At 43.1% G+C, this 72089-nt stretch overlaps 1 long non-coding RNA gene across 1 annotated transcript; it reads right to left on the reverse strand.

Annotated features, from left to right (window-relative positions):
* Nucleotides 1–7933: 7933 nt before the first annotated feature.
* On the reverse strand, nucleotides 7934–17646 carry LOC134761640 (uncharacterized). The gene is made up of 3 exons (XR_010140545.1): nucleotides 17435–17646; nucleotides 10677–10884; nucleotides 7934–10034 (listed from the first exon to the last, which is right to left on the reverse strand). It is a non-coding gene; the product is annotated as an uncharacterized LOC134761640 (long non-coding RNA).
* Between the last annotated feature and the right edge of the window lie 54443 nt (nucleotides 17647–72089).

Genomic DNA, 72089 nt, shown 5'->3' on the forward strand with positions numbered 1-72089 from the left:
TCTGTTAGTTATTCATTATTATTATTTTTTTTTTTTTTTTGAGACAGAGTCTCGCTCTGTCACCCAGGCTGGAGTCCAGTGGCTCTATCTTGGCTCACTGCAACACCGCCTCCCAGGTTCACGCCATTCTCCTGCCTCAGACTCCCGAGTAGCTGGGACTACAGGCGCCTGCCACCAGGCCCGGCTGATTTTTTTGTATTTTTAGTAGAGACGGGGTTTCACCATGTTAGCCAGGATGGTCTCGATCTCCTGACCTCATGATCCGCCCAGCTCGGCCTCCCAAAGTGCTGGGATTACAGGCGTGAGCCACCGCGCCCAGTCGGTTATTCATCATTATAATAGACAAAACATTTAGAGATGATAATGTAAAACTCTAAATAGCTAAGATTCAGACCCCAAGAATTTCACTAACGACAGGTCATTGATCTACTCTAAGAACCTTTCATCTGTACTCAACTGTTCAGTGACCTTTTCAATAATGAGAAAATAAAGAAAAATTAAGAGCCTTTTCTTCTGTCATATTTCCTGAAGTGTGTGCCAATTAGTTTTAATCTAGATCTCTCAAATACGATGTCATTTTTCTTTTTTAAAGCACTCACAGGACTCATTAACAATCAACAGATCATCTCCTTAGAAACATAGGCTCAGGAGTTGCCCATAGAAACCATCCTAACCCTTTAGAGTATTTATATCTGCAACACCCAGTTTTTAGGCAACTGGTTGTCTTGGACTGTAAGTGCTCAAATCTGTACAAAACATTTTTAATTTCCACTCCTTAGTGTATCTTTTTTTTTTTTTTTTTTTTTGGAGATGGAGTCTCGCTCTGTTGCCCAGGGTGGAGTGCAGTGGCATGGTTGTGGCTCACTGCAACCTCCGCCTCCCGGGTTCAACCAATTCTCCTGCCACAACCTCCAGAGTAGCTGAGATTACAGGAGCCTGCCATCACGCCCGGCTAATTTTTCTTATTTTTAGTAGAGATGGGGTTTCACCATGTTGGCCAGACTGGTCTCAAACTCCTGACCTTCTGATCCGCCCGCCTCGGCCTGCCAAAGTGCTGGGATTACAGGCATGAGCCACTGTGCCCGGCCAGGTATATCTTTACAATGTGTAAGTTTCTAACCTTTCCCCTTTTCCCTGGTCTGAGGAAAGGTAGAGGCTGGTTCCAGAGCTGATCCCAGGGCCTTTGTGAGCTCAGACATACAGTGATGGCATAGGACCATCTGCTAGGTCAAGGTGTTTGCTGCCTCTGTGGTTATTTGGTTATAAAGAGCCAGCAAAGCCAGGAGACCTCTCTGAAAAAGATACACATAGAGAGAGCCTAATATGTGAAGTTGCTTATATTTTGTATGAATAAACATAATACACATTTACATATACATACTAAATGCAGTATGAACCAAATGCTTACAGGAGACAAGGCATGTGTATGGGCATAAGACTTTGGAGAGAAACTCTGAAGCCCAGAGAACCCTCCCATGGGTCAAGATCAAATGCCTACAAGGTGCTCAGAGCCTCTGGTAAATCCAATCAGAGCTGGATTTGAGTAGAAGATTCCCTTTTATGCACAACTGCTGACATAAGTGGCATGACACTTCCTTATTTGTGTCTGGAGTTTACTGCCCTTTGAGTTTATTGCCTAATACGGCATGCCACAGAATTTTTTTTCAACACAAAGGCCTGTAATTGTATCACAAGCACACCTTGGAGATATTGTGGGTTCGGTTCTAGACCATCACAATAAAGCGAATATTGCAATAAAGCAAGTCACACAAATTTCGGAGTTTCCCAGTGCATGTAAGAGTTATGTTTATGCTATACTGTAGTCCTTTAAGTGTGTAATAGCATTATGTTTAAAAACACAATGGTGTGAAAAAAAACCCTGCAATATCTGCAAAGCACAATAAAGCAAACTGCAGTAAAATAAGGTATGCCCGTATATTTTTTAAATGCACTTGAGCCTTTCTAACCCCTTTGAGAATTAAGAAGCAGTTTGCACACGCTCTGCAATCCAAAATGGATGCCACATCTATGCACACACATGCAGGACTAGGTTCATGTATTGTATAACCCACACACTCAAGTCCTGCAAGATTCAATAAAAACCTGTAGTCAGGTTCATCCTATTTCAGATGCATAAATTGTTTGGAATGAATGAAAAACGAACACTATTAGCCATGTGCTTTTATAAATCACTAGATAACATATGAAAACAGTATTTCCTCTTTTTTTTTTTTTGAGACAGAGTCTTGCCACCAGGCTGGAGTGCAGTAGCACTATTTCGGCTCACTGCAACCTCCGCCTCCTGGGTTCAAGTGATTCTCCTGCCTCAGCCTCTGGAGTAGCTGGGATTACAGGCGCCCGCCACTACACCCAGTTAATTTTTTTGTACTTTTTGTAGAGATGGGGTTTCATCATGTTGGCCAGGCTGGTCTCGAACTCCTGATCTCGTGATACATCCGCCTCGGCCTCCCAAAGTGCTGGGATTACAGGCATGAGCCACCGCGCCCGGCGTATTTCCTCCTTTTTACATTGTACTTTTGTAGCTGATTCTTTCCTTTCAACCCAAAATGCAAACACAGGCTTTAAGAGATTTCATTTCATTTCATTTCAGAATGATTCCCACATCGAGCTGTGACCTGGAGGCCCAACCAAAGGCAGGCTTGTTGCCCAGTGCTATGGAGACAGTAGACTTGGGGATGTCCTTCCATACCATTTATCCTGATGGCCTGAAACAAAAGCACATCACCATGTCCTTTTGATCACAGCATAGATGGAATACAAAAGATGACCTCCAAGACTCCGCCTGACCTTGCTCTACCTACCTCCCCAGCCTCTCCCACCCAACTCTCCCCAACACCTCTGGGGTCCAGACACAAGAGCCTTCCTTCAGTTCTGCAAACACATCCCACTTCTCCCACTCACAGCCCCCTCAGCACCACCGCAGGATGTTGCTGAATTTACAATCGCCTCCTCCCTCTCTCTCCCCCCGACCACGAGCCTTTGCTTTGCCTGGCTAACATTCACAGGATTGCAGATGATGACTTGTCACTTTCTCCAAGAATCCTTCCTTGACCCCCAGATTTCTCCTCGTGGGACTTAATAACTTGGTGTCTGAATTCTCTGCTAGAATGCCAGCTCTATGAGGGCAGAGACAGAGTTTGTTTTATCCCTGCCACATCCCCGGCAGCTAGCACAGAGAAGGGAGCAAATGCCCGGTGAGAGAATTATGAGTGCGACCCTGACATGGACTGTGTCTTACTGTCTGTGCCATGCCGTCTGCCCAGTGTAAACGCTAAAGAAGTGTTTGCTGAGTGAATGAATGGATGAATCAATGAGTTGTTAAAAAAAAAAAAAACTGTTCACATCAACACAATTTAGCATTAAAATACTCACTATAAATCATAAATATTATTATTTTTATCATTTAAGTTCCATTCAAGTGTTTTTCCCCCACATAGTTTCTTAGAAATTTTATGGCCAAAAAAACAATTCTCGGGCTAGGCATGGTGGCTCACGGCTGTAATCCCAGCCCTTTGGGAGGCCAAGGCGGGAGGATCACCTGAGGTCAGGAGTTCGAGACCAGCCTGGCCAACATGGTGAAACCCCGTGTCTACTAAAAATACAAAAATTAGCCGGGTATGATGGCAGCCACCTGTAATCCCAGCTACTCAGGAGGCAGGAGAATCTCTTGAACCTGGGAGGCAGAGGTTGCAATGAGCTGAGATTGTACCACTGCACTCCAGCCTGGGTGAGAGAGCGAGACTCCATCCCCCAAAAAACAAAAAACAAAGAACAACAATTCTGGGATGCCTGAAAAATGCTCCAGCCCACAGAAAGTGAACTGGGAATCTTTTTAAGGGTAGGTATCATTTTTCCCAGGACTAGAGTCCTTTTAAGTGACTCATAGTTCCCAAGATCTGAGAGGCTTCTCATTTGGCCCTGTCTCATGACCCATTTCTGAACATCTGTGTTGATTTTTTTTCTTTCTTTTTTTAAATCTATTTGGCTCAGTGCTTAAGATAAATGAGAAGTTTCACATTCTATCCTAAAGGCTAATAGAATCTGGCTGTACTGGATTGCAATTCAAGAGTCCAGTGATGTGGCTTCTCCTAAGAAAATACCCTTTCTCCTTATTGCCCTAGAATCCCAGGGACCTATGAGCAAAACCTCCAGGGTTCAAAGTCTGAGTTTAAAGAGAGAAATTTTTCACACACACACACCAACCAAAACAATACTACACACACCCAACATGCACACAGCACCCAAAAGTAACCCCTCCACACACCCAACATGCACCCACACCGAATTCTCACAAACAACCCAACACACACATGCAACACCTACATATGCAACACACGTAGAACACACACTGCACCTGCAACCCCCACCCTCACATACACAACCCTCCACACCCCGGCACACACACCACACACACACCGGGGCCTGACACTCCTCAGTCCTGAGCCAAGGGTCTCCTGGAGGCCCAGCTTCTGTCTTCTTTCCCTACCCCATTCCATCATCTCATCCAGGCCCTATTGGAGGCAATTTGCCCTTATTCTAAAAGTCATTTTAGTTTTGATTAGGGAAGACTTGAACGTAATGTCAGTTCTTAGAAAAATTCTAATGAAAGACTGGGCAAGGTGTCTCACGCTGTAATCCCAGCACTTTGGGAGGCCAAGGCAGACAGATCACCTGGGGTCAGGAGTTTGAGACCAGCCTGGCCAGCCAACATGGTGAAACCCTGTCTCTACTACAAATACAAAAAATTAGCCAGGCGTGGTGGCACACACCTGTAATCCCAGCTACTTGGGAGGCTGAGGCGGGAGAATCACTTGAACTCGGGAGGCAGAGGTTGCAGTGAGCCAAGATCACACCACTGCACTCCAGCCTGGGCGACAGAGGGAGACTCTGTCTCAAAAAAAAAAAAAAGGAAAAAAAGAAAAAGAAAAGAAAAGAAAAAGAAAAAAGAAAAAATTCTAATGAAAGCAAATCAGGGGTTTGGCCTGGTGGCTTTTGGGTGCTTGTCTTGGAGATTGCAGTTGGATACCGCAGCAAATTGGCTGTGGATTATTTAGTAGCTCTGATTTTTCATACAACTGCCTCTGTTGCCCCCTTTCCTCAGTTTTTCTTACCAAATGGTAGAACTGCCCTTCTCACCTTCTACCGTTATGTCCTCCTATCAGGAAAGCAAACTAGTGCATTAAACCACCATGATCAACACCACAAACCTGTGAATAGAGGAAGGAACCCTTTTCTCCATGAGGACATGAAAGTGGAGGGAGGTTAGGGGGTGCACATTGCCCCAAATCTTCCAGTGAAGGAGGATCCCAAGACAATGGAAAGGTGGTCTCCTTTTTGGATACCCACACTCCTCTGTCCCCACATGGCCCACTGGGCTGTGCACGACTGCTGTGTCCAAAGCATTGTCGCCTGCAGAACGTGTGCCCCAGTCCTCCCTCCACCTCTTGCTGCACTCAGACAGACAGGAAGGCAGTGAAGCCAGACAGGAAGGCAGTGAAGCCAGCCGCGCCAGCCTCAGAGCAGGCACTTAGGGCACTGATGCTCGCCCTGGCCCTGCAGAATCTGTGGAGGAGAGGCTGTGAGTCCACCCTTGTCTTCTGCTTATCCCAGTTGTCCTACCTCATTTCTTCTTTTAATTTCTATTATGGAAAGTTCCTAACAGGAACAAAAGTACAGAGAATTATATAAAAAATTCCCACATGCCCATCGCCTACCTTCAACAATAAACACCTTGTAACTAAATTTATTATTTTTTATTCCTGAGCTCACTTACTTCCGTGAATGATTTTGAAGCACATTTGGAAAATCATGTTAATCTGTAATTTAAAAAATACATAACATCAAAAGGTATGGACAACTCCCTTTTAAAAATAACCACAATACCATCACACACACAGAAAATTAAGATTTCTTCAATGTCAACACCTATGCTATCTGTGATTGCCTTCCTCCAACAGTCTCATGAACATTTTAAGATTTGCTTGCCCAAACTGGGATCCCAATGAGGTCTACACTTTGCTCTGAATTCATGCACCCCTTAAGTTTCTCAGTCTACTGGTTTACTCTACATCTCTTCCAGACTCCCTGAATTTTCTTTTTCTTCTTGAAGAAAATGTGTTGCTTGTCTTGTCTGAATTTTGCTGATTGCATCTTTGTGTTCTTCTATCCCATTTATTTTCTGCAAATTGGTAGTTATATCTGGAGGGTTGCCTGAGTTCAGGTTCGGTGTCTTTGGTAAGAATCTTCGTAGGTGGTGTTGAATGTGGACTTTCATTGAGAGACACAGAATGTCTGGTTGTCTCCCTTTTGGGGTGATGGTTGCCTGGAGTAGGTTTACTCTTAACTCCTGTAATGTAAAGGGAGGGAGGAAGGAAGAAAGGAGGAAGGAAGGAAGGGAAGAAGGAAGAAGGAAGGAAGGAAAAAAGGAAGTAAGGAAGGAAGGAAGGAAAAAAAGGAAGGAAGGAAGGAAGGAAGGAAGGAAGGACCCATCAGCCTGCTGCTTGCCCGAATGTGACTGACCACAGCCCCAGGTGGTGGAGCTGCCACCTTCCTTGTCTGCTTGCCTCCGGGACCACCACTTTCACCGACCACACTCAGAATCAGCGAGCCCCTCCGTAGCGCCTGCCCCGTCTGGGCTGACCACCTTCACTGGCAGAGCTGAGCCAGAGACTTGGCCATTTTCGGGAGTGCCATAATGATTATTTTGACAGTTTTGTCCGGCATAATAGTTGCTTTTAGGGAAGATGATTTGTCAGCCTCCTCCTTCTGTCATGCTGGAAGTGACTAAGTATTTTTGTCAGCCTCTGAGTAAGAGTAAAACCCACTCTAGGGTAGCAAGGATGAGCAGAGCCAGATTCTGGGTTGGCAGGAAGGGTTTAAAGAGAGTGAGGCTGAGTGAGCTCCCCTGGCCCACAGAGCAGGGTTGACAAAGGAAGGAAAGGCCCTGTGGTGTGGCCCCAGTGAAGGGCACCAGCACCGCCTCTGGATCTCCGTGTCCTCACCTCTGGGGCAAGGGCATGCTTCCCTTTGGGGTGGATGTGGCTGACAGCAGATGCCCCGTCGTGGCTCTTGCCTCAGCTGTGCATGTCCCCATCTTTCCTGTCCTGAGGCCAGACTCATAGGTAAAACCGGGTCTCAGGCATCTCTCCAGGAGAGTGGATGGGACACCAACCACAAGCTCCTTGACCCCACCAGGGCTGTCCTCTCCCAGCTTTCAGTGGGTAGTGACGGCCCCGTGACCATCACTGCATCAGAGGGGGCTTGACCCTGCAGTGGCTTTAGGGCTCCCAGCTTAAACCCAGTCGAAAAACGGAAGGTCTCGTCACCAGAAGACAACATTTGACAGTAATAGAAATCACAACCAAACATTGTGCTGTTGTACAATTGTTGTCAATTATAAAATAATATTAAAAAATAACCCCAAAACATTGTACTAGCCATTAGAAAATCATTCCTGACATCCATTACCTACCAAAACAGAGTCATATCTGTCCTAAACATAGCATAACTTAGCTTTTATTTTTTTCTAAGGGAGAAAATAATAATGGGATTCTGCACAAAAAAAATGTTAAATACGGACTAGGAACTAACTCACCTTTTTAATCTCAATCTCCAAGGTCATCTAATTGTAAATAGAATTTTCTAAACTTTTGTAGAACACAGGACACATTGGTAATTTTCAATGTAATTAAAGTTTTCCTGATTTTTTTAAACTTAGAACTGTTTATTAATTTAAATGATCACTAATATTTTATTTAAAATATCTTTAAAATGAGTCAAGCGTTTTGCATTTTTCTCCAGCACAACTCTAGTTTATTTATTTGCCAATCCTTTTCTGTTTAAACCATTTGTAATTCTTTTTTGCTTAACTCATTCAACAGGCAGCATGAAGGATCACAAAACAAAAATTGTTCTAAATATTTATTTAAAATATCTTTTTCACTTACAAACAATGTCTGTGAAATTCTTAATTAATACAAACAAGAATCTAACTAATAATGATTCAAACTCTCACTATTACGCTAGGTGATTTTTTTTTTACTGTGTTAAAATTGCATTATATAATTTAAGTTGGACAACCAAGACATTTCATTTTCGATGTCGATTACAACTTTCAAAATTCGCAGTTTACTAACATTATTTATATTGACTTAATATAAGTAAATCAGTTGTGGCTTTTAAAATGCTACATTGCTCATAAATGAATACCAAGCTTATGCATAGCTATGTACAGGGAGGTGAAAAATATTTATCTTCTCTGATATTAACAGACAGTTAAATACAGTACTATCCTTCTCCTATATATCATCACTCAAATAGCTGTTTCCTATGGAGTCCTAGCCAAGTGAAGGAAAAAAGAAAAGATATTGACCTCTAAGATACATGTCAGTTGAATCAGAACTGTGTAGTAATAGAATGCTCGGCAAACACAATGATTTGTAGAATACATTGATACATATTGTGAAGTGGTTGAGAGACAGCCAGCGGTTGCCACAGCTGCCAAACTCCAGTAGAAGTCTGGCGTTGGTGCAGGGCAGAGCTTAGGGCGAAATGTGGTGGGCTGGGGACAATATGGAGGAGGGAGATTTTTCTATTCAGTGCCCAGTTTACTTCACCGCTGAGGGCCAGTATAGTGAAGTTAAAAACCAGTTTCACACACTGTGATGAAATTCTATAAACTCAGGATTATCCTGTCAAATCAAGATGACATGCGTCCCACTGTTTAAAAACATTCTAATGGATGCAACTTAGCAAATACTGCTAAGAACAGAACCAGCCGGGCTATGCTGCAGCGTCTCAGACATGTTTCCACTCGCTGCTGCGACGTGTTTGTCAAATAGTTTACTTAGAGAGCTGCGGAGCTATCAGAAAGGAGAAGAGAAGCACTTCGCCCTCACTTGAAGAATAGTAACTGCAGTCAAGTAGAAGACACTTCAAACAAACAGACAGACAGACAGACGGACAGATCTCCCCACTCATTCTACTGGTCTTGTGCTTACCTGTCATTTTTCTTGGCCTCTTGCTTCCCCTCTCTCTCTGATAGCATCTTAAAGGACTCGATGTTGAAATGGTAGCAGGCAGCAGCCCATCTCGAGGTAGCATTAGCATTTGAGAGGAAAGATCTTGAGGACCGAATGTGCTTAGCCATCTTACACATCGAACCTGTGTTGTTCCTCGGTTTTCCTATGGAGAAGGATCCCCCTGTGTGGGACTGGCATCCTCTGAGGACTGCAGGACTGTACCTGGGTGATGAGAAAGGAAGGCAAGGCCATAGCACTATGATTGCAGTGCTCTCCCTAAAAGTCCAGCCTCAAGCCCGAGGCTCAATTTTCCAGTAAGCTGAGAGCATGGAGAACACCAGAAAGCCTTTTCAGTTTCTGCTTATTTCTTCTCTACAGATTTTGAGGGTTGAAAAAGCACATTCCAGAAGAGGCAGTGGAAAATTCTAAAATAAAAGTGAGGCAGAATCAGAGTGAGGGGCATGTCGAGAATGCCCCTACCATCTTGAACAGAGCAAAAGATGGTTCATATGTTGACAGCTCCCAATCCCCCACTTCTGGAGCAGATTTTCCAGGGGGAAGAACATTACAGAGTCCGGATTCCTCTTCCATGATTCCAGCACCTCTAATGTCGTAGGGTCGTGTTATGAGCACCCTAAAGATGGCACTTCAGCACACGGTTCTCTAAATTCTGACTATTCTGTCTTCTTTTAAATCCCTCTGTTTTTCCAAATCCTAAAGCCCTGTGACACACCAGTGATGGAGCCAGCAGCCGGTAAGCGTCTCTCGAGAGAAGGAGCAGGCCAGCAGGGCCTCCACATCTTCTTTCCCCAGCTTCATCCCGGATGCCTGGTACTGTCTCAGGACTGCAAGCACTGAAACGTGAGCCAGGTGTCTCAGGCGGAAACAGCAAACTCCCAACCGAGTTTTTAAATTCTCAACAATTTGTGGAAATTATGAGATTTTTATGAGCATGTATTTTACAGGACTTCCTAGAATGCCTTTTTGAGAACTCTGGAAGGGGAGGAAGGAAATGTCACCCAAGGGGAAGTAGAATTAAATGTGTACTCTCTCCTGTCTCTCTTTTTCTCTCCTTCCTTCCAGCCCATTGAGAAATCTACAAGCCATCCATCGTCTGACCCCATAAATTTGTCTTTCTGAGATAATAAGATGACACAGCCTTTGCCAGGTCAGATGCTACTTTCATAAAACCTGCTGAGTTGGTGACCCAATGCCGTGAATAAGGATATAATCAAATTTCATATTTCTTCCTTAAGCTTCAGCAATGACACCCACTTTTCATGGACTGTTACTCAGGGAGGACGCATAAATGCCTCTCAGAATCGCCTAATTCAATCTTCATAACAGCAATCGAGGTGAGATTGCTTTGCCCCGTTACAGGCGAGTTCCAAGCACAGAGAACCCAATGGTTTCCACAGGCAACATGTGTAGAAGGGATGGTAACCCACAACTGTCTGAACCCAAGCGCTAAGCTTCAAACCCGCAACTGTCTGAACCCAAGCGCTAAGCTTCAAACCAGACTCTGTGCTGCTTCTGCTTTATATGCAGGCCCTGGCTGAAAACCTTGACTTTACCAGGCAAGCAAGGAGATGCTAAGTCCACTTTGGCTGGAGGCAAGAATTAAGTAGGACTAACCTGGGTGTTACTAATAAGGAGTTCAACTAGGGCCCAGCAATCAAGGAGGGCTTCGTGGAAGAGGTGGAACTTGGAGTGGCCTGGAAGAATCGCATAGAATCAGCAAAACTATGGAAGTGACAATGAGCAGGGAACACACGCAGGTCCCACTGTGACAGGATGCACATGGGTGATGAGCAGACATGTCCTCAGATGGGTAGGCAGGACCCTGGAAAACAGGAAATGGAGTCTGTGTTTGACAGCAGAAGCAATGGCAACCACTGTCATCTCATTCATTCATTTAATAATGGTTTATTGAGGGTATCCTGTCAGGTGCAGTTCTTAGTGGTAGTGACCTAGCAGTGAGTAAGCCAGGCTGAGTCCCTGCCCTCAAAAAACCTCAAGATCCAGTAGTGGGCCAGATGGACATTAACGATGTTTAATAGATCAAGTAGAGTTCCCCTTCGTTGATATTCTATTTCTAAAGATGTCTGTCTTCCCTTCTAATAGATCTCTAAATGACCATGGCCCGAAGTGTCCGTTTCAAATGCTTGTTTCAGCTCTGCCATCCCCACATCAAATCCCACCTCTCTCACACTAAAGCATCATAATATATTTGCGCTGAGAGTTGCCTTAGAAATCATTCAGTATTCAGTTCACGGGGGAAGAAACAGAAAGCCCCTAAAGGTGACCTCATTAGCCTACAGTTGCCCTGAGAACTGGCGACAGAAGCAGATTCCTGTCCAGTCTCCTGATGTGCTTCTCTACTTTTCTCTTCTGGAAGACTCACGACGAGAGAGCCAACTTCTCCAAACTGCACTCTTAGCTCCCTGGGACCCAGCAGGGACCGCTGCCTTCCAGCCAGCAGTTTGAAGAGGGACAGCTACCATCAAACACAAACTTACAGCCTCCCTGATGCCCTGGATGCCAGCAAATGTCTGGCCCAGTCAAGATAAGAGCAAGGCAGAGCCAAGAAGAAATGGGACAGGAGTTCCTCTTTAAATATGTAAAGAATCCTTTCCTAGGTGGAGAAAAGCCGTCCAGCAATGTGAATGATCACCTCTCCATTTATCTGTTTGATCAACTGGAATTTCTATACAGATGGTTTATACAAAGAAGCCACAAACAACCATTGTCACAATGACCTCTACACAATTCCTTGTGTAAATGCTCTGGAAATGCACCCGGAAGTCTGGAGAAGGTCCAGTCAAACTGGGTGGCAGGAAGAAGCAAGCTCTGGTCTCAGATCTTCAACAGAATCACCTGGACGCTGGGGTTGCCACCATGCTAAGCCGAGGAGGCCTCTGAACGCACAGGAGTGCAGGGTCTGAAGGGAGTTGTTAAAAGGTGGTTCTTGATCCAGGACCATGTAAAGACCCAAGAAAAATAGGTATGCCAAAGAGGACAGTGTATAAGATTCATAAACCAACGACAAACACGCTGGGCTCACTGCTGGTCTCCACAGCTGGTTGGTTCTGTATGGCTCAGCTGCCTCTTTCTCTCTACTTCTGGTTTCAGAAAATACAAGAGAGAGAAGCCGAGTGCTCATCGAGTTTCCTCAAAGACTCAGCAAAAACTAGGCTTTGTGTTCTGAGATCAGGAAATAATAGTGAGAGTCCAAAATTTTCTTCCCTGACAACATCTCCTACTCAAAGAGGGCCTGGAAGTCACCCCACTAGAATCAAAGCCTTGACATTTGCAGGCTCATAGTTTATTGCTTCTTCTCCCATCTGCCTGTTGACAGATAAATCCCAGAGGGAATAAAAACAACACATTGCCCTCAGCAGATTACTCTTCACTGAAGAATACCAGTCTTTTAACACTCCGCCACAGAAATAGCTTTCTGCCGGCTGATGGCTTGTTGCGCTGCACTAAGATAGCCCGCATACCTTGAAGCTTCATCAAGCAAAGCCTATGATTTCACAGACCCAGAAATGTTTGCTTTCTCTAAGCCAATAACATATGCTTGGGTTTATGCCAACTCTACCAGAGGCGCACAGATACAATGAGGCATGAAGTTCAGAATAATAGAAAGTAGAGAGTTGGAAAGCACAGGAGAACCCATTTAGACCAACTGTTTTGTTGACAAAGGAGCTCCCTGACCCAGAGAGGTTAAGGGTTTGCCGTGGGACGGTGCCCCTGGTTTAAGGCAAAGGCAGCATGAGATGCTGTCCTCTGATCCAGCTTCCTAGGGCTCTTGCCTCTAGGTCACACTGCCTTGAGGCCAGGAGCTGATATTGATTGAACAGATGTGAAAACAGAAGAAAAAAAAATTGTAGTGACTGCCCTCTGACAATTTTCCACTTTCTTTGGACCAATTTTCTTTGCCATTGTCTGGAAAAAAAAAAATGTCCAGAAGAGAGTTTTAAATTCAGGAAGTGGTTCTGGAACTAGAAGAAGACACACCTTGATGACAGTAATATAGTCTAAGTGAGAAGGAACAAGCTCTTGAATGTTTCTAGAAAACCCACATATGATAGGAGACCATAAAATTATACTTCGTCATATGGACTTCCAGTTTGAGAAAACTTAGTGGCTAAACAAAGGTGCCGCTTGAGAGATGCAGACAGAAATCAGCCTCCGCTTTAAGAACAGGTTGCTACGCTGGAGAATGAGAAGAGGAATGGGGTCCAGAGGCTGAAGGTCTGGACCAATCTCCTTTCCCAGATAAGCGCCTGGACCATGGTTCCTCAGAAGCCACGTGTAATTACCAGCTCTCTTTGGCTACAGAGCGCATGCCCAGGAGGCTTGGAGAAGCAGGAATTTAAAACATGCTCGTTTCAGAGCCAAGATTGGTGACAACACCATCAGTTACTGTTTGGGCTTCGGGAAGCCCTGGGCTGCAGCACTGGGTCTGGTGTCCTGGGCTGTGTGGGACCTCAGCAAGGTTGTTTCCTGAAATGAAAGCTCCTCTTCTGGAGGATGACACACCAGGACCACCTGCAGACGATGTTTATGAATCCCCCAGCAGGGGTGGATTGATCTTACAATGGGACTGTGTAATATAAACATTTCATTATTCTACAAAAGAATATGCACAATACCACCTAAGGTTCTCTAAGAATAGGGTTGGAGAGTGACAATGAGAAAGCGCCACTCAAAAAGAAATAGAGCCTCGTTCCTTTTATACAACGTTAATATTAACTTTACCTACAGGGGAAAAAAATGGCATTTTACCTTGAGAGTTATTTGTAAACTCTCTCCACACCATGAGATAAAATTAGTGCAGAGCTCAGAACTCTGAATTTCCTCATTTGGGAGCTAATAGACTTTAATGGGGGCTCTTCTTGGCATGCAAATGAACGTGTGTGTCTCTGAGTGCATGTGTCTGTGTGTGTACACAGGTCCCTTTGAAGTTTATTTACTTGGTAGCACTAATTGTAAAAGGGCACACCCAGGGGAATTTAATGAGGTGACATGCTAGAATATAGACAATAGAAAGGGAATTAATATTTTCCTCATAATAGCAAGTAGGTGAAGTCAAATATGAGGAAAGAAGGAAAGAAAAAGGAAGGCAGGGAAAGAGGGAAGGAGAGGAGAGGAACAGGTTTTGATGATCGTAGATAAGAACCAATAAACACTGTTGCTTCACATTCCTGAGCACAACTTGGCAGAATTTATTTATTGGGAATCAATTGCTTTTAACCTAATACAATCTATTCAGTGCCTATTAGACCTCAAAAAAAATCGTTTGCTAGAGATGTAATTTGAAAACAACACTGACTTCTAAACCAAATGGATGTTTTCTAAACCAAATGAGGTTTATGTTAATTGAGAGCTGAGTATATTCTAGAAACAGCAGGAAAGCAGACGACAAGCCCTTTGGTTTTGTCTGGACACCTTCTGGAGAGGTGCCTCTAGCAGGTGGGGGTGTGGATTCCAGTGAAGTGAGATTACGCTATATTTGGGTATAAACAAACTCCATGTGGCATTGGGACTTATGACCACTGAGACTGCCTGTGGGAACATGTACAAGCTCAGATACTACAAACTGTGTTCCTGTGGTAGCCATAACATAACTACTTTAGGTGATTACACATCTACAAATGAAAATAAACTGTGAACAAGGCCTCACTTCACACTGCATCAAAGGCTCCAGAACGTCCTTCAGAACAGAAACAGCAAGGTGAGAAAAGCCTCCAACATTGGGAAATCTCTCTACACAGACCTGTCCTTGCCTGCGTCTTCTGCCAATGACCTCACACCTAGATCACGATGGTCTTAGCCCTGGTCCATTAGCAGAAGGGAAGGATGGCTGGCAAAGAATGCTGCACAGAGAGGAGGTCCGTGTGAAATCATTGGCTCCAGGGGCTCAATCCCTGGTTGCCTGACCTTGAATTATTCTCTTAACCTCTCTGACCTTCCATATTTTCATCTCTTAATAGTAATAGTTGCCCAACCCATGCCAGCAAAGAAGGCATGAGGCAAACAAGGTAATTGTGTAGGCATGCTTTCTGAAATGCAAAATCCTGCAATACATTGTCATCGTAGTCTTTGGTTCTTTGAAGTCATCGTTATCCTTGGAAAAGGGAAAATTGAGACCTGTGGTTCATCAATCCAAATCTAGGGTTTAATGCACTCCTTGACATTCTGTTCCACTCAATGTGGAAGATGAATTCTCACTCTGATGAAGAACTAAGCCATGGGGTCTTTGCCTGCAGAGAGAAGCTACCAGTGCCACAGACACAGGCCTCCAGGGCGGCTCTCTCTGCAAAAGGCCACCGTTTGTGTCATCTTGATCATGGCCAGGGCAACATCTTCTTTGGCAAATAGTCTAGGAAGTGAGCCACAGGACTCATTCTGCATTCAAGTCACTGAAATTCCAGCTGAAATAAATGTTGTTTTGTGGAAGAAAACAGTATCCCTCGTTTTTTATGTATCTGTTTAGTAAGAGTTTAAATAGCTGCTGACTCACACCAATTAATCACACTTGAAAAAAAAACTAATCATTTTAACAAACAAAACTCAGACCTATATTTAATTGCCATAAAATGGAATGAAATTAAACCAGGTGGATTTAAACAAACGTATGCCTAGAGCACCTATAAGGGCCTGGACCCTCTGCTAAGTGGTTCAAAGAACACAGACGTGAAGAAGATACAGTCCCTAAAACACAATGCCAAAAATTTGGATTTGGATTAAAGCAACCAGGATAAGATTCAAACTCTTAGTTTGCCTAAAATCCTAAAGTCTTTGAGCCAACAGATATCCTGAGGTTCTTTTCTAAGTCATTTGTTGGCAGATCTCTTCTGTAGTAATCATACTTAGACCACCGTGCTTCCATGGGCCTCTGTGATCAGACTTAGGTAACCTTACGTTTCTTAGGAACCTGTTCACCTTTGAAATCACTTGAAACAGGAAATTCTCTGCTGTAGCTGCAACAGATGCCCAAGGTTCAGATTAAGCTAATTTCCCTTCTCGACCATAAGCGGATGTTTTAAAGCTCACCATTCATACCTTCGGAAGATGATTTTCCTAGTCTGTTTGGGCTGCTGTAACAATAGACTGTGTGGCTTATAAACAACAGAAATGTATTGTTCACTGTCTTGCAACTCTAGAGCCTGGGAAGTCCAAGATCAAGGTATCTGCAGATATGGTGTCTGGTGAGGTTCCCTGCTTCATAGATGGCAGCTTCTGGTGGCGTCCTTGTGTGGCAGGAGGGGCCAGGGGTCTCTCTAGGGCTCTTTTATGAGGGCACTAATCCCATCCATGAGGGCTCCACCCCTATGACCTCCTCACCTCCTGAAGGTCCCATCTCCTAATACCATCGCCCTGGAAGTGAGAATTTCAACTTACGAATTTTGAAGAGACACAAACATTCAGACAGTAGCAATGACTGAATAATTACCCACCACGTTTCCTCATTCATTCATTTATTCATCAAAATTGATCTCAGTGCTGCTTCTCTGCACCAGGGGCTGTAGCCCAGAGGCTCTGGGCACATGAGAGTAGGGGAAACCTGGTCCTCCCCATTCAGAAGTCAGTAATGATAGCAAAGGAAAGTAAACATGCAGATACCTGCAGAGGGGGCAGCATTGGAGAAGAGGGAGCCACCGCCCATCCCCAAGGCTGCTGGGGGATGGGGATGGATGACAAGGAAGGCTTCATTTTAGTGGAGCCCAGAAGAATAAGCATCCTGTGCTCGTTCCTGCATCCTTTCTGATTGGCCTGTTCTTCACCCCGAATCTCAATTTCCTCCTCCCATTCTCCAGGTGTGCTGTACCTTGCTGACTCTGCCACACTCGCCTGCTAACCATCCTGTAGACACCTGCATCCTCTGCCCCCAGTATGTCCCATGGGCCAGCACAGGCCCCATCTCATCTTCCTCAGCAGGATTTCCAGCCATGTTGCCAGTTATGGGAAACCCTAATGAATTGGGAGGTGGGTTGGAGGTCAGGGCTCCCTCCCTCTCATCTGGTGGCTGGATCAGGATAAAGGGCATTTACCGGAGCACGATGTTGGCAGTCCCTTGGTGTTTCCTTGTGGGGTGGCATCTCGTGCACAGCTTGCTCTCCTCCCCATTCCTCACATTGCTGTCCCCTGCTTGGATCCAGCAGGCTGCTTAGATGGGTCTTGGCAGCTCAGGGAGATATTTGCTCTGCTCCTCCTTTCCTTTGGGGTGGTTTTCTTCAACTCGCCTCTCCTGCTGAAGTTCTAGGGCCTGGGGCCTGAGACTCTTGTGGGGCCAAGGCAGTCCACAGCCTGTTTGTGTTCTCCACCTTCGAGCCTCCCTCTCTAGAGAAAGAGGCCAATGGCACTGTGTGGTCCAGTCTACCTACCTGGAGATGACTGTGTTCCATGTGTGAACTGACACGGCGCTTTGGTCTGCATCTTTGCCCTGGGAAACTGGGAGGATGCCACGTGGCTGGTGAACACTCTGGAGATCAGGCCTCTGGATCTGGCTGAGCATCACAGCTGTGGAACAGCAGAGCTGTCAGGGTTTCCGCCTCCTCTGCACCCAACACCTTCAACATCTATCCCCAAATCTCACTGTGCTCCTTCCTGCTTTGGGGTGTGATTTTGTTCCCTGATAGACTGTCAGCTCCCCGAGGACAGGAATCATGTCATCTAGAGATTTGTGACCTTCATCACACTCAGCTCAGCATAGAGCCTTGGGAGGTGCTGTGGGGAAGCGTTTGCTGGTGGGCTGGCCATCCTCACCAGCCTGGTGGGGGACCCGAAGGCCACACCTGACACCCACTGCTGTATGCTTCTGTGACACATGCCAATTTGTGCAATCTCATCTCGTGACCAAGCGCAGCTCAAATACATGCACCAAAGCAGGGACTTGCACACTTGTTTTACTATGATCCACGGTGAGAAATACGGTGACATGACCTCCATCACACACATACGTAACTGAAACAAGGGCATCGTAGATGAACCTTATGCTATGGGATGTGCATTTTCTGTTTTTTTGTTTTGTGTTCTAGTCTACTCTGATCTTTCTGTTCTAATCTGTCTAGTCTGTCTTTCCTATTTTATTTTTTAAATGCCAGCAGGGTATTTGCTAAATTGATGCCACAACCCACCAATGATTGCAAAACTTTGCTCTGCAAAGTTTCCTGACATCTTGGAGCTCTGTGGGGGAAATCCTGGGTTGCAAAAACAAATAAGGGTGCAGTCCTAGACCCCAGGAAGCTCACTTGGGAGTCAGGTGGGGGTGGGGAAGCAATCACATTAAAAATGATAACATATTTTCTCATTAGCATTTTCAAAATTAATACGCATTATGCAAGCGATGTGTCTTTTATTCCTAGAAAAGCTGTTACTAAATCAATGGTGTGTGTTACAATGAACAGTATCTCAGAAATGAGGACACACAGTGTGGTGCCATGCTCTAAGGATGGAAGTCTTCATCTAACTAGCTTGCCTAGGGCTCCCACTGTGAATGCCCCAGGTGGGCCACTCAGCTCATCTCAGGACAAGTCACCTGTGCCTCCCAGATGGCTAGAGGGTGACTCCCTCTACCAATCACCCATTTACAGGAATCTTCAAGGAGAACTTCAATTTGGACTCCTGCCAAGTGAGCACTACCAAAGACCTTGATGCCAATATTACTCCACCAGGCCAAGGTGAACAAACTTTTTCTGGAAAGGTCCACACAACAAATACTTAGACTCTGCAGGTCATATGGTCTCCATCACAAATGCTGAATTCTGTTCTTGGGGCACGAATACACAAAGAACGAGTGTGGCTGTGTTCCCATAAAACTTCATCTGTGGACATTGAAACTGGAATTTCATATCATTTTCACATGTCATAAAATATTTATTCTTCTTTTGATTTTCTTTTCAATATTTAAGAATGTAAAAACCATGCTTAGCTCACAGGCCATACAAAAACAGGCTGGAGCTGGATTTGGCTTCAGGAACCGTAGCCTACTGAGCTCTGTTCCAAGCCAATCGGACCTTTCAGGATGGAAAATATTTCATATCCACCAGGAGCGGAGATGTGCCACCTTCGGCCGCATTAGACTCTGAAACACAGACAAACAGAAGAAGCCATCCAGTAGTTTTCTCTTGATGTATATACCACAGAAAAGTCATGTGGTGAATACAAAGTGTTGATGAAGAGGTTTTCGCCTGGGGCAAAACCATCTTAAAACTACTACAGTTTTCTAAAAAAGAAGGAGAGGTTACAAATGGAAGGGCTGGCACTAGTCTTGTGGGCACAACTCCTTTCAGGATAAAAGAAATAAATCCACCTTCTAAAGCAATCAGGCAGGCTCACCCCATCATGTGGATTTTTAATATTGCGTGTTGTTCCAGGATAAACTGTCACCTTGTTTCACATTGTATTAATCCAGTCTTAGCTATGATGGAAAATGTTCATAAGCCAGGGGGCAGCAAGTGCAATGAAGGGTCCTGATTAACCTCCAATGTCCAATGAGCAGCTGCACAGACCAGTCTCATTACTGTGTGGCTGGTGTACCAAAGTGTGGCGCTGACCAGGCACGGTGGCTAACAGCTAAAATCCCAGCACTGTAGGAGGCCGAGGTGGGAGGATCACTTGAGGCCAGGAGTTCAAGACCAGCCTGGGCAACATAGTGAGATCTTGTCACTACAAAAAAATTTTTGTTTAAATTTAAACTTGGCTAGGCATGGTGGTGCATGCCTGTAATTCCAGCTACTTGGGAGGCTGAAGCGGGAGGGTCGTTTGAGCCCAGGAGTTTCAGGCTGTAGTGAGCCATGATCATGCCACTACACTCCAGCCTGGCTGACAAAGTGTCTAAAAAAATATGGTGCTAAGTACTTGGGCAGACCTTGGTGATGTTCTCCACCCTCGTACTGGGATGTACATCTGTACCATTTCTTAAGGCATTAAAGAGTGCAGGACACAACCAGACAACTTGGTCACCCCTCCATCACACCTGCTCTCTGTTCTTTTATTTACCACATTCATATATGCTCATTTTAAAAATTCAATCCAGAAATGTCCATGCTAAATAAACAAAAGACCCTGCCCTGCCCCTTCCTCAACCAATTTCATTCCCCTCCCTCACAAAACATTACTGTGGGCAGCTTGGCGTGCCCTGTGTAAACACACACCCACACGCACAGACACCATGTATGTGTTTGTGCCATTGTCATGTGTTTTGAGCTGTTTCCCAGCACTTTGTGTTGTGACCTAATGAGGCTCTCCATCCTTGTCGGTGCACGTGGAACCCCCTCATTCTCACTGAACAGCCTCAGGCTCCTTCACATGCTGCATCTTCTTTACAGCCTACCAGTTAAACCCAATGTTTTTACCTTGGAAAATGTCACGGGCTTTTCTCCAGAAGCAGCAGTGAGCTGGTTCACTGACGTTTAGTGACTTGTTCGGTTGTGCTCCTCGCATTCCATTACTGCCGCACCTACAGACACATTGGTGTTTCACAAAAAGGCAAATTCCAAAAGGCGACTGGGAGGGGCTTGCTAGCCGAGGTTCTTCTGCAGAGTGTTTTTTGGTCTTAGTGCTTCTGAAATGCATTTTAAAATAAGCCAAACTGGTCATGTGGCATCTGTGATATTATCCAGGAAAGTGTGACTTGAGGGAATTCCTCCAGAATCAAAGATGTCTGAACGTGTCTGCATGAACAGAACCCAGGATGCTCCTTACTAAGCAGGCTGTACAGAACAAATGCAGGCCAGGAGGAAAAGAGGAACAGGTAGGTTGGTGACATGGTTTGGAATGGGGAAGTTCGTGTGTGTGTGTGTGTGTATATATATAAAACTTCATTGAGGTATAATTCATATACCACAGAATTTCCTTTTAAATATACAATTGGCTCATTTGCAGTATGTTTTTAGAGTTGTACGCCACCATCACAAGCTCATTTTAAAACATTTCCATCACCCCAGAAGAAGCCTCGTGCCATGAGCAGCCACTGCCCACTCCCACTCCGAGCACAACCACCACCACCTGTCTACTTTCCCCTCTACATATTTGCCTTTTCTGGAAATTACATAACATGGAATCATTCAATATGTGGTATTTTGAAGCTGGCTTCTTTCACTCAGCATCATATATGTTAACTATTTTTTTTTGAGACAGAATCTCACTCTGTTGCCTAGGCTGGAGTGCTGTGGTGCCATCATAGCTCACTGTGGCCTCAATCTCCCAACCTCAAGCCATCCGTCTACCTCATTCTCTCGAGTAGCTGGGACTACAGACAAGTGCCACCATGCCTGGCTGATTTATTCTTATTATGATCATTAATTATTTGTTTATTTTTAGTAGAGACAAGGTCTTGCTATGTGGCGCAGGCTGGGCTCGAACTCCTGAGTTCAAGCGATCCTCCCACCTCAGCCTCCCAAAGTGCTGGGATTACAGGCGTGAGCTATGGCACCCAACAGCACTTCATTCCTTTCTGTGGCTGAGCATTCTTCCGTTGTGTAGATACAGCACATTTTGTTGATCCAGTTGCTGATTGATGGACATTTGGGTTGTTTCCACTCTTTCGTTATTACAAATAATATTGCTATGCACCTTTGCGTACAGGTCTTTGTGTAGACACATGTGTCATATATTTTCATTTCTCTTGTGTAGATAGATACTTAAGAACGGAATTGCTGGGTCATATGGTAAATCTATGTTTAACATTTTAAGAAACTGCCAAACTATTTTCTAAATTGGCTCCACCATTGAAAGTATGTAAATTTGCTACTTGCTTACAAAATACTTAATTGAGGCATAATTGACAAACACAGAGTTGTACATATTTAATGTGCACAATTTGATGAGTTTGGAGAGACACATGCAGCCATGAAGCCATCACTGCAGTAACTGCCGTAAATATATCCATCACCTCCATAAGCTTCCTCTCGCCCTATTCACTGATTTTGATAAGAACACTTGGCATCTACACTCTTGGGAAATAGTTAAGTATATAAGGCAGGATTGTTACTATAGGCACCATGCTGTACCCTAGATCTCCAGCACTTACTCATCCTGCAGAACTGACACTTAGAACCTTTTGACCATACCTCCCCCTCTCCTCCTGTCCCCAGCACCTGGTTACCATTGATTCTACTGTCTGCTTCTATGAGTTATACCTGACACTAAGACTCCTAGGAAAAAAAAAAAAGACAGAGAAAAGGCTTCCTGACTTTGGCCTTGGCAATAATTTTATAAGTACGACCACAAAAGCACAGGCAACAAAAGCAAAGATAGGCAAATTGGATTTCGTCAAACTATAAAGCCTCTGTACAGCAAAGGAAACAACCAACAAAAGGAAAATGCAACCTACAGAATGGGAGAAGATATTTGAAAATCATATATTTGATAGAAGATTAATATTCATAGTATCTGAGGAACTTTTACAACTCAATAGCAGAAAAACAAAATAACCAGATTGAAAACTGGGCAAAGAAACTGAATACGCATTTCTCCAAAGAAGACATACAAATGGCCAGCATGTATATGAAACAGTCGATATCACACTCATCATCAGGGAAATACAAATCAGAGCTCAGAACCATGATGAAATTTATTTCACATCCCTTAGAGTGACTATTTCATATGTGTGTGTGTTTATGTGTGTGTGTATATATATGTGTGTGTGTATATATATATATATATATACACACATAGATACATATATATAAGTAAAAAAATGTTGGCGAAGATGTGGAGAAATTGGAACCCTTGTACACTGTTGGTAGGAATGGAAAATGGTACAAGCATTGTGGAAAACAGCATGGAGTTTCCTCAAAAAATTAAAAATAGAACTGCCATGTGACCCAGCAATCCCACTACTAGGTATATATCCAAAGGAATTGAAATCAGCATGTTGAAGAGATACCTGCACTCCTATGTTTATCACAGCATTATTCACAACAGCCAAGATATGGAATCATATCTTTTGATGGAATGTCTTTTGATGGATGAATGGATAAAGAAAATGTGATATTTAAATATAATGGAATATTATCTAGCTTTAAAAAAAGAAGAAAAATCTGCCATTTGTGACAACACCAATGATCCTAGAAGACATTATGCTAAGTGAAATAGGGCAGACACAGAAGAACAAATACTACAGGAGCTCGCTTATATGAAAAAGACATTTGCTTTTCAAAAAAGATCTTGAGATTGTTATTTAATAGCCCAAGAGTAACTTAAGATTAATCATTGCAACTTGTTGGCCCCGTTCTGGGGAAAAGGCATTTATTTGAAGTTATTGTGTAGATAACCAATGTCATTCAATGGTTTTGAGTGATTTATAATCCTGGGGATTTCCGTTCTCCTCTGATTTGAAACAACAAGCATATTCAGGAGACTTTGCCCCATTCTGACTGTTTCTATCACAGCTATGGTGCCTGGGTAGTCTACCTTTCCAACACCAGCCTCTCGCTGCGTGTGTGAGAGAAAGAGATCAAAGCAGGAACAACAAAATCCAGATGCAAATTTACTACATAAATAAATGCTTTAATAGTCTGAAAATGTTTGTGACCTTTTATTTTTTAAAACATCTGCTCCTGCATTAGTCATGCTCTCTTCCAGTAATAATTAGCGAGTGTATTTATATATATCACTCAGGGCGAGCTCTTGTGATTTTTATGTTCTAGTAGGGCTTTCCATCACAGCCCAGGAAGAAGCCCCCTTGAGAAGTTCTCCCTCTGATCCACCAGCACCCCTTTCTCCTTTCCCAAACTCTCCCTTTCACCTGGCTCCGCCCAACCCCGTGAACAGCTGAATCGTGTTTTCCTGCCACCCTCCGGAACACTGTCTTTCTGAGAGTGTTCTCAGAGTCTCTGATCACTCTCTTACTCTATTTTTTTGTTTAAAAAGCTACTTCTACTCTATCACTGAATGAGCAAGGCTGTTGCTCCAGCAACCAGCAACCGTTTACGCTTCCTACACTCTGACCTGGGTGCAGGGGACTTCTTTTCCTCTCTGTCTCAGGACATCTCTGGTGTACTTTTTCAGAAAGTCTTTTCTGACTCAGAGTAAAGTGATGTGGCTGGACACCAAGACCCAAACCGACCAGGACTTTCATCTTTCATAGGCCTCAAAGTAATGGAAAAGAGCTGTTTAAACTCAGGAGATTTCCTCCTGGCATGAAAGTCAGTGACATGTTCCTTCCTTTTTCTTCCTCCCTTGCCCCCAGCTGCAGTAATGTCCTTCCTTTCCCACCTCCAGGAGTGTCTTCTTCCTTGTTCCCACCCCTACAATTCCTGATATGGAGTCAAAACGATGATATTCCTGCTGGGCAGACATCCTGTGTGCAATCCCAACCACAACTCACAAGGTGAGTTCTCTGAGGGTGCGATACAGGTGTATCAGAAAGGAATTTATAGATAACTTAGATGCGTCCCTTTTTATCCCTGGGAGCAAAAACAGCTGCCTAGAGCTGTGAGAAGGGATGGCTTCACTGTCTCTCTAGCAAGTTCCCCCAGCATCAACAGTCATTTTCTAATTCCCCTCCTTCAGTGTGGTTGGCCCTGTGGTGACTACCTGTTGTGGCTTAGAACTCTAAGGCATAGTTCCTTAAATATTTGGTGCCTCTCATCTGCTGGAGGAGAGGTACTAGAATTAGCCCCGTCATTGAGGTCATCCAGTTCTTTTGTTCTCCCAGTATTGGTATAGTGTATGTAAATTTCTTTACTCTTGGAATAGGCCGATTTCAAAAGGAAGTCTCTAGTTGGCAAAGTGGCATATTTCTAGTGAATTTGGACTTTTCCTTGTGTCTCACAAGATATCCACCCTTCAGAAGTGGGATCCCTGGACTTTTAACCTAGCTATCCTATTGGCAGGTTGGCCCCATCACCCCAAGCATCTCCTTCTCCGTATCCCCATCGGAAATATCATATCTTTCCCTAAAGGGATGGAGAAGAACATCTTTTCTTGTGGAAATATGTCTCCCTCCTTGAATCTTTTTCCTGCCACACCCCATCAATGCCCCACAGCTGAGATGCAAATGTTAACTAGTCCTAGGCCCCAGCCACGTAGGAAGTGAACTCTCTAGGTTTAACCTCTCCTCCCATACCAATGGGGAGCATCAGATCTAGTCTAGTGAAGAAGAGAGTAGGTCCTTCAAACCAAGGTCTTTTCCAATATCTCTTAGTTTATGTTTTGGCTGAAACTCGAAACTAAACTAAAACAACAACATCAAAAGATATTACATTGCATAGCCATGTTGCAAGCTCAACTTTAAAAAGAAGAATGTCTTTCTGTCAAACAGAGTGGATTTGAGTCATTGTGGTCCAAACCCATGAAAAGACAAATCTCTCCATTATGATGGCGGCCACTCTAGGACAAATCTCTCCATTATGATGGCAGCCACTCTATTCATGGAGTCCAGGGATCCCCAGTATTACACAGAGGCACAAATGAGCATCTCCCTGCTTTACCCAGAGCCTGGGAACATGAAGGATCTGCTCTTGATCAGATGATTTTAATCTGCTGCTTCTTTTCATTAGGAGATGCTGGTTTGAGACAAATGTGCTCTCATCCTGGACTCGCCAGCCTGGACCACAGTCTAGTCATGGGCTGGTGCTGGGACCAATCAGGGTGCCAAGTCCCAGGCGGGGGCTGGGAGAGGAAGGTGCTGGGCATCAGTGTGGTATCTGTACCAACAAGGAGGAAGGAGAAAGTAAAGATGAAGACAATACCAAGAGGCAATAGTGTGCAGAGAGGAAAGCGTCCCAAGTCTGGCCATCATTTGTAGAAGTGACACATGAAAGTCAGACATTCCATAGTCAGAATCTTTCCACATTTGATAAAAGAGTGTGAATATGTTAGTCCATCATCCAAATGATTTATAGTATGTAATGCCAGCCCTCACTTCTATGAAGGAATTCAATCAATGAGCTCAGACCCATACATACAGCAATGTGTGAACTCTAATCATTGCTAGACTACTCAGCTGAACCTCAAAACTTGAGTATTAGTCCCCTTGGAATCTCATGTTAAAACTGAATCCCCATTGTAGTGACATTAAGCGGATAGAAAATCCAACTATGTATGGTATTTGAGAGGTGAGACTTTTGGGAGGTAATCAGGATTAGATAAGATCATGAGGGTGAGGCATTAGTAGTTTAAAAGAGAAAAAAGAGAGACCCAAGCTGGCATGCCCAGCCCCCTATCAGGTAATGCCCTGTGCCACCTTGGGACGGGGCAGTGAGTCCCCACCACAAGAAGACCCTCACCAGATGCAGCTTCTTGACCTTGGGCTTTCCAGCCTCCAGAACTGTAAGAAATAAATTATTTTTAAAATTAATTACCCAGTCTCAGGTATTCAGTTATAGCAAGAGAAAAAGGACTAAGACCTCCTCTCTCCAGAAAAATTTACATCCAAGCACACATTTTTACAAGGAATTTTGAGTGACTTCACAGATCATAAAGCCATATGAAGAACTCTGTCTTAGAATCATGCTGCACAACCTTTTTAGAAAATAATCCACATTTGGGAAATGTAAAAATCTCATATGCTCTTAATGTTAATTGCAAAACAGACCAAATAGTGTAGCTTAAAAAAAAAAGAGCAAAGTGGTGAGATGGAGACAAAGCTTTTCCTAACTAAAAGGCCCACTTTCAATTCTTGGAAATGACTGCCCTACAGATGCATGGAATAGCAGGCAGGGCAGAGGCTAAGCCCCAGCAATAGGAGTAATTAATATCACAGAGCATTTGTGGGTTATTTCATTCTTGACATATGATCAGGTTTGATTCTTTCACAGTCCATAAGAGGGGTAAGAGGAGTAGTATACATTTCATGTTTAACTTGCCAGGGTCACATGACTAATAGACTTGAACCTGTGTCTTCTGTCTTTCAATCTTATGTTCAGCCTACTCTTTTTTCTCCTGGTATACCTTATCTTGTTGAATCTATCAAAGTTTGCGATACCAAAGTGAACAAAGTTCACATACAGCTAGAAGTTCATTCTGTCTCTGGAAACAGACCTAGTAGGATAAGGAAGTTTGAGTGGTCCAATTGTCAATAAAATATGAGTCTATCAACTTTTTCCAAAAGAGCACTTTAAATCATTTTGTCATTTTCTACAAACAAAATAAGAAATGTTGATTATAGAAACTGTAACAATTAATTGTAATTGTTACAGTGATCAATTATTAATAGAACTGGAATTTTAAATGAGAGTATGAAATAGTCATTTCCCCACTTCGGAACCTGGTGCATCTCTGTTGGAACATTGAGCCACTACCCTTTTCCAATCCAAGGACATGGCACTACATAGAGTGAGGGGCTACATCCAAGCCAGGAGAGAAGGCAAGACGGGTGCAGGGAGGGAAGGCAGCGAGCGACTGCCTCTAAGCAAGGAAGCAGAGAGAATGGCCATGCTGTTGCTCCGAGATCCCAGAATCCTGCTATTATTACCAACCTATCAATTTGCTTTTCTGAATATCTGAGTCCAAGTAGATATTTTTAGGTTTCTACTCTCTTGCTGTTTCAGTGATAAAATCATGAAAAAAAACAACAGAGTAGAAACTCAAAAGTGCATTTTTTTCTGTTACCGAGTGGGTTTTCGAATGGACAGGATGTTCTACACTGCTTACCCTGCAGTGTGACCTTTGCCTTCTTGACATCTCTTTCTGCAGTTGAGTAGAGGAAAGATAACTAAATAAACCTCCCACCTGCCCCTGTCATTCATCCAGATTAAAAAAAGCGTAATGAAAAGTTTTTGTTTTATTTTGAGGATATGGAGGGTACAATTTTTCCCTTGATAACATCAGACTTGAACAACTGCCTTCTCTTCCCAGTTTCACAGCCACTAAAATTCCCTCATCTAGAATTGTGTTGTTGACCTCTTGTGCAAAACGATGCTTCAGAGGGCATGGGGGACGTTTTACACATAACCTACTGCTAATGAGCAGGCCTTTGTGCCAGACAAGTAGCTATTGCAGTTATTACATTGTATTAGTTAGGTAAAATGCAATAAAAATGCTGTAACATGATCTCCCAGATAAGACACAGTTTTTTCTCTTAATGCTGTGGCTTGAATGTGTCCCCCAAAGTTCATCTGTGGGAAATTTGATCCCCCGTATGGCCATGTTGGGAGGTGAGATCTAATTGGAGATGTTTGTGTCACGGGGGCACTGCCCTCATGCATGGATTGATGCCATTATCATGGGAATAGGTTTGTTATTGCAGGATGGGTTCCTTATGAAAGGATGAGTTTGGCCCTTTTGTCTGTCTCGCCCTCTCTTGCCCTTCCACCTTCTGCCATGAGATGACGTAAACAAGAACGCCCCTCAATCTTGAACTTCCCAGCCCCCAGAAGCATGAGCCAAATAAGTCCTTTTATTGTAAATTACCCAGTCAGTGCTATTCAACAGACTGAGACAGTTAGGTAACAAGACAGTGATGAATGGTCCAAGGTGAGAGAGTCTTGACAGCACCTGGCTTACAAGTTTTTCCGACTAACAGGAAAAAAAAACAGAAAAGAGACATCGAATGTATCTTCATTTCTACTCACTTCCCATTGGATCAAACTTAACCCCCTGGTCACAAAGAGCTGCAAGGTAGACAAGAAAATGTGGTCTGCAGATGGGTGATCCTGTTTCCAACAGCTAGAGGGGTTCCAGAAGGCACCATGGGAGAGTGGATACTGGAGAACAGTAAGCCGCCTCTGTCACATGGGCTGTCTACAGCTGGCTGGCTCGGCTGGAGATCAGCACATGATAAAACCACGCTCAGGAGTCATTTGAACTGTCAGGCGATATGCTAGTTAATTTTACTCTATTCTGTGTTGACAGGTTGCCCTGCTATCTCATACCGATTTCTCCCACTTAAGTCAACCCCAGTTACCACTTACGGTTTCCTTAATGAATCTACCTGTAAATTCATAAATTAGTTCACACTTCAAGCAGTTGAACTTGTGTGCTGCCCATACAGTTTTCAGGTAATTGCCTTCTGCCTAGAGCATCAATTGTTAGTAATTTCTTGGTAATCTGTACTGACTATCATTTGCCCCTTTTATGTCCTATTTGGTATCACCCAAAGTTGTCCATTAGGGAATCAGGACCAAGAGGGAGGCACCCCTTGGACACCATGCTTCACTTCCCTCTGGAGTCTCCAGCTTCTAGTACCTGCCCTACTTGCCCTGTGTAGTGTAGCCTTGGTTGGGCTATTGTGTCCTGTCCCTGTGACCTGAATTTTCCCCTCCAGTTCTTCTGGTGAAATGGGTAAGAAGGAAGCGATGAGCCAGAGGCATCCATTACCTCTGTCAGGAGCTCTCAAAGCACCGTTCCTTTTGACAAGCACGTAGCTGCTGGAGTTGGATACATAACTAAAGAGAAGCTTGGAGAGCTCAAAGATCTTTGGGTATATATTTAATTGATCTGCATTACGATATTGATCCTAAGAATTAAAGTATACATTTTTTATTTTTCATTAACAAAAGCACTAGGAAACTAAGACAAAATTATTTTTCCAAGATTTCACTGTTGTGGAGCCAAAACCAGTGCTACTATTCATAATATCAACTTTTAACCTAAGAACCCTACTTCTAGGCGTCCACGCTAAAGAAATAATCACATATGTAAACAAAGAGCTATGCACAGAGCCGTGCATCCAGCGTTGTTTATTATAGCAAAACACTGGAAACTACCTAATTGTCCAACAAAAGGACAAGCGTTAAGAGCATTGCTTCTCAGATTTTAGTCACCTACAATTTTTCTACATTTCCTTAACACTCTTTTAAATCTGCTTTAAACAAACCAACTCTTTTTTATTTAGCCTCATTCTAAGCAATAATATCCATGACATAACGTATACATAGAGTAGCTAGATATTTTTTTCTGATATACATTAAAATGAATACAAAACTATTAAATTAAAGGTATTTATCTGGGCTGGTAACAGTGGGTTATACCTGAAATCCTAGCACTTTTGGAGGTAAATGGGGAAAGATCACTGAGCCCAGGAGTTTGAGACCACCCTGGCCAATGTAGTAGACCACGTCTCTATTAAAAATAAAAATAAAAAAATTAGCTGGGTGTGGTAGCACACGCCTGTAGTCCCAGCTACTTGGAAGGCTGAGGAGGAAGGATTGCTTGAGCCCAGGAGTTTGAGGCTGCCATGAGTTATGACGGCACCACTGTAATCCAGCCTGAGCAACAGAGCAAGACCCTGTCTCAAAAAAACACACAATATTTATCTTCACACTAGCTAAAATAACCTTATATGCCATCAGGGGCCTGTAAACCCCAGGAATGATGAGGAAAGCATGGTCTATCCACACAGCGAAGTATTAGCCATTAATAATCGCTAGGTGGTGAAATTAATTACTTGCTGTTTTCCCTTTTTTTGCATTTTATAAGTATGCATTGATTCTAAACCAGGGACAGAAAATCTTTATTTTTAGGCCTTCAATTAAGCATGAATTTGGGGAGTCAACAAGCTAGATGTTGCCCAAGGGCACCCATGACACAGATGGATCTACAGTGCTGTGAGCATCAGGTAACGAGTGCGTGGAGTGCCAGTGCTGCTCCCAATAAGGAAGCATCTCCCGATTGCTTATGCTCTTCCTGTCCCACGTTGGCTGCAGGAGTATCAGATGGTGTTCCAGGGACCTAAGTGGGAAGAATCCGAATAAGCCCCTCTGAGGACAAACAGATGTCCAATAAGAAATGGTGGTTTTGATTGGCTTGTCACTAGCTGAGACCTCCCTGAGACACCTTAAAAGCCAGCCCTTGAGGCATTTTCACAGGGTTCTCCATTTTTACAGATGGCACCCGCCTGGCCTTCTAAGACCCTCCGGAATCAGAAACAGATGAGGAATCATATGCTGCTGTCACACGTGAGAGCTACTGACCAACTCCGGTCTCACAGTGCCCTCACAAAAAAAGGAAGCATCAACTCAATGACAGACCAGCTTGATGGTATGTGTGATCACTTATGGAAATAGGAAGGTATGTGTGATCACTTATGGAAATAGGAATAACATTAATAAATTAATAATAATGACCAAAAAGCCTATTGCTAGCAAGTACAAGCAAGGAGAGCCGAAACTTGTGTTTGGATGGAAACAGTGACCGCCAGGGAGGGACCAGCCCTGCGGTGAGCTGTGGGAATGAAAACATAAGTGACAGAGTCCCAGGAGCCAGGGAACTCCCACCACGGGGAGGGGAGACAGCCAATCATTTCATCTCCTGGAATTCTTAGCTAATATGACGTGAACACTGAAGTTTATAAAAGGCAATCATTTTATGATCAGATTTCCTCAACTGATAAATTTTTCTCATTCCTCCATAGATCCTTTTCTTTTAGTTCTTCTCTTTCTTCAAGAACTCATTACAAGTTTCGTGTCCTAACAGTAGGTAGCTAGAGAGCTGGATCTGAATAAACAATCCTTGTAAGGAAAAATGCAAGAAATTTAATAAGGGGTTATTTTAATTTTATTAGTTGTTTTAAGTCAGTAACAATCACAGAGTCCAATAATCTTGACAGATACCTTAATGGAAGACAATGGTATTTAAAAATTTCAGTTATTATTTTGAAACAAGAGTCAGAAAGTTTGAAAGTCAAATAAGTCACCTAGATCTGAGCCAGAGCCTTCTCTGTCGAAAGCCTGGCTCTGGCTGCAAAAGATGTAGGATCCTTAAAGAGAAATCCAACAAAAGGGAAGAGCCACAGCAGCTCATGCCCCTTGAAACTAGTTAGGGACCCGACCACATCTCCAAATACACACGGGTACATACCCACACACACCCAAACTCAAACCAGATCATCTTACATGACCATCAGCCCTGACCAAGGGCTTTTAGGTGTCGAGGGCTCTGGGAGTTCAAAGGAATGGCCCAGGACTATCCCTGTCTGTAGGTCAGCAAGGATTCCACCTCTGGCAAGGTGAAAATCTGGGCTTCTCCTAGACATAAAGGATGCCTGAGAGGAGGTGGGGTACTATCTTTTTCTTGGATTCCACCCTAATGCTGACCTTCAATCAACTAACCTCAACAGACAAAGCTGGACTTAACTCCTGGAACTGCCCACTGGTACCTGTGGCCCTGGTCTTGGAGACATCCAGTACCTACACTCTCCTGTTTCACTCTATGCTTTTCAAGCACAGTGGGTGCCTCTACCTCAATTCTTTGACCCAGATCCAAGCACACAGCAGAAGGCAGAGAAGAACAGGGAGAGAGAACTCTAAGATATCCACGATCTTCTGAAACAAACTAAAGAAGAATGTCATGCCAGAGTAAGGCTTATATGTGGCCCAGAAACATCAGAGTGCCCGTGTCCCAAAGAGCAATGCTGTCACACTCAACTGTCATCCTAGGATGACCACATCACAAACCTGATATGGATGCTCTCTTGTCCTGGGTCTTTCTGTGTTTTAAGAATATGAGAGGCATCTCAATTTCTTTCAAAACCAAATCCTTCTTTCTGTGCAGAGTATTTGAAAACTGTACCATGAGCCTGGAAAATAGTGATCAGACTGGATACGAAACATGGTAAGGCCAGTAAGACAGTTGAGGAAGGACAAACGTGTCACTCTCTCCCTCAAAATGGGATTGGGTCTGCCATCGATAAGCAGGAAAAAGTCAAAATAGATTCAAGGTACACACTGATGTTTCACTGCAATGTGTCAAAGTGGACCCAGTGCCTGACTTAAATCAGCATAAACATTCAAATAATGCAATCACTAGTTAAATGTAAATAAGAAGTTAAAGCCTTCTATTTTTTATATGCAGGATGTGAAAATGAATGGACAGCAGTATCCATCAATGGAATTTTTTTAGCACAAGCTATTTGTGAAAGTTTGAACAGGCTCTACGAAAAGAAGGAGAAAGATTTCTGTGGTTGAGATGCTCAGATTCTAGCTAGAGATACACACTTTTGATGAATACTGCAGCAGAAACTGCCCCATCCCCCCAGTACTTTTGTCTTCCTCTCGGTAATAAAACGCCCTAAGTTTTAGCCATGCATATGGCTCCCAGGTCAAAACAATAATAAAAATACATTAACCAGCCTCCTTTGCAACTAGACATGGCCAGATGCGTTAAATGAAGGGCAATGGGCTGTGAGTAGGAGTGAAGTGTAAAACAGTGCACAGTCTCCCAGAAGAGAAAGTTCCTTCCTGTGGATTCTCTCCTGGTCCCTTCCCCTTGGTTAGAAATGGCAATGATACCGCCATCTGGGAGGTCACAGGTTGAGCATAACAGGGCCACCGCACCAGCCCTAGACCACTCACCCCTGGACTGTGACCACCAGAAAGAAACTGCATCCTAATTAATTCACTATATTTAGAGTCCTTCCTAACAGCAGCTTAGATTATAACCAAACTAGTTAAAAGACACAATTTCCTAACAGCAATACCCTGGTGTGGGAGGTAGAAGGGATGAGTAAAAGGTCAGGAATTAATGATGGGTAGACAGGGAGCAGCATGGGCACAAGTGATCCATGAAAGATGCTGCTAAGCTCAGACTAGAAGGGTGGGCAAGACCCAAAAGGGGCTGATAGGTAGATCTCAGGGGCTCTGTGAGCTCTTCTAAAGGGGTTAACAAGAGGGGAATCCTAGAAGGATGTGTGGACTGATAGTGAACACAGTACAATGCACATAGTAGGCACCGAGCAAATATCTGAGTGAGGCCCATGTGGGGCTCACAGGATCACCCAAGCACGCAGGACACCATCCTACAGGCAGGTGTAAAGCAGCTGGTGGCATAGTGAAAGCAGTGCTTAAGGAAAATCAACTTGGCTGAGGTCATGTGCAATGGGATAGGAGTTCTGATTGGCAGAGGTCATGTACAATGGGATGGGAGTCCTGAAAAACATTTAAAAAACGAAGCAAAAAAATTCTGAAGGCTAGGGTTATAGAGAGGGTAGCCACATTATTTATCATCCAAACTGGCACACACTTGGGTGCTGTTAATAATTACGCTGGAACACCTGGCATGAAGTGGGACTTTCTGAGCAAACCATGATGGATGGTTAACTTGGAAATAGATAACTTGAACGTCCTTCTCAGGTTGTCCCCCCTGATTTTCAATAACCCTTTTGGCAACCCCTGCCAAGACTTTTTCTATATGGACCCTATCCAGGATCCATCTGAGCCAGCTGAGTCTGTAGGCTTGGGCACGTTTGGTGTTCTATGCTCCATTGTGTTGGGTGAGAAAGGTGAGTGTTTCTCAAGGATTTTTCCTCATCATTTGCTCCTCTTTTGTCTATATAGGAAGTAAATACTGGTGATTTTTTAATCACCTCCTTTTACCACCCTTTCTGGAGCAGTAGGCTTAGTACTTCTGAAAGCAACCATAGCTAAAATTCTGTGTTTGCTTTTTTTCTCTCCCCATTCTATTGATAGAAATAGACTGAAGTCCTTCCAGTTGGCGAGAAAGAAAGATGACATTGTCATAGGGATTGCATAGGTCAGGAGGAGGTTGGGGATGTGTGGATGGCACTTGGGAAGGAGTCACCTGTGAAAAGAATGACGGCCATGCACAGCTCCCCTAATTCAACACAGATTAATTGGGGGATTAATTCCACTGTTGAAATTTTTCACCTCCCTCTTTAAAGTATTCCAGATTAACAAGCTTTCAGCACTGAATCCCGCAGAAATGTCTTGAAAGGGATTTACCTGAGTTCACAGTTCATGATTACACAGATATTAGTAGCCTCAGCATTTTAACAAACAAACCCACGCACCCCTGTTCTCAGGTCTCTCTTAGACATAAATTCCAAGACAGGGAGGTAAACAAATTGCTCCCCGCAGGGCTCCTGTGGATCAGCCTGCACTGCCTCTGGTGGGTGTAAAGTCCTTGGGGAGCTTTCAGGACGAAAGGCAAGTGAAAACACCTTCCAGCTGCCGCCAAGGAGTCGAGTATTTACCTGTTGAAGCGCAACAGATTTAGGCTCATGTTTACACCCTGTGCCACCTAATGGGATTTTAATGCATTCCAAGGCTTCACAGCTGCCACCTACCCTCAGTCCAGAATGGAAATCATTGTCATATAGAATGTAAGGGACTCAAGACACCTGGTTTTGACCCAGATCAATCAGTCATTCTATAGTTGTAGAAGCGGGTCCTGGAAAACCAAGGGAGTGACCCAAGTTTGCACAAGGTACAGGTGGTGCCACGCTGTGGGCTTCACCAAGGCTCGAGGTCTGAGCATGTCAGAATTGGCCAGACTAGGGGTAGGGATGGGAAGTCAGGAGGTGAGGGAGACCTCTCCAAAGAATCCAGGGATATGCCTCAATGCCGGGTGAGCAGCTGGTGACTTCGGTGACCACAGGACCCTCTGGTCCGGCTGCTGGCTGGGAAGTTAGCAATAGAGCAAAATGTCCATTATCTGTTGATTCTTTCTGATTTAAAAACACAAAGAACCATCATTCTCACCAAATCTGGGTCCTCACAGCCTGTGTATAAGGGGGAAAGGCCCAGAGAAGTTGCTGATTTAAAAACACAAAAAACCATTCATTCTCACCAAATCTGGGTCCTCACAGCCTGTGTATAAGGGGGAAAGGCCCAGAGAAGTTGCTGCTTAGTTTGGCGACTTTAAGGGACCCAAACAGTCACTTTAAGTTCATATCTATTGACTTTCCCTTCCTGCACCTGTCTCCAATATTATTCAGCCTAGTCTTTTATCCAAATGCCCAAACCAGAGGGTTCTGTCTCAGTGTCTAGCACACGGTATATATAAAAGTGTTAACTTGGACAAAAATTCAAAATGATCACACAGATTCATACTCTGTTCAGAAACATACTTTTTTCTTCCAACTCAGCTCTGGATACCATGTAAAAAGAGGAAAGAGTAGGAGCTACAGTGGGGGCGGCCCCTGGGCTCTTATTTATAGCTACACTAAGAGAGACCTCATTTCCACCCTGAGGACATGGGGCATCAGTGGAGGAGCCACGCAGGACCTGGTGGGGTTCAGGTGGTGCCACGTGCTGTGACATCTCCACGTACTCCATGCACAGGTACTGGCATCACTGCATGCACACACATGTATGCAGACACAGACTTACTACTATGCTTTATACTGCAACTCACGCAGACTTAGAAATTAAATTACAGCATAAAGAACAAATAGGCTGGGAGCGGTAGCTCAAGCCTATAATCCCAGCACTTTGGGAGGCTGAGATGGGCGGATCACCTGAGGTCAGGAGTTCAAGACCAGCCTGGCCAACATGGTGAAACCCTGTCTCTACTAAAAATACAAACGTTAGCCAGGTGTGGCGGTCCATGCCTGTAATTTCAGCTACTCGGGAGGCTGAGGCAGGGGAATCACTTGAACCCAGGAGGCGGAGGTTACAGTGAGCCGATATCACACCATTGCACTCCAGCCTGGGCGACAGAGACTCCAGGAAAAAAAAGAAAGGAAAGAAAGGAAAGAGAGAAAGAGAAGAAAGAAAGAAAGAAAGAAAGAAGGAAAGAAAGAGAGAGAGAGAAAGAAAGAAAAAGAAAGAAAAGAAAAGAAAAAAGAAAGAATGAATGAATCACATGAGGAAGAAGGACTGAAGCTTGCCAGCTGCAGGATGAAAAGATGAACACATCTGAATAACAAGCCTGGCTTTAGGAATTCTACCAACTAAGCCTAAAAGGAAAAACGAGTTGAGCTGTGATGTTTTCATTGTCTGACAACAGAATTTGCACATGACGAGAGGTTCTTTTTCTATAAAGCTAAACTTTCAGGTGGGACTTGACATACTGGGACTGAGATGGAAACAGTCCTATCTGCTGGATCACAGCAGGGGTCCGTGCTCACTTTGCCCATCCAGACCTGTGCACCAGAGTGGCCTGGAGAAAAGGCCTGGGTGTTTTAGACAGAGAACAACACAACAGCACAACTGCCTACATTAACAAGCAGCCACCCCTGCCTCTGCACTCACGGACCTCTGTAGCTTTAGTAGTCCCACTGTGACACCAACCTCAGGCAAATTGGGTCTGTGTTTCTAAATCAAGTGAATTATGGTTCCTACACATATTGACTGTGCATTGTCTACAACCAACCCTAATGACCATTAGCCAAATTATTTTTATGGCAAATAGAAATGGAGGAAAATGAAGACCGTCTGAACCCCTATGTACTAGTCATAGTTCTTGGTGGCAAATAACAGAAATGGATTCTGGCTAAAGCAGTGAGAAAAAAAGGTGTCCTGGAAGGCTATTAGGTATCTATGAAATCACCAGGAAGGCCAAGAAGCAAGCTTGTGAAATTCGCAGGAAGCAGGACCATCTGGGTGGCCAAGGACAGGCCAAGGACCCATCCACAGAACCAGTCCCTCTCACAGATGGCCTCCAGCCAGCTCTGCATCTTTGCACCTCCTTCTGTGTTCAGAATCTCACACGAGCCATCCAGCTGCCCAAAGGTGGCCCCCCATCAACATGCCAGGGGAAGGAAGCGGCCATGCCTGGCCCCTTCAGGGTTTTACAAATGGACACAGCACCCTGTCCACCACTAAGACTCATACATTGAGGAGATCCCCCTCTCCCGACATGCAACATACAGAATGGAACTCCAGATGCTGACCAGTGAAGCAATACCATCAGCAGCAGTAACGACAAAACCTAACGGTTGTCGTTAGGAACCAATGAAGAACCAATGAAGTGTGTACGTGTGTGCATGTGTGCATGCGTGCATGTGCATGTGTGTTTGCATGCACGGGTGTGTGTGTGTGTGGTTTGGGGATGGGGCTGGGAGAGTGCCAGTGGAGCAGAGTACTGGGGTAGGAGGAGCAGGGAGGGAGAGAAAAAGAAAAAGGAGAAAAAAAGAAAATGAAAGTCAGAGACCAATGCTATCATTCTACAATTTCCATGTACCATATGTGATGTTTTTCAGATTAGGGAGTTGAGAACATCCAACAAATATCCTCAAAACTGTGAATGGACAGCGCACTGGATCATAAGGAGTAGAAACACCACTGACCACTCTCATTGCGCTATGGTCATGTCTTGCATGAGAGGGTGGAGTGACCATGAACTGCACGTCTGCTACAGGGCAGGGGTGTGGGCTTCAGGGCATGACTGTAAACAAATTTCAAAAATTTTAGACACACTTCAAAAAATTTAAAGCCCTAATGTCTATCCGCTTCTGATATCATTTCACATCTGTCGTATCTTTCCTACTTTTGAAGAAGACTATTGCAGTTGAAATCTTGTAAATTCTACCAAAGGAGATCCCTGGTATGGCCTTTTGTGATATGAAGATTAAGCAGTCGTATTTTACTCATCCCAATTGCAGAGCTGTTTTTATTATACATGTATGCATCCTTTTGTAGCATACATTTTGGGAGTTATCCAATGACAACCCATTGTGTGAACCAGTTTTGCCCAGCTTGTGTCAAATAGTTAGAAGCTGAGAAAGAATGAAAGTGCACAATTAGTCACAAATTCTCCTCCAATATGTGAATAAGAAATTAAGTGCCATGTGCAGATGGATCATCAATAAGTATTACAGAAAACGTAGGTGTTGAGAAGCCACATGGCTCATTTGACATCACACAGTGGAGGGAAGACAGGACTGGAAACCACAACCTGATGCCTGGATGTTACTTTTGTGGCAGCTGTAATTGTGATTATCGTTACTTCTTTGTCCCTGGTACTACGTATTTCATTTTATAACACATAAAAGTAATTTTATAGAAATGTCTTGGAAGCATTCCAAGTGCCGTCCAAACACAGGGGAGAGGGTGACTTAAGTTCAAGATAAGAGCCACTAAGACCTTCCCCATAGCCTTGCTACCAAGAGAGCTGGCCCTTCATGGCCAAGTATTCCCACCCAGCTCGCCAAGCACACGCCTCTTCCCTCCCTTCCCAGCCTCTCATCCACACATCTGGACAGCCTATTTTCCCAAGTGAGCTCGGTCTGGCCCAGGAATCTTGACATTCCACTCAAATGAAAGAGTGTATTGTTGAAAACTAGCTGCAGAGAGACACACAGACAGACAGGGATACAAACAGTGTCATCGCGTGATATTTCACATCTAAGAATGGAGCTCAGCAGCAACACACCGGACAGGCGGGGGCGCGGGGTGGGGGGGTGGGATGTGGTGAGAAAGACAGTCCTTTCAAATTACTCCTTGACATTCTAGAAGGTCTATCCCAACACACAACTGATGTTTTGACTGATGAGCACCCTGGAGCCTTTGCCCCCTTGGAGGCCTTGAGCTCAGCCTCCAGAGAGGATATGAAGATGCCACTTTAGGTGCACCCCTGGCTCCTGAAGCTCACAGTCCTGGCCGAGACGCCCAGTTTCCTTCCTCTTTTCTCAATTTTTTATTTCAAAATAGGATTCCTGGCCAGGTACAGAATCTCACGCCTGCAATCCCAGCACTTTGGGAGGTCAAGGCAGGAAGATTGCTTGAGCCCAGGAGTTCAAGACTACCCTGGGAAATATAGTGAGACCCTGTCTCTACAAAAACAAAATTAAAAAAAAAAAAATTAGCCAGGTGTGGTGGCGCATGCCTGTGGTTCCAGCTACTTGAGAGGCTAAGGTGGGAGGATCACTTGAGCCCAGGAGTTCAAGGCTGTAGTGAGCCCTGATCACACTACACTCCAGCCTGCACAACAGAGCCAGGCCTTGCCTCCAAAAATATATATAATAATAAAATAACAAAAAAATGCCAGAGAACGGCATGCACAGATTGCCTTCAGGATTGAGTGTTCATGTCCAGGAATTCACTGAAACATGGGGACCTAAGAGTGACCTGAGGAGCCCAGCCTTTCCAAGATGGAAATGCAGCTGGCGACATGAAGAACAGAAACACCAACTCCATGGGGCCTGGAAAGGCATCTCCCCTTTACTCCACCATCATCACAGCTTTCTAGAGGAGAGAGGGGATGGTTGAGGCCACTTGACTATTGTGCTGTTTTTCACCAGGACCACCCCATGGAGGCTACTGGCTCAGCTAACGTCCTAACTATTGACGGTCATCTTTGACACACACATCATATGTGGTCGGTCAGCTGTGGAAGTAGGGGTGGAAGTAGGGATTTCTTCTAAGACATGCCCTGGCAGTTCCCAAAGAAACAAAGGGCAAATGCTGCTTTCTTCGGAGGTGTGGAGAAGCATCTTCAAGCCTGGAGCCCTCTCCTGAGGCCAGGATGAAGGACAGGTGTTCCAACTGCATGTTTTTATGACACTGAGTTTGGATCTGTTTTTCTCCAGACTCACACTGAAACCCTTCCTCCAAGGGCTCTCAGCCCAACAAGATACTGGAAAGGAGGTTTGAACCCAGCTCCTCTAGTTCCCTATTGGCCTGTTTAGTCAGAGCTGCCAGCACCATCGTTTCTGGAAGGAGCTCCTGGTGGTGAGGCTGTGCTAGAACCTGGAGAGAAGGGGCCCTCTGCCTCACCAGCAACACTGTTTGAATCCCAGTAGATGAAGGAGATCCATGCAGTCATCACCGGGTGTTCTCTGCAGCCTCGGTAACCCTCAGGGGAGCTTCCCGGAATGGCAGGCTCTGCCCCGGAGCCTCTTCAGCAAGAGCTGAGCACATCAAGTCTCAAGTGTGAGCTTTAAGTTTGGCCTGAGCTACTCACCTGTAGCCACTTAAACAGAGAAAAACCTGACAACTCATCACTAAAGCAATAAGTCAAAAAGCAAGTTTTGTAAATCCTAGTGACATAAATGTTCTACAGGGTATATCAGATACTGCGGCAAATACAGAAGTAAGACCCACAGCTACTGCTCAGAGCAAGCTCTCCTACACCCGCTAAGCCCTCACCCAACCCTCTGAGGCGGGGCCAAAACCTGTGGCCAGACCCAGGAATTCTGGTGGTTCCTTGATGGAGGCCAGAGACCTGGCCAAGGTCATTAGAGGGGACTCCATGGAAGCACAGAGTAGAATCTAAAAGCAACTTAGATTTGGATCTTTGGGAACAAGTAAGTGCACCTTAGATCTGGACATAAGCCCTTTCTGGTAGCACTGTTTTCTAGAAAGAAGACTGTACTAAAGTTCTGGATAACTCTCTCCCTGCCCCCAGTGACGTCTCAGAGCAGCCTCATGGACTGACTTGACCAGGCTCCCAGGCCCCCTGCCTCCAGCCCAGCTGTCCTTCCCTCCGTCCCCAGGGCTCAGTGTCTCTCTTTCTCTCTCTCCTTCAACTGTTGTTTCCTGCTCTTCCACTTTCTCCATCTTTCTCCCTCTCATCTTTCCTTCTCTCTCTCCATCTCTCTCTTCCTTACACTCTCTGTCTTTTTGCCTCTCTCCTGCCTATCTTCCCTTCCCTCTCCTCCTCTCTATCTCTTCATCTCTCTCTCCTCTCCCCTGTCTCTGTCCGTGTGTCTCTCTCTCCCCCACTCACGTTTCTCCCCTCCCCGCCCTGCTCCTAGTTAATGTTTCCAGTTAATTGACGTGTTGTTGGCCTCTCAGATTGGCGTGATTCAACAGCCCTTCCTGGGGCTCACATGACAGGTCCTGCATGTTAGTCACAGAGCACTGAGAATGCCCCAGAGGAGGGGAGACCGCAGACAGGATTATTCTCAGCTCTGACATGCACGGCATAGCACTCAGCACTAAATAAACTCGGGAAGTGTTCACAGTGCCGCGGTGTGTATACAGCAGTGCAGCCTCCAGGCCAGAATAATTACACACAGACTTATAGTTTAGTTTACATTTAGAATATAGAAGGGACAAAATTCTTGCCTTAAGATCTATTTTCAGTGTTGACTTAGATTGAAACTTATGAGAGATGTGTCTAGGGCAGCGGGGTGCATGCATGTACACAGAGGCCTAGAGGACCTACCTGGCCTCTGAAATGTTCTCACCTCAACCCTAAACGCACACCTGCTTCTACAATTAGAAGCTCATCACTTGGGCTTAAAAATTAAAGGTAAGGGTGTGTGTAGGGGGCAAGGACTGCCTGTCTCCCACCAAGATGTAAATACTCCTATTTCATCAAACGCTTCTTTTTCAGAATAAAAGCATCCCCCTGATCTTTTACCGAGATTTGCTTTTTCCAGGAACGTCAGCAGTCTGGCCTGCACATCATGGGTGAGGCAACAGGCTCCATAAGGGGGAGTGGCCAGTCCAAGACCAGCAGGTTTAGGGGAAGCAGGTCTCCCCACACCTCCAGCAGGCATTTTCCATCATAGCACATTGCACGTGGATTTGATAGCTCAATCAAAACATGCCATAGAAAAGATACAATTTATAAGCAATAATGCCTAGAAGTAGATTCCTGAGGTAGGAATATCACTAAAATTTGATAGTTCAAAAGAGTGCAAAGGATTTCCAGGTTCTGGTAGCAGAATAGCAGCTCCTATCAGACTAAATCTCTTGCAAGTAACAACTATAAACACTAGTCAAAATATTTTTTAAAAAACAACTATCTGGAGGCACTGGAGAGAAGCAGGCAGAAGTAAGGAGAGTCCACACTTGGAGGAAGGCACCACACTAGAGAGACAGTGTTTGGAGTTTCAGTCCAGTTTAGTTAACTGTCTGCTAAAATGGAAATTCAATACTCTGTAGAGAAATATACCATAATTCAGAACCTCTACAGCAAATCATTTGCAACATCCGGAACAGGATCCAAAATCAGATATTTGAAGAAACTCAAGAGGAGTTTCAATGAAGACTGACCCAGAATCACCTAGATGTTATAATAAACAGATAAGGATTTTTAAGCTCAGCTCTGGGACATGAAGGAAATTATACTTGTAATTAACGAACAACTAGGAAAGCACAGCCAAATGGAAATTCTAGATCTGAAAATACAATATCGAAAATGAAAATTTTACTAAATGGGCATAACGGGAGAGTGCAGAGGTCAAAAGAAAGATTCAGTGAACTTGGACTTCAATCTATAGAAATTAACCAATTTAAAGAGCAAAGAGAAAAAAGGATAAAAAGAAAGCAAGCGAAGAAGCCTCAGCGACCAAACCAAAAGCTCTCAAATAGATGCAGTGAGTGCAATTAGGGTTCTAGAAGGAGAATGTTTGAAAAGTTGTGGCCAAATGTTTTCCAAATTTGGTGAGAAAGAAATTCACATATTCGAGAAGCTCAAAAGAGTACAAAAAGTTTAGAGGGATAATTTATAGAACACCCATATTAAATACTTATTAATACTTCTTTCTTGCTTTGTGTGTCACTTAAGTGCCTCAATTTATTATGGCTTCTAATTAGACTTGAGGTTATCACAGAAACCAACTTTCCCTCACATCCTCATCCTTTTTCTTGTTCTTATAGAATATGATCAGAACACTTTCTTTTAGAGCATAGCTGTTCCTAAATTATTTTCATTTAACATATAAGAATGTTTAAGTCTATATTTTAATTGATACATCATAATTGTACATATTTTGGGGGTACAATGTGGTATTTTGATACATGTATACAACGTATAATGATCAAATCAGGGTAATTAGCAGTTTGTCACCTCAAATCTTTATCATTTATTTGTGTTTGTAACATTCGAAATCCTCTCTTCTAGCTATTTGAAAAAATATAATAAATGGTTGTTTACTATAGTTACCCTACAGTGCTGCAGAACACTAGAACTTATTCCTCCTCCCTAGCTGTAATTTTGTATTAATTAACCAACTTCTCCCTATCCAGTCTCCCTTGCTACCCGTCCTAGCCTCCAGTAACCACTAGTCTACTCTCTGCTCCTATACTTTTTTTTTTTTTTTTCAAGACAGAGTTTTACTCTGTCACCAGGCTGGAGTGCGGTGGCACGATCTTGGCTCACTGCAACCTCCACCTCCTGGGTTCAAGCAATTATCCTGCCTCAGCCTCCTGAGTAGCTGGGATTACAGGCACGCACCACCACGCCCGGCTGATTTTTGCATTTTTAGTACAGACAGGGTTTCCCCATATTGGTCAGGCTAGTCTCGAACTCCTGATTCATGATCCACCTGCCTCGGCCTCCCAAAGTGCTGGGATTACAGGCATGAGCCACTGTGCCAGGACTACTTTCAAATTTTTAAGCTTCCACATACGAATGAGAACATGCTGTATTAGTCTTTCTGTGTCTGCCCTATTTTACTTAACATAATGTCCTCCAAGCTCAGCCATTTTGGCATAAATGACTGGATTTGTATTTTTTGGTGAATAGTATTCCACTGTATGTATGTACCATGTACCACATTTTCTTTATTCATCTGTTATAGTCATTTAGGTTGATTTCGTGTGTTGGCTATTGTGAATACTGCTGCAATAAACATGTAAGTGCAAATGTCTCCTCAACATGTTGATTTCCTTTCCCTTGGATTGAAAAGAAATGCAAATCCATACTGGGCATATACCCAGTAGAGGGATTGCTGGATCATCTGGTAGTCCTATTTATAGCTTTTTAAGGGACCTCCATACTGTTTCTCATAATGTTTTCCTTTTTCTCTACATCTTCACCAGCATTTGTTACTTTTTGTCTTTTTGTTATCCTCACTGGGGTGAGATGATATTTTACTGTGGTTTTAATTTGAATTTCCCTGATGATTAGTGATGTTGAGTATTTTTTCATATACTTATTGGCTATTTGTACATCTTCTTCTGAGAAATGTCTATGTGGCTCCTTTGCCCATATTTTAAGCAGATTATTATTATTATTATTATTATTATTATTATTATTATTATTTGCTGTTGAGTCGTTTGAGTTTTTATACGTTCTGAATATTAATCCCTTATTAAATAAATAGTTTACAAACATTTTCTCCCATTCTCCAGCTGTCTCTTCTCTCTTTTGATTTTTCCTTTGCTGTGCAGAAGCTTCTTAGTTTGATATAATCCCATTTGTCTATTTTTACTTTTGTTGCCTGTGCTTTTGAGGCCTTAACAAAGACAAGACTATTGTTTCCCCAGTGTCTGTTCTTGGAATCTTTGTTGAAAATCAGCTGGATATAAATACGTGGATTTATTTCTGGGTTCTCTCTTCTGTTCCACTGGTCCATGTGTCTGTTTTTATGCCACTACCATGTTGTTTTGGTTACTTAGATTTGTAGCAGACTTTGAAGTCAGGTAGTGCAATGCCTCCAGCTTTGTTCTTTTTGCACAGGATTGTTTTGGCTATGTAGGGTCTTTGTGGTTCCATACAAATTTTAGAATTGTCTTTTCTTTTCCTGTGAAGAATGCCATTGGTATTTTGATAGGAGATTTGTAGATCATTTTGGGTAGTATACAAATTTCTAATGCATTTCTAAACTCTAAAACAAACATTTGAATTTGAAATGTTATTGAACTTAAAGACATAACATGGATTTGTAAGCAAAAAAGTAAGAATTCAAGATGGTATTTAAAAAAAAAACCTCATATCTTTTTTCTTTTCTTTAGCCTTCAGTTTATTCCACAAATTAATAAGTAGAATGAGCCCTGAAACTTCAGTGACTGCTCCCTATAAAAGCGACATCTGAATTTTGCAGCCGGCGAAGCTGGGTCATTGAATTTTTATGGCTATTTCTCCAAGCCTCTGATGGAACACAAAGGAGAGCTGTGTCTCCCAGTGCTTTGTCTTGGGTGCCAGAGATGGTCTCCTGTCTCAGCATCACCCTTCTCTCTCTCCTGGGAGTACACATCTTCTGAATTAGCACTTAATGCCCAGAGCATGCCCAGGTCATCTAGAGAGTAAAATTGCAAAATCACATCAGTTCTCTGGACATCATTACTTTGAGGAGGCATGTCTGGCTACTGAGCAAATAGAAACCAGTATACAGCTCTCCAGACATTTCTCCATAACCAAGAGGCTAAGAGGCTTGCTGAAGGGCTTCATTCTCAGTTGCTCGATCCTTTCCAACAGACCAGAAATTAGCCTTTCAACTTAGGTCAATGATACACATTTGTTTGGCCAACAACGCAGGCAGTGGAGTGTGGTGCGGGCTCTTGAGAATCAGTCTACACTGACAAGTGATCCTAAATTGCTGCTGCCAACATCAGTTCTACTTTTGCGGGCTCCTGGTAGAAAATATGAAAACCAGTCTTGTCCTTCTCACTAAGTATCTCTATTATTATCGTCGTTATTTGGAGGAATTTTAAAAACGTGCTGTGTTTTGCAAAAGGGTGCAAGCTGCCAAATGCCCTGCATGAGATGGAGGGTTACTCATCCAGCACTGTCAGTTTTTCTCATTGACTTTGGCAGAAAGGTCCATTTCAGCAGGGAAGAATCAGCACGTCAGCTGAGACATGTGATCTGTTCTCAGTGTCACTGCTAGTGCCAACTCGTAGGAAATTAGGCGCCTAACTTATTAATAGTGATGAATCCATTAGAGTTGACAGGCGCCTGGCTGTGCTGCCACGGATTAACTGTGAGTGGTCAGAAGCACTGTTGGTGAACAAGCGCAAAGTCAGATAATTAGAGGACCTGCCACTTCTCTCCAGGCTTTTCCAAAATGTAGAGTTTAGGAATTGAATAGACAAAGATGCATACAGTGTTTGAGATTAATGATCTGAGCTAAAATTAGAAATATTTATGGCTTGGCACAAAACCTTAAGTTACTGTAAAAACAGAACATTAAAAAAAACCCTTTTAAAACTTGGCATAATTGGACTCCCCCTTTTTGTTTGAAACACTTTCCCTTAATGGCATGTGGTATTCGACAGAAAATGCCAGAATTCCACCCCTGGGTTGGTCCGTCTGTTGGCGGCATGCCCACCTGCTTTGAAATCTAGTTAATTGAAATTACCACACAAATACGTGAATGATTTTGAAAAGTCATTAATGTGTTTCAAGCCATACGCATACACTTAACAAAGATAAGGTCACCACTTTAACAGGACACAAACATGCCTTGAGATGGGGGCATGAACTGGGTCTGTGGAGACGTTTACAAGTAGGTATATGAGCAGGGACACCGAATGCCCTCCTGTTTGATAAACACAAAGCAACTCAGAACCTGGCTGAGTGAGACACTAAGTTTTGTCTGCAATGCAGTGTGGCGTTTTGTGATTACCTTAAATAATATGACTTTCTTTATCTACAGCAAACAGGGTTTTATTTATTTATTTATTTATTTATTTATTTATTTATTCATTTATTCATTTATTTGGAGACGGAGTCTTGCTCTGTCGCCCAGGCTGGAGTGCAGTGGTGGGATCTCTGCTCACTGCAAGCTCCGCCTCCCAGGTTCAAGTGATTCTCCTGCCTCAGCCTCCCGAGTAGCTGGGACTACAGGCACCCACCACCACGCCTGGCTAATTTTTGTATTTTTAGTAGAGACGGGTTTCACTGTGTTAGCCAGGATGGTCTGGATCTCCTGACCTCGTGATCCACCCACCACAGCCTCCCAAAGTGCTGGGATTACAGGCGTGAGCCATTGCACCCGGCCACCAAACAGGATTTTAAAAAATAGCTTATGGCTGTGTATAATCAAGTGAATTGCAAAAATCCTTCAGAGTGATATTACCTAATTGCAGCATCTTCAACTCTAATGAACCCGCCAGTGGTCTGCTTTAAATCCTGGTATCACTCGTTCTCAGTATATTCAGAAATTTGAGATTATAGAATTTGTAACACAGGAGGGTAATTCGTCTAAAGGATACAGAACTGGAAACAAAAGTTTTACATTGCAGAATTGTGTGTAAACTTCAGCTCTAGTAGTCAAGTGTCCTGTTTTAGCCCAGTTCTAGGAGACTTTGGAAACACCCAGCAAAGGGGGAAGTGAAGGATAAAATGACTTCTTTAAGATCTATGACCATGTGGGCTGAATACATCCCCAGATTTGAAAAGAATTTCTTGTTATTTGAAGGAGTCAGAAATGACCCAAGTTAGGAAGGAGGTGGGCTGGGCTCAGTGGCTCACACCTGTAATCCCAGCACTTTGGGAGGCCGAGGCAGGGGGTTCACCTGAGGTCGGGAGTTTGAGACCAGCCTGACCAGCATGGACAAACTCCATCTCTACTAAAAATACAAAATTAGCTGGGTGTGGTGGTGCATGCCTGTAATCCCAGCTACTCGGGAGACTGAGGCAGGAGAATCGCTTGAACCTGGGAGGCGGAGGTTGTGGCGAGCCCAGGTCACACCATTGCACTTCAGCCTGGGCAACAAGAGCAAAACTCTGAGAAAAAAAAAAAAAAGGGAAAACGAAGGAAGGAAGGAGGTATTTGGAATCAGAAAATATATTTTTCAAAACACTGAACAGCTAAATAGCCATTGTTCTTCGGTTGTACTATAAATTCCAAAATGCTGCCCAGCTGCGCTTTTTTTACACCATAGATTGGATGACGACCTAAAATAAAAAATTTTGTCAGGTCTTTTCCACGGCTTAACTGTCCACCTTCCTAAACTACATTATTCGGTTAGGTGGTCTCATCATGCCCTGAATTTCTGTCCTTTTTGTATATAGCTCCCACCTGTGATTCTGTACTAAATGCAGATCTTGCATTCCTAGAGCCTCATGCGGGCAGGGCCTGTGTCTGCATTCTTCACCAACATATCCCACCTTGTACGGTAAGGATTTTTTGAAGAAATCAATGTATTTTTTGAAGAAATGAATGACATCTCTTAAAGACACAGAACACCGAACCAACAGAAACTCTTTCCTTAACCAGTTGCTTCCATTGGCTTCACCTACAATGAGAAATGCTTAGAGCTGATGCTGTAGTTCAGACAGGTGAATGATGAAGATTGTGGATGGGCCTTATTTCCAATTGCTAACAGTAAAAGTAAATACAAGAATATTTGGCACCCAACAAAGTAAAGTTTCCAACAAAGATTAACAGGCCTATGCAAAAGCAGGAAAACATAATTATTAATAAATAATCAATTAATTGAAACCAACCCAGAACTGACATATATTAGAATTGGCAAAGATATTAAGACAGTTATTATAATCGTGTTCTAAATGTTCCAAAATTAATTTTAAAAATCAATGAAAGGTATTAAAAAGTCCAAATTGAACTTCTACAGACAAAAAGTATAGTTTTGCTAACTATAATCTAATGACACATGAGACATGGCAAGAGAAAAGATTAGTTACTTGATGATGTGGCAATATAAATTGTTCAGATGATAGGCGCAGAGAAAACAGAAACAAAAGAAAAATTGAAAAGAGTATCACTGGGCTTTGGGACCACTTCAAGCGGCCTAAGATATGTATACTTGGAGTCTCTAGACAGAAAAATATTGAGGAAAAAATGGTTAAAACGTTTCCAAATTTGGTGAGAGCTATAAATCCAGATCTAAGGAACTCAGATCTAAGGAAAATACAGATCTAAGGAACTCAATTAACACTAACCACAAGAAATATAAAGAAAACCACACCAGGGCATATTGTAGTCAAAATGCTCAAGCCAGTGCTAAAGAGCATGTCTTAAGAGCAGCCAGCGAAACAGACACATTACACACCGAGGAGCACAGATAAGGATAATATCAGAATTCTCATTGAAGAAATGCAAGCAAGAAGATAGCAAAGGAATACTTTAAAGTACTGAAAGAAAACAACAGTCAATCTAGAATTCTACACCTAGCCAAAAAAAATATATTTTAGAAGTCAAGGTGAAATAAAGATGTTTTCAGACATACAGAAGCTGAAAGACTTCCTTACTAGAAGAAATGTTCGCCAAAGTCCTTCAGACAGAAGGAAAATGGCACCAGATCAAAACAGGGACCTGCAGAAAGAAGCACAGAGCACTGGAAATGGTAGCTACATGGGCAAATGGATGAGATCTTTTCATTATTTAAGTTCGTGTAAAAGATAATTGACAATCTAAATGAAAATAATTCCACTATATTTTGGATTTATAATATATGTAAAACAATAGCAAAATAAAAGCCAGAAGAGAAGTAATGGAAGTAAACTGTTGTTAGGTTCTTATACCACACGTGAAGTGATATAATATCACTTGAAGGTAAACTGTGATAAGTTAATATGTATGCTATGAATTCTAAAGCAACCACTAAAATAACAAAGCAGTTAGAACTAATAAACCAAAAACAAAGATAAAAATGAAACATAAATAATAATCTAAAAAGAGAAAAAGAAGGGAAAGTGAAGAAAGATAAGTAGGAAACAAATAGCAAGATGATAGACATAAATCTAACCAAATTAATTACATTAACAGTAAGTCTCTATGTAGCCCTATTAAAAGGCAGATATTGTCAGACTAGAAAAGAGAACAAGGCAAAACTATATGCAGGCTATAAGAACTTTAAAATCAAGACAAAAGTGGGTTAAAAGTAAAAAGATAGAAAAAGATGGCCATGATAACATTAGCCAAAAAAAGCTAGAATTACTATTTTAATAATAGACAAAGTAGATTTTAAAGCTAAGAATATTTCCAGGTAGAATTAAGGTCATTTTGTAATGATAGAGGAGTTGATCAGTCAGGAGGACTTAATCTTAAAGGTGTATCCCCTTAATAAATACATGAAGCAAAACTACATGAAGCAAAAAAAAAATGAAACTGAGATGAAAAACAGGGAAATTTATAATTACAGTTGGAGATTTCAAAAACCTTCTCTTCATAATTGGCAAAAAAAATCAGGTATCATCAAAAATATAGAAGATTTGAGCAACACTATCAACCAACCTGACCTAATCAAAATTAACAAATCATTCCATCCAACAATAGCAGAATACACATTCTTTTCAAGTATTAGTTTGGTGCAAAAGTAACTGTGGTTATTGCCATTGACAGTAATAGCATGGGCTGGGTGCAGTGGCTCATGCCTGTAATCCCAGCACTCTGGGAGGCCAAGGTGGGTGAATCACCTGAGGGTAGGAGTTTGAGATCAGCCTGGCCAACACGGAGAAACCCCGTCTCTACTAAAAATACAAAATTAGCAGGGCATGGTGGCACACACCTCTAATCCCAGCTACTTGGGAAGCTGAGGCAGGAGATTGCCTGAACCCAGGAGGCAGAGGTTGCAGTGAGCTGAGATCATGCCATTGCACTCCAGCCTGGGCAACAAGAGCAAAACTCCGTCTCTACCAAAAAAAAGAAATAGCAAAACCTCAATTACTTTTGCACCAGCCTTATACATACAGCGCATTTACCAAGATAAGCCATATTTTGGGCCACAATACAGATCTTAATGCATTTCAAGTTAAACAAAGTGTGCTCTCACTTTGTTTATTGTTAATTTGCAATTAAATTAAAAATCAGTAATAAAAGGTATCTGGAAAATTTTCAAACATTTGAAAACTAAATGACACATGGGTCAAAGAGGAAATTAAAAGGGGAATTACAAAATGTGTTGAATTACAAAGTAAGTTATAATGGAAACACAGCATGTCTGAATTTGCACAGTGCTGCTACAGCGGAACTTAAGGCGTAGGCATACGGCCCATACCTAGGTATATGGCCCTCTGTTAAAGCCTTTCTTCACAAAGCAGCTGCATCCAGCTTCCGTCAGCATTGAAGACTAAACTCACAATCAAGGAAGCCTAATCCCTGACATGGGACACACCTAAATCCTGTGTGTGCTCATTCTTTCCTTTTGCATGTGTCAGTGATTAGTCCTTTTTAAAAACTTTTTATTTCCATGAATCTATCTGGGGGGAGAAAAAAAGAAAATTTGTTTGTTATAGGGAGATGTTTATAAGGGAAGGAGTAGAAGGAAAAATTCAAAGGACTTGGCGCGTGAGGGTAAATCAGGTGGGGATTGTGTCAGTTGAAGGCTCTAAGTATTCAGTCACCATCCCTGCAGAGCTTGGGAGCCTGGCAGACACCAGCTGTGATGCTGAGGGAACAGGTATGCAAGTCAGGAGTCTGGGCTCCCATCTGGTCCTTGAGGGTAACTCCGTATCTGCATTTAACAAGGCAATCATCTCCCACCTTGCTCACAGCACAAAGAGGACAGACGCATTAGACCAGAGACGCCTTAGACCGGTGTTTTTCAAGCTACATCCATTAACACATTTGTCTCCTAACTTTTTAAATTGTACGTCCCTACAGTAAAAGTTTTCAGAATCTACTCCCAGGAGATGTATATTTATGTATTTATAAACGACATACAGTCATTCGCTGCATAACATTTCAGTCAGGGAGGGATGGTGGTCCCATAAGATTATAATGGAGCTGAAAGGTTCCTGTCGCCTCCCCACAGCCATCGTAACATCGCAGCTCAATGCATTACACACATGGTTGTGCTAATGATGGTGTAAACAAACCCACTGCACTGCCAGTCATGTAACACTATAGCACATCCAATCATGTATAGTACATAATACTAGATAATGAGAATAAACAACTATATTTCTGGTTTACATATTTGCTATACTATATGTTTTATCATTACTTGACAGTATACTTCTTCTGCTTAGTAAAAAAAAAGTTAACTGTAAAACAGCCTCAGGCAGGTCCTTCAGGAGGGGTTGCAGAAGAAGGCACTGTTACTAGAGCAGATGACAGCTCCCTGCGTGTCATTGTCCCCAAAGACCATCTAGTGGGACAAGATGTGGAAGTGGAAGATCCTGATGTTGATGATCCTGGTCCTGTGTAGGCCCAGGCTAATGTGTGTGTTTGTGTCTTAGTTTTTAACAAACAATTTTAAAAAGCAAAAAAATAAAAAAATTTCAAATAGAAAAATAGCTTATAGAATCAGGATATAAAGAAGGAAAATACTTTTCTACAAGTGTACAATGTATGTGCATTTTAAGCTAAGCACTATTATAAATGAGTCAAAAAGTTAAAAAGAATTAAAGTGTATAAAGTAAAAAAGTTACAGTAAGCTAAGGCTTATTTATTTATTTATTTATTTTCTTTTGAGACGTAGTTTCGCTCTTGTCGTCCAGGCTGCAGTGCAATGGCGCGATCTCAGCTCACTGCAACCTCCGCCTCCCAGGTTCAAGCAATTCTCCTGCCTCAGCCTCCCGAGGCTAATTTATTATTAAAGACAATTTTAAAAAATAAATGTAGTGTAGCCTAAGTGTGCAGTGTTTATAAAGTCTGCAGTAGTGCACAGTCATGCCCTACGCCTTCACATTCACTCACCACTCACTCACCCAGAGCAACCTCCAGTCCAGCAAGCTCCACTCACGGTAAGGGCCCTGACCTGGTATCATATTTTAAGTCTTTTAAACCTCTCCTATGTTCTCATACACAAAGCCTAACTGTTGTGTTCCGATTGCCTCCAGTATTCAGTACAGCAGCCTGCTGTCCAGGTTTGCAGCCTAGGAGCAATGCGCTCTACCACAGAGCCTAGGTGTGTAGCAGACTCTACCATCCAGGTTTGTGTAGGTGCACGCTATGATGTTTGCACAATAATGCAATCACCTGATCACACATTTCTTTTTCTTTTTTTTTTGAGACAGAGCCTCCCTCTGTCACCCAGGCTGGAGTGCAGTGGCACGATCTTGGCTCACTGCAACCTCCACCTGCCAGGTTCAAGCGATTCTCCTGCCTCAGCCTCCCGAGTAGCTGGGATTACAGGCACCCACCATCACGCCCGGCTAGATGGAGTCTCACTCTGTCACCCAGGCTGGAGTGCAGTGGCACGATCTCTGCTCATTGCAAGCTCCGCCACCCGGGTTCACGCCATTCTCCTGCCTCAGTCTCCCAAGTAGCTGGGACCACAGGCGCCCACCACCATGCCCAGCTAATTTTTTGTATTTTTAGTAGAGACGGGGTTTCACCATGTTAGCCAGGATGGTCTCGATCTCCTGATCTTGTGATCCGCCCACCTCAGCCTCCCAAAGTGCTGGGATTACAGGCGTGAGCCACTGTGTCCGGCCCTGATCACGCATGTCTCAGAACATAACCCAGTGGTTAAGCGAGGCATGACTGTGCATGTGTCTGTTCTACCATATCAATATGTTACATACATTGTAAAAAGTCACAAAAATGTTTTCTTTAAAGATGAGATGCAAATAGGTAGAATTTCTCCCTTTCTTCCCACATACTCCTTAGCAACTTTGCCTATTCCATGGAGTCCCAAGCTCAAGCCAGACCCCTAAGTCTGTCCTGGCCGGGGTAAATGGTAGGTCCTGGAGCAGGGGGCTCCCAGCCACCACACATCAGCTCTCCTCTCTTCTGCTGTATGTATTAGAGGTCCACTGACTAAATAATTTTGAAAACCATCAAACCAGGTTTTTTTTTTTCTCTAAGTTTCTTTTTTTGCTCAAAGAACCGATATTCCTCATTACATTTCCCACTATATAAAATGTTATCCATTCCTCCTACTGGAAGTTAATTTTAACAAGGGAGAATATAAATGTGTTTTCAATCTGTGGGAATATTTTAGATATTACAATTGAAACCCACATGTAGCAAACTGTACTACCAGTACAAATATTTCCTGACCAAAGAAATGTGTCAAGCTTCTTTCATCTTTGTTTTGTTTGGTTCTTTATTTTGTGAGCAACGTCATCATCACACTCCCCCATGAAGTGAAACGAGGCACGTGGCCATTCTCATGAAAAAAAGTAAACCATTTTTTTTTCCTCAACTAAACGTAGACTAAGCGAGGCCCACCGTAAAAAAGCATTTCTTTACACATCAAAATTATCTTAAGGAAAACACACAAAGAGACAATGAATTCCCAAAGTACGATTTTAAATGATCTTCCAATAAACAGCTCTTTGTGGCAAAAGTGACTGTGAACCGGGTGGTCCAACCAGAGGGCTCCTGGAAGTCAGGGGAGCAGTGCTCCTGTTAAATCACGCATTGATAAAAGAAAGGAAGGAAAACAGTGTGCTTCCAAGCGTGTGTCCCCGACAAGAAAACAGTAGTGAACGTGGCTGCACTTCTGGACCCCCAGAAGGAGGCGGCACCGACGGCCTGGCAGGTCTCCTGACCTTTGGGGGCTTTTGTGTTTGTTTTCTTTTGTTCCAAGTTCCCAAAGGAAATTCAGGAGGCACCACAACAAAACTCCTGTTTCCTGACACTGCAATCTAGCCCTTGAAGTGAGGTCCTCTCAGAGCCAGCTTGCCGTCAAGTGCCATTCTGGGAAGAAAAAGAGTGGTTTTCTCCTAAAATCAGGGTCGAGTGACCTCTTGAGATATAGCAGAGCCTCACGTTGACTCATAAAAGTGTTTTCAAGACTGTCTTTCCATCCTCTTCCCCAGGAAGTCCCGGTCGGAGCCTCCCTAACATTACTGCCTACCCACTAGGGCTGGAAAGAGTTAACATGGGGGTGCCATGGAGATGGGGAATAACTCAAAGTGTAATTATCCTTACATATTAGATTGCAGCCTGAACATGCTTACCCCATCATTAAGAGCCTTGTAAAGATAACTAATGCTTTTTTGTTGTTCTGCCCCACATCTCCCTGCCTGCATTCCAGAAGTGGCCTGGCAGAGCCCCAGGCTCCCGGGGGCTTGATGGAAGCTATGGAAGAGCAGTTCAGCTTCCTCTAAGGTAGCAAACCTTAGAGACTTCAGGGGACAACGGATCCATGGGCCACGGCTGCTGCAGGCAAAGTCTCTTCTTTTCTGCAGGGACCCTTCTCTCTCAAGGCCGATTGAGTACATCAGAGGAGGAGACTGAAAGCCCCGCAGAAGTGTGCAAAATGGGTTCCTTCTTGCTTGCCATGCCTAGAAAAAGCAGCCAGGTACCCTGGAGGCAGCAGCCAAAAAACAGGAGCCACAGACCAGAAGAGCAGCTGGGCATCTCCCAACGAGGGCAGAAGAGAACAGGCAGGTCCACCCTCAGCCACAGGCCGGGAGAGGGAACAGCAGGTATCCAGTCCACAGGCATCCCCTAGCTACAGAGAGAGAGCCAGAGCCAGAGACAGACAGAGACAGAGATAGAAAGAGACAGAGGGACAGACAGAGACAGAGACAGAAAGAGACAGAGAGGGACAGAGACATAGAGAGACAGAGAAGGATAGAGATAGAGACAGAAAGAGACAGAGAGGAGCAGAGAAAGACAGAGACATAGGAACAAAGATAGAGACAGAGATGGAAAGAAAGAGAGTGACAGAGACAACTAGATAGAGACAGTGAGATGGGGAGAGAGAGAAGAGAGGAAGACAGAGACAGAGAGAGAAAAGAGAGACAGGGAGAGACAGAGAGGGAAGAAAAAGACAAAGGGGGACAGAAACAGAAAAAGATGGAGAGAGAGGGGGAGAGACAGACAGAGCAGGGGAGGTGTGGGTTCTTTCCAGCCATCTCTGCCCCCGCACAGCCCTTTTCTTCTCTAAAATGACGATCTCTCCTCATATGCCACAGGCCCGTCAACCTCCTCTTCATTGATGGGACCACCGGTTTCTCCTGACTGGAAAAGAAAGGCGGTGCAGCTTTTGTTGGTGAAGTTGCGCTCAGGATCAGAAAACAGAACGGCGGTCCTGGCGGGGCATGGTGCCTCTGACGTGGCAGGGCCCGTGCACTCTAGCTCATGGCCCTGCTGCTGGGCCCTGCAGGGGCTGCACGTTTGCCTATAATGAGGACCCCCAAGGCCACTCACAGAGTAGGCCTCCCCCAACCCCGCCAGGGCTCCACACTTCCTCACAGCTCCTGCATCCTCACACAGCACTTCGGGGACTGAGACATGGTGACAAGGATTCTTCCAACACGGGGTGATTATAAATGGTCTCATCCTCTTGTCCTTCCTCAGGAGCCCCGGCCACACTGAAAGCCTTGGTGACAAAGAAGCAAGTCAGCCACCGCAGCCACTCCAGCAGTGAAGTGACCCCCTGGAGTCCCTCCCCTGCCATGGCCCCGCAGGGCCCTTACTGGCCAGGATGCCTCTGTGCTGACAGGCAGGAAAGGCATTAAGACACCTGGGTTATCCCTGTCACTACCCAAATTTTCATTAGCAAAGAATAACTCCAGGGGAGGCTGTCAGGGTTGGCTGAGCAGCTAGGTGAGACCAAGGGGTGCAATTTCATGGTGAAGAAAAACTCCCCAAATGTACCAACAGATGAAGGTCGCCAGCAGTGCCCTGGCCATCGGGAAAGCTCCTCTGGGTGGGGCCAGGGCCTACTCACCACGTTGTACCCCACTCGGACCCGGGACAGCGGCAAGGTGCAGTTAATACTTTTTGCCTTAATGAGCCGAAGAGGCCTCTGCAGGCACATGGAACTTTATCCCAGGAGCCATCTCCATCCTCATTCGAACTTTTATGAAAGCACCTAAAGTGTCCAAGGTGCTGGACGCCATGCCAACTTCCATAGGGCACCACCTGGCCCAGGTGATGCAGCACAACTTCAGCGTGGCAAGACCCTCTCCTAGGGTCCGTCGGCTGGTGTACTTTAATTTAAGAGGTTCATATTCAGAAGGTAATTAATACCACAGAAAAAAAACAGCAGGCAAACTCTCAAAGTGACCCCAGGGGCAGGAGATGAGTGTGACCAATTCAGTATCCCATCTGTTTCTGCATTTGAGGGAGATAGGAATGGGCAGCATCTCTAAAAGTTCGAGTCCATACATGTCTCTGTCCCTGCTGATTCCAGGAGGCTCACATTTGCAGGGAATATTAGTAAGACAATGGATCACCTCCATCAAAGCCCGAAAAAACTAGTGTATTAGTTGATTCTCGCATTGCTACAGAGAAATTCCTGAGACTGGGTAATTTGTAAAGAAAAGAGGTTTATAATTGGCTCATGGCTCTTCAGGCTGTACAGGAAGCATGGAAGCTTCTGCTTCTGGGGAGCCTCAGGGAGCTTTGACCCATGGCAGAAGGCAAAGCAGGAGCAGATGTCTCACATGACAGGAACAGGACCAAGAGGGAGGTGGGGCGATGCCACACATTTTAAAACAAACGGATCTCATGAGAACTCAGGATTGCAACCACAGCACCATGAAAAACTGCACCCAGGATCCAGTCACCTCCCACCGGACCTCACCTCCAGCACTGGGGATTGCATTTCAACATGAGATTTGGGTGGGGACACAGATTCAAACCATGTCAACTAGAAGAAGAGTGACAGCAGATCTAAACAGTGGAGTGGCCCCTCTGCAGCTCCCAACCTTCCTCGGCGCAGGCAGGGAGATGACAGTCACCCGCATTGCAAATACCAACATTTTAAAACTCTCAATAAAAAGTTTGTTTAAACTTTTAGAAGCCTACTTTTTACCATAAAATGGGTACATAGGATCTGTGACTAAGTCCTCATCCCTCCATTGGTCGTTCTTTTCTTCAGTTTCTCCTGCCCTCAGTTCTGATCATGGAGGAGGCTCCTGGCCAGAGGCAAAGCCGCTGTTCCCTGGCAGTGACAGCGTGGCCCAGAAAGGTGGCTTCAGGGAGTTCAGAGCATGAGGTGAGAATTATTTTTGGTGGTACAACAATTAGTACTTTTCCATTCACATGTTTATGAGGTTTGTCTGTGAATGATGAACATTCCTGAGACAGATATTTATTGAGAATCTATGACCTGCAACTGGCTACCTTGTTGTATTTTGGCTTTTAGTTAAGATGCTAGTTAATTATATATGTTAAGATGCTAGTTAATTATATATGTGTCAGGGGTTGACAGATGCTTTCTGTAAAGGGCCAAATAGGAAATATTTTAGGCTTCTGGGGCCATGAGGTCTCCATATCAACTGCCAACCTCCTCCCATGTAGCCCAAAGGCAGCCACGAAAATTATTGAACAAAAACATGCAGTAGGCTAGATTTTCGCTCACCCCTGAGCTATAGAAACATCAGGTTGCTCCTTCAGCAACCTGAGCTATTGAACTACACATCTAGAAAGAAGAGGAGGAAGACAATATAAACCTCTGAGCAGGCACAGTAGATCCCAACAGGTTTGTAAAGCCGAACTTCCACACTTGACACACAGACTAGCATAGTCTGAAGGCCATAGTCCCAACCAACTGACACTTTTTAAATGTTGTTATAGGCTGCATGTTGTTGTTCTACCTGTTTTTATAAAGAAAGTTTTATTGGCACAGCCATGCCCATTGTTTACCTATTGTATTGTCTGTGGCCGCTTTCCTGCTACAGGAAAAGCTGGCAAAGCTGGGTGACTCGAACAAAGACTCCATGGCTCGCAGAGCCTTAAATATTTGCTACTTGGCCTTTTAGAGAAAACATTTGCCTCCTCTGTCTTAGACTATCATTCTGAGGAGCAGATTTAGTAAAGCCTGTCCTAGGACATGGTTGTGGGCCCTATCTCTCCGGCAATATATTTAATAAAGGACCCACAGTCTGTGTATGTTTATAAACATAAAAGTCCCAGAAGAAAAACAAACATGGATCTAATAATTGAAAATGGAGTCAATTAAGACAGTTCAAGCAGGTACTCATCAAGAGTTCCATCTTAGACAAATAGGTACCTTAGGTACTTGGCATATTGACACGAACTCTCTCAAAGTACTTATTCCAGCTTTATCAACTAATTAGGGCAATTATTATATTTGCTTTGGTAATAGCAATTCTTTATCTCTCTCCAAGTAAATTAAATGCATATGCAAATATTCATTAAATGCCACAATATTTTTTATCTTCTAACCTTTTAAAATGCATCAGATCACTGTTTTAAGGGTGGGGCTCTTTGGAAGAAGCCAGTAATGGTGAGATCGTTGTAAGCCCGCACCAAAAAGACACCTTGATTAGAGATGTTAGTGTTGGTCTGAAACATGAAAATATTAGTTGATGGTGAAATAAAATGCATAGGATATTATTTGGAGTTTGGTGCAATGACAGAATGTAAGGATGAATAGAAACCAAGAAGCAAATTTCACCCTTTCTGAGGTTGAGCAAATTGACGACCAGCTTCCCTTAGCAGCCAGCAGCATACAACCCGAACTTGTCAATGTGTTTCTGCCTACTTGGGCAGTTCCCATGTCTGCCAATCACAAAAGAAGTAGACAACAGTAAATTCTCAAAAGGGAGGAATAAATAATTGCTCAAAAAATTTCAAACAACTTGAATTTGGAAAACCATGGCACAAATGTGACCCCTTTTTCAACTGCACCCCTCCAGTCCTTGCTCCCTTCAGATACTTCCACTCAGTCTCCCTCTGCCCTCCCCAAGCACTCTCTTCTCCTTCTCTTTTTTTTCTTTCTTTTTTTCTGACTCCTCTCTTAATCTGCCACATCTGTGCTTGCTGTAGACTGTGGATCCCCCTCATCTTGGCAGAGCAGGAGCTCAACAGGGCATGGTGGAGGTATGAGTAGGATGGGGGAGGATCCCTCCTCTGCCTCCATGGAGAACACAGTGTGTGACATCACCGCAGCTATCCAGCTTCCTCAGGGAACACATGCTCTATGGTACCTAAAACTTGTCCCTTTACACAACAGAATACGTCCTGCTTTTTCAAAAAATTTATGTATTTATTATATAAATTTAGGGGGGACAAGTAAAATTGTGTTACATGGATATGTTGTGTAGTGGTGAAGTCTGGGCTTTTAGGGTATCCATCACCAGAATAGTGAATGTTGCACCCATTATGTAATTTCTTATCCTTCACTCCCATCCCATCTCCCTCCTTTCCGAGTCTCCAGTGTCTATTATCCCATGCTGTATATCCATGTGTACACATTATTCAGCTCCCACTTGGAAGTGAGAACATGAGGTATTTGACTTTGTTTCTGAGTTATTTTACTTAAGATAATGGCTTCCAGTATCATCCATATTGCTGCAGAAGACATGATTGCATTCTTTTCCATGTCTGAGTAGTAAGCCATGGTGTGTATGAACCACATTTTCTTTATTCAATCATCCACTGACAGACACTTAGGTTGATTTCATGTCTTTGCTATTGACAAAAATGCTGCCATAAATATACAAGTGCAGGTATATTTTTGATATAATGATTTCTTTCCTTTGGGTAGATACCCAGTAGTGGGACTGCTTGAAGGAATGGTAGTTCTATTTTTAACATGTCCTGCTGTTTCATCTTAATGTGCTCTGACTGATGAATGTTCAGCTACATTGACTGTATCCTGTTTAATCAAAGGGATTTGTATTATCATCTAAGGTCATTTGTCTCTTCTTTTAAGGAACTTAAAATCTAATTGAAGAGGCAAAACTAAGGTAAAACATTTGAGAAAGCAGGGAGTATTTGGAAAGCACCAGGGGATAGGGTAAAATGAAAGACACGTGTAGCAGTCTACCTCCCTCCGGGATAGGGTAAAATGACAGACGCGTGCAGCAGTCTACCTCCCTCCAAGGACTGGCTTGATGTTGGCTTATTTTAGTAAGCCCTCAACCTTTCTGAAGTGCAAGTTCTGGCACAGGGGTTGATAATCCATAGTTCACACAGACACCCAGCATGTCAACAAGCCCTCTGAATGTGCATGCATTTGTGTTTCTGTGAGCAGTGCTCAGAGAAGAGGGTTGACAGCTTCCATCACATTCCCTAGGGCCATGCTCACCCCTACAGGTGCACACAAACATGCAAAATACGAATCTGCTATAAAGTCTAAGTGTGTTTGAATAAGGAAGACAGGGTGACAGTTTAGAGAAGCAAGGTTGGTGCATCAGTCACTGGCAAAGAAGGAAAGTTGTGTGTGTGAGAATCAGAGGGAAATTGCTGGCCTGGGTAGAGGGGTTTTCCAGGGAGTGGTGCTGAGTAAGATCGCTGAGGACCAGCCTGCAGGAGCCGTGGGAGTTCAAGAAGGTCCCATGCAGCATGAGAGGACAGAGACTCAGTAAAGATTTGGAGCAGAAGAAACATCTGCTGAGGACAGGGCTCACTAGGGAGAAGAACGCTGGCTTGGTGAGAGCCTCTGGGAAACCCTGCTGTCAGATCAGTCTAGGGAACATTTCCTGCCAATAGCCAAACAAAAAAATAGGAGCGGAACTTTACAGTGTGTCAGAAAACACATAAAAATTTTTAACAAAAAAGCCAAAATGTTTGTTTGATAAATGTATTCAAAGACAGTTTTTGCTAAGGATATGTTAAAGCTAACATTCATCATCATGTCACAGGAACTTTTATTTGTAATAGAACATGATACAGTTATGTGGACATTCAAAGCAAAATTGACAAAAATATAGGCCTGTTGTGTCTTGTTTCCAGAGTGTCTCTTGAACATCTTCCAAATATTTAATTCTAGTGTCAGTGTCCTTACCTGTGATGAAGAAAAATCAATTATACTGGACGATGTCAATGGTTCACATGGTGTCCAAGTTTAAGAACGTTTAGCACCAAAGGAAAATTATTTTGAACAGAGTTGGGTGTTTGAGTTAAAAAAAAAATGTCCCAAGTAACCCACTGAAAGATGTTTAAGCACCTGTAACCATCAACACTTATTGAAGTGATGATAATTTTAACCTCAGAAACTTCTTCTACAGCTGTAGAAACATATTCTTCTTTTGAATTAATTTAGGTAAAATTGCAAAAAATATTTAGTGGTTTGAAAGATAAGCAAATTTGTCTTTCTTTGCTTCTCTTTTGTCTTTGTCCAAAGACAGGAGATGAAGAGAAAGGAAAAGGCTGAATTAACTACATAATTCATCATCATATATTTATTTGTTGACCTGGAAGAAAGCCCATTTGAATTTTATTTTAAAGGATTGTATTTAACGTTTAGAAATGTGAAACAGATTAAAAGTCCATATGCTGTTTTTATAAAAATAAACATGAGGAAACTATACAGAATATACAAGCTTAGTATTTTTTCCTTAAGTAAAATAATTTAAACATGTATTGTTTAAATGTGACAGTGGCTGTCCTTCTTGTATACTTATAGCCCAGTGTGCAAAAATATCCTCTCTAAATTTATGATTAATATGTTTAATTAGAGACATTTCTCCTCGTAATGACTTGACAAGTATGCACTTCAATTAGTAACCATGCACTCATAAACCAAATTAATATTCTGCTTCCTCATTTAAGTGCAAAATTAATCTGAAAAATGTAATCAAATAAGCACTATATTTAAATGTATGGTGTGCTTTCCTTCTTCGTCTCACTCTTCCTCTTCCTCCTCCTTCTATTCCTCCTTCTTCTTAAATGAAAATTGATTTAACTCATTCAAAAGGCTTTAAATCAAATCTACCTAAGATAAGTCATAAGTAAAACTTAAACAAGTTTGTAAACCTTGGCAACAAACCACTTAACAAATTTCTGCACTGGTTCCTAGGAAAGTCTGATGGATAAGATAACCATTTGTCTCAGAAGCTTTTTGTGCTTGGAGGCAAAGTTCTGACCTAGATAAAACCTAGGAGTGTCTGGAGCTCTATGGCTCTGTGACTCTACAAGCCAAGAAGAATGTCTTCAGACTCTTGAGCCAACCACATCAAAGTATGAATTCCAGAAAACTTCATTTTGCCATTAAGAAACAAAGTGAAGCCCTGTTAATTGTAATACTATGCACAAAGTTCAGAGTCTTGAACATTTTCAAAAGACCAATTCCTCTGACTCAACAACCAAATGGGAAGAAAATATTTAGGCTGATTTCAAGCCAAGATTTGTAATGCTGCAACTCTGAGGATATTACAATTGCCTCCAAAAGAAAGTAGTGGGAGCTTCCCTGCTTGAGATATTTCTGAAAGTGGATTAACCCTGGGGAAAAATTGGCATTGTCCTATGGAGAATGGGTTTGATGAATTCCCAGGTCCTTTTCATGGCCTTACCATGATTATAATAACCTGGTGGCAAGGCAAAGCCAAAATGGTCCTTGGGCTCCTGCAGGCTGGGAGTCCTTTTTTGAGTAGAAACAGGAACGCTTTGTCCAGAAGCAAAGCTAGTTGAGTCTAGATATACCAGTACCATTTGGATGTGACTCCCCTCATTCCAGAAGTCCAGGACTGTGAAGAAAGCTGATATCAGGATGCCTCACCATTGTGTTTCAATTATTGAGGAATTACATGCTCTTGACAAAAACTAACAGATACTTTTCTACCAAAATAATGATTCTCAAATGTTGGTATACATCAAAATTACCTATGCATCTGCAAAATAGTAACCATAATAACAGCATCTAGCTTTTGCTGAGCACTTAATCTATTGAAAAGTACTGCTTAAAGTTCATTATTTTAATTTCTCTGCCACAAAATAAGACCTAAGCTGTGGTGACGAGTTGGTAAATACTTAATAATTGGCTCTAAAAACCCCAAGTCCCTTATTCCTAGCATTTGCCAATTTCTGTGGTGTAAATACTCCTGCTATAGAATATTTGAAGCTAAGAATGGAACATTACTGAACCAGAGTAGAAAAGAGATACCCACAACTGGCTTTCTACTGATGAAGAAAAAGCACTAAGAAATTCCAGACCTTCTGAGTCAGAATTCTCCAGCAGTAAAACCTGGACATGAGCATTTTGACTCCACCAATTCTGCTGGTGGTTCTGATGTTCCCCCAGGTAAATAACTCTGCTGGGGTCCACCACATTAGCTCAAGGACAAAGAGAACCAGGGCTCAACATGTGTGTTTGTGTTCTTGGCTAATTGACATATCCTGTGGAGAGGGTTTGGACCCTATGAACCAAAAATAGAAGTCTAAACAACTGAATAGTCCCCAAGCAACTGAATGGACACCCCTCTTGGCCAAGGGGACCCCAAAGAAACCTGAAAAACTAGCTCAGGCCATAATGGGAGTTGGGGAATCAGACATCTCTTATTGTACATACCCTCCTCCCTTTGGAGTTTAAACAAAACTGATCATCATTATAATTCAAACAGAGACCTTAAGACACACAGAACAGATTCTTTGTAGCAATAAGACACCAAATTCCAACCTGACTCTTGTAGAGCATCACATGACAGATAACAGGCACTGAGGAAAATAAAAGCGTTTTACCCCAAAATCTATTTCTTTGACATTTAGCTCTGCAAATTTGACTCTTGTGAGGGAAATTTGCATGCTGTAGATAATCTCCTTCTCTTACTACGTCTTTTCTAGAGAGTCTGACATCTTTTAGGGTTAAATCAGAGACATTCATAATCTATTCTCTCTTAAGCCTGCTACCTGGAGTCTTCACCTACATGACAAGAATCTTGCCTTATGATATGATGTGGCTGTGTCCCCACCCAAATCTCATCTTGAATTCTACTTCCCATAAATCCCCACATGTCATGAGAAGGACCCAGTGGGAGATAATTGAATCACGTGGGCGGTTACCCCCATGCTGCTATTCTTGTGACAGTAAGTGAGTTCTCATGAGATCTGATGGTTTTATAAGGGGTTTTTCCTCCTTTTACTTGTCACTTCTCCTTCCTGCCATCATGTGAATAAGGACACGTTTGTTTCCCCTTTCACTATGACTGTAAGCTTCCTGAGGCCTCCCTAGCCATGTGGAACTGAGTCAGTTCAACCTCTTTCATTTATAAATTACCTAGTCTTGAGCAGTTCTTTATAAAAGTGTGAGAATGGACTAATACAGTAAATTGGTACCAGGTAGTGGGGTGCTGCTATAAAGATACCCCAAAATGTGGAAGCAACTTTGGAAATGGGTAACAGGCAGAGGTCAAACAGTTTGAAGGGCTCAGAAGAACACAGAAAGATGCGGGAAACTTTGTAACTTCCTAGAGACTTGTTGAATGGCTTTGACCAAAATGCTAATAGTGATAGGGACAATGAAATCCAGGCTAAGGTGGTCTCAGATGGAAATGAGAAACTTCTTGGGAACTGGAGAAAAGGTTTGGCAAAAAGACTGGTGGCATTTTGCCCCTTCCCTAGGGATCCGTGGAACTTTGAACTTGAGAGAGATGATTTAGGTTATCTGGCAAAAGAAATTTCTAAGCAGCAAAGCATGGAACAGAGCATAAAAATTTGGAAAATTGGCAGCCTGATGATGTGATAGAAAAGAAAAACCAATTTTCTGGGAAGAAATTCAAGCCAGCTGCAGAAATTTGCATAAGTAATGAGGAGCCAAATGTTAATCACCAAGACAATGGGGGAAATGTCTCCAGGGCATGTCAGTGACCTTCACAGCAGCCCCTCCCATCACAGGCCTGGAGGCCTAGGAGGGAAAAATGGTTTTGTGGGCTGGGACCAGAGCCCCCCTACTCTATGCAGTCTCAGGACATGGTACCCTGCATCTCAGCTGCTTCAGTTCCAGTCGTGGCTAAAAGGGGCCAAGGTACAGCTCAAGCTGTTGCTCCAGAGGGTTCAAGCCCCAAGCCTTGGCAGCTTACATGTGGTCTTGGGCCTGTGGGTGCACAGAAGTCAAGAATTGAGGTTTAGGAACCTCCACCTAGATTTCAGAGGATGTATGGAAACACCTGGATGTCCAGGCAAAAGTTTGCTGCAGTGGCAGAGCCCTTATGGAGAACCTCTTCTAGGGCAGTATGGAAGGGAAAGAACCTCTTCTAGGGCAGTATGGAAGGGAAAGAACCTCTTCTAGGGCAGTATGGAAGGGGTTAGAGCCCCCCCACAGAGTCCCCACTGGGGCACTGCCTAGTGTAGCAGTGAGAAGAGGGCCACGATCCTCCAGATCCCAGAATGGTAGATCCACCAACAGCTTGCACCATGCATCTGGAAAAACTGCAGACACTCAATGCCAGCCTGTGAAAGCAGCCAGGAAGGGGGCTATACCCTGCAAAGCCACAGGGGTAGAGCTGTCCAAGGCCATCAGAGCCCACCTCCTGCATCAGTGTGACCTGGATGTGAGACCTGGCATCAAAGGAGATCATTTTGGAACTGTAAGGTTTAATGACTTCCCCATTGGATGTTGGACTTGCATGGGGCCTGTGGCCCCTTAGTTTTGGCCAATTTCTCCCATTTGGAATGGGAGCATTTATCCAATGCCTGTAACCCCATTATATCTAGGAAGTAACTAACTAACTAACTTGTTTTTAATTTTACTGGCTAGTAGGCAGAAAGAACTTGCTTTGTCTCAGATGAGACTTTGGACTTGGACTTTTGGGCTAATGCTGGAATGAGTTAAGGCTTTGGGGGACTGTTGGGAAGGCATGATTGTGTTTTGAAATGTGAGGACATGAGATTTGGGAGGAACCAGGGGCAGTCCCTGGTCGGAAGGATATGGTTTGGCTGTGTCCGCACCCAAATCTCATCTTAAATTGTAGTTCCCATAATCCCCACCTGTCAAGGGAGGGACCTGGTGGGAAGAACTGAATCATGGTGGTGTTACCTCCATGCTGCTGTTCTCATGATAGTGAGTGAGTTCTCACAAGATCTGATGGTTTTTTAAGGGGCTTTTCCCTTTTTTGCCTGGCACTTCTCTTTCCTGCCGACATATGAAGAAGGAGTATTTGTTTCCCATTCTGCCATGATTGGAAGTTTCCTGAGACCTCCCTACCCATGCAAAACTGTGAGTCAATCAAACCTCTTTCCTTTATAAATTAGCCAGTCTTGAGAATGTCCTTATAGCAGCATAAGAACAGACTAACATTCTTAAGCTCCAGTTTAACTCTTTTAACAAATTGTCAATCAGGAAATCTTTGAATTTGCCTATGACCTGGAAGCCCCTGCTTCAAGATGTCCTGCCTCTCTGGACTGAACCAATGCACACCTTACACATATTGATTTATGTCTTTGCCCGTAACTACTATCTCCCTAAAGTATATAAAACCAAGCTGTAACTCAGCCACCTTGGGCACATGTTCTCAGGACCTCCTGAGGCTGTGTCACAGGCCATGGTCGTTAACCTTGGCAAAATAAACCTCTAAATTGACTGAGACCTGTCTCAGATATTTTTTGGTTAACAACCCCAAGAGGAAATTTTAGACCCTCTCATACTAGTGCCCAAAGGAATCAAAACTCCACGTGGGCGACATAGCAAAAATAATATTTTGAAGTCTATCCATTCCTATCCCTCAGCTACTGTGGTTTGGGTGAGAAAACAGAACTAGGCACCCTTGTGGGGTCCTCCACCAATTCTCTCAATCACTTTCCAACTTCTTGGACTCAGGACTTTTCTTACAGTCTTAAAAATCCTTAAGGGCCTCACAAAGAGCTTGTGTGTGTGTGCGTGCGTGCGCCTGAGTGTGCATATATACAAAATAAAATAAATTCATCACAATTGCCAAAACAAAAATTTAACAAGGCAAGTGGCATTGTTTTACATTTTTATAAATCTCTTTCATAGCTGGCTTAGTATGGGATTTTCATATCAGCTTTACATCCAGCATTTTGCGAAGTTCGCATTGTTTTGGTTCAAGTATATGAAAAAAAAAAGTCTCACCTCACATGTATCTAAACATACAGTTGTAAAAGGGGAAGTATTTTCAAGGCCTTTCCAGATAATTGTGGATATTCTTCTTTGATACTATTTTAAAACTTAACAAGTGGTAGTTTCTTAAAGATTAGTTGTAAGGTGGAATCTGAAAGCAACCAAGGAAATTTTCATATTCTGTTACCTTAAAATCCGTTGGTCTCTCTTGTATAATTTTGTAATATGGGTCATCTAAAAAATATGGGTCCCCTGCACTATATAGATCTTCCAAATGATGAAAAATGCCATTGTACAATACAGTAAAAATGACTTTCATTAACATTACTACTGATCTCATCAGAAAAATCTTTATGTATTGGGAAGCTATAAAGCTAACAGTGATGGATAAAAGCTTTCCAAAATTCTAGTCTTTTCTTCAAAACTCAAAGTTTATCATTAGCAATAAAGATAGTTCTCCTCCTTAAACTAACAGACTCATTTTCTTCATTTTCAAGAAAATATCTGTCACATCCTCAAGTTCAAGTAATCAAGGCTTTTTTGTATGTTGTTCTTTTTTAAAAGTTTTATTTTAGGTTCAGGAGTACATGTGCAGGTTTGTTATACAGGTAAATTTCATGTAGCAGGGGTTTGGTGTACAGATTATTTTGTCACCAAAATAATAATATAAGCATAAGGTAATAAGCATAGTACCCACAGTTTTCAGATTCTCACCCTCCTCCCAGCCTCTACCCTTAAGTACTCCCCAGAGTCTGTTGTTCCCTTCTTTGCGTCCATATGTACTCAATGTTTAGCTCCCACTTGTAAGTGAAAACATATTTGGTTTTCTGTTACTGTGTTAGTTTGCTTGGGATAATGACCTCCAGCTCCATCTATGTTGCTGCAAAGAACATAATCTTGTTCTTTTTAGTGGCTGCATAGTATTCCATGGTGTATATGTACCACATTTTCTTTATCCATTCTATCCATTATTAAAAAAGTCAAAAAATAACAGATGCTGGTGAGGTTGTGGAGAAAAGGGAATGCTTCTACACTGCTAGTAGGAATGTAAATTGGTCCAGCCATTGTGGAAAGCAGTTTGCTGATTTCTCAAAGAACTCAAAGCAGAATTACCATTTGACCCAGCAATCCCATTATTGGGTATATACTCAAAGGAATATAAATAATTCTACTGTAAAGACACTTTACTATAAAGACACATGCATGCATACATCTTTGTTCTTGCATGTAAAAATGTCATGCCATTCAAACAGCAAGAGTTTTGCTCTCAACTGGGTTCCATGAGAACTTCTCCTGGGGGTGCCCATTGCACCCAGATGGGCAACAGACACGCTTGGCGCTGCCTCTGCTTCCCTCACACAAATTGGAAGAGCACCTGTCCTCCAGGGCTGAGAGGAAATGCCATCGATTATTTTTGCTCCTTCATCTGGGACATTCTTAAGTGAAACTCATTTCTATTTGCTCATTTGTTTCCAAAGGGGCATGTGTGGAGAGATACAAAGACCACGCAGGCTGTCGCTGCTGCCAGTTTGGTTCCTGCCAAGATGCCCACAGTTTTGCACACACTGCGTTGGCACCATCAGTGTGATGGCAAAAAGGACAGAGTGTTGCTGGAGTCTGCAGACCACATTTTGAGAACCACAGCCACACAGGCAAAGCCCAGAGTGGTTTTGGTGAGAAAACAGAAATAGGAATGAATACTCAGCCCCGCGGTAGAACCTGTGCTGCAGTGGAGGTCGGGAGGCCTCAGTGATGACTGGCAATTAAACCCGGATAGATCACTTAACTCATGTAGGACGCAAGAAAACTGGAACAAATTAATCTTGCAGGTCATGAACCCTCGCCTCCAAACTACCATGGGGAAAATTCAGTGATTTGAGAATCTTTTTTTTTTTTACATTTAATTTTTTCTTTCTTTCTTTTTTTTTTTTTTATTATGCTTTAAGTTTTAGGGTACATGTGCACAACGTGCAGGTTAGTTACATATGTATACATGTGCCATGTTGGTGTGCTGCACCCATTAACTCGTCATTTAACATTAGGCATATCTCCTAACGCTATCCCTCCCCCCTCCCCCCACCCCACAACAGGCCCCGGTGTGTGATGTTCCCTTTCCTGTGTCCTTGTGTGATTTGAGAATCTTAAAGCTCAAGTACACTAACCAGCAGGCCATATATTTCTGCCCTGCTTGGGTATTTTAGACTCCAAGACCCCCTTAAAAGCTGAGAAAGTTTAGACTAAGGACTGTAGTCTACCTCTTACTGTACATTTTGCAACACAGATGCTGTTTACAGCACAGACCGGCCCCTAACTCAGTCAATAAGGGACCAATATAATGCTTCATAGCCTCTTTTCTCCCACCTATCAAGTGAGAAAACTAACAATACCTATGTCTTAGAAATACTATAATGATTAAATGGGATAATGCATGACAAATGCTTAGCATGATACCTGCCACTTAGGGAGTGCCCTCTCATTGTTAGCTACCACTAGGCATTTATTAAAGCAACTTTTACCAACTTCCTACATTTTTTTCTAACGTTATGCAGAAGAGGATTTCACATTTTTCCACCTCCCCATACTAACAAACAGAAGGAAAATTCCACCTGGAAAAATATGTGCTGATGCCAAGAAATAGAGCTGCATAATAGTGTTTAATGATGTGCAGTATAAACTACCAGACTGTGGGTTATGTAAACTCTGCTAACTTATTAGCAGGAGTGGCAGATAAAGGATCAAGGATGATTGGTTCTTGTCTGGGACAAGGAAAAAGCCAAGATTTTCAAGTCCAACCATGTCAAACTATGACGATTATATGGGTGAACCTAATTTCCAAAGTAGTAGGCAGTGAGCAGGAAGGAGAAGAAGGGCTGGCGTGAGCACAGAGGCAAGTGCTCCCAGCCTTCTCACCGTGGGAACATGCAATTCCTCCCTGATGAAACTTTTCCCACACAGATAATCACCCTCTTCTCTAAGCATGCTCCAATCCATGTATATTTTGGTGGACCCTTGACAGACACACAGATCTCCAGAAATGGTGTTCACAACAAATGAATAGAAGCATGTTTGTGTCTATAACAGAAGGAAGAACAGAGGGTGGGAATTTGTTAATTTATAATAAAATATGTGGGAGATAATCTATCAGTTAGGAAAGCTCTTGGCTCCAAGTGACAAAAAACTCAACTACAGCAGCTTAAAAAGAAGGCTTATTTTTCAACAATGTAAGTAAGAAGTTTTGATCTAAGCAATTGCTAGTGTTGGTTCAGCAGCTCATTAATGCCAGGTTGCTGCAGCTCTGATCAATACATTCACATTCAAGGCAGAAAGAAGCAGAAAAGCCCACACCAGCCATATCTGTCCCTCTACTGGGAGAGAGGCAGCATTTCTCAGAGATCCAGTAGATGTATGCTTATGTGTAATTGGCTTGAACCATGACATATCTGTCGCTGTGACAAATGTGTCATCCCTACTTATAAGGAAGGCTAGAAAAGTAAGTATCTGGGCTTATCTTCTTCCGGAATGACTGGAGTTGTGTTAGCAACAGCGTGGGAATGAGTACAATGCAGACAACAACCAGCCCCTGCCACAGACTCCAGGAAAAATTCCTTTTTTGTTTTCATCATTGAACACACATTCCTCATGCACAGCCACCAAACTTATGGTGACCTGAGCAGTATATAGTCACAAGGTCACTTTGAACATTTACTACCATTAAGTCCCTCTCATTCTCCAGACAACGGGATTATCATTTTCTTCCCCTTGAGGGCTCCTGTTACCACAGCAAGGATCTCTCACTTTGCCTACTCGCTAGAAATGCTGAGACTTTTGGGGTGGAAGAAATTGAAACAAATGAATAGTTTAAAATGAGGCTGGAGCTGCATTCATTCAACTGCGTTTATTTTCCCTGTTTGACTGAGAAAGAACAACTTGAAGAAAACTGAGTCTCTGGAATTCACCATAAGATGAAAACCTGTTATGAAATCACACTGAGGCTTGTTATACTGTTTACTTTGCTTAGCCGCCCTCCTATTTTGAGAACTCTGTGTTCAGGTAAGCTCAATACATTTTGCTTATGTAAGACCAAAGTTTTGCAAATTAAATTTTTGGCAAACAGGTGGAAGAATATTGCAGTTTTTAGAGTTCACGCTTACTAAATTTTTCAACAATGCTTGGGGTAAAAAAGACAAATACTTTCAGCTTTCTCAGAAGCCTA

Source organism: Pongo abelii, chromosome 5 (assembly GCF_028885655.2).
Source record: "Pongo abelii isolate AG06213 chromosome 5, NHGRI_mPonAbe1-v2.0_pri, whole genome shotgun sequence".
Lineage (NCBI taxonomy): Eukaryota > Metazoa > Chordata > Mammalia > Primates > Hominidae > Pongo > Pongo abelii.